This window comes from Carcharhinus amblyrhynchos, chromosome 13, assembly GCF_965287045.1.
Source record: "Carcharhinus amblyrhynchos chromosome 13, sCarAmb.v2.hapA, whole genome shotgun sequence".
NCBI classification, from domain to species: Eukaryota; Metazoa; Chordata; class Chondrichthyes; order Carcharhiniformes; family Carcharhinidae; genus Carcharhinus; species Carcharhinus amblyrhynchos.
The window spans coordinates 28322381-28394469 of NC_137336.1; the positions used below are offsets into that span (position 1 = coordinate 28322381).

Genomic DNA, 72089 nt, shown 5'->3' on the forward strand with positions numbered 1-72089 from the left:
TTTTATATTCAATCCCCCTCGCTATGAAGGCCAGCATCCCATTTGCCTTCCTGACCACCTGCTGCACCTGCAGGCTGGGTTTTTGCGACTCATGCACAAGGACCCCGAGGTCCCTCTGCACCGTCGCATGCTTCAGTTTTTCGCCATGTGAGTAATAGTCCTTCCTACCATTATTCCTACCAAAGTGGACATCTTCGCACTTGCCAACATTAAATTCCATTTGCCAGTTCCTGGCCCATTCGCCCAGCCTATCTAGATCCTTCTGCAGACTCTCCACACCCTCCGCACAATTTGCCGTTCCACCAATCTTGGTGTCATCAGCAAATTTCAACACCATACACTCGGTTCCCTCCTCCAGATCATCTATATAAATGGTAAAAAGCTGAGGCCCCAGCACCGACCCCTGAGGCACTCCACTAGTCACCAACCGCCAATCCGAATAGCACCCATTGACCCCCACTCTCTGCCTTCTATTTGACAGCCAATCCCCTATCCATGCTAACACCCTACGCCCAACTCCATGCCCCCTGACCTTCTATAATAACCTCTTGTGAGGCACCTTATCAAACGCCTTCTGAAAATCAAGAAACACCACATCCACCGGCTCTCCTCTATCCACCGCCCTAGACACATCCTCATAGAATTCCAATAAATTCGTCAGACACGACTTCCCCTTAACGAAACCGTGCTGCGTCTGCTCTACCTAACAATTCTCCTCAAGATGCCTCGCTATTTTCTCCTTGATCACGGATTCTAACATTTTACCTACAACAGACGTTAAACTAACCGGCCTATAATTCCCAGCCTTTTGCCCGCCTCTCTTCTTAAACAACGGCGTAACATTAGCCGTTTTCCAATCTTCCGGCACTTCCCCGGAATCCAGCGACGTTTGGAAAATAATCACCAAGGCATCCACTCCTTCTCATTTGTGGGTCATTTTTGACTCTTTTGTCTAAGCAGAGTTAAATGGTTATTTTTCATTTATATTTACGGCATCGGCTGTGGAAAAAGTAAACACAGAAATATGCAACTCTGAGTTATCCTAGGTGTGGTTTGCAAAGCCCTGTGACGATCAAGTTAAGAGTAATGGTGAACTCTATTGCCACTGGTAATGAATGTCAGATGGCTGACTGACTGTGCCAATTTTTGTGGGCCAGACCTGAGTCACAGCCTCCATGACAAGCCTGAGATTCCTCTTGACAATGTTCCTCATACCATGTGTAGCTGACTCATTGCCTAGGTTGTTCTCACTGTTTCAATTTCTCTACCTTGTTTAATTTATAATTGTCTCTTGACAAGTCAAAAAATCTGCCTTTTCTTGCATTTTTCAGTAACTTACATGGAGGTCTCTTTGGATATGCACAAACTTCAGTGTAGTGCCAGATGCACACTATCAGCCCATAATGCTAACTACTAGGGTGGCACAGTGGTTAGCACTGCTACCCCACAGCGCAGGGAACTGAGTTCGATTCCCGGCTTGGGTCACTGTCTGTGCGGAGTTTGCACGTTCTCCCCGTATCTGGGTGTTCTGATTTCCTCCCACAGTGCATTGACTCGAACAGGCACTGGAATGTGGTGACTAGGGGATTTTCACAGTAACTTCATTGCATTGTTAATGTAAGACTACTTGTGACTAATAAATAAACTTTACTTTAGAAGTACACCGCAATCATTAATTCTATTCAGAAAACATTGACCAACTTCAGACATTAGCTTACTCTAGAATAATATGATATCTGTTGTATGGATGATGCCAGAAATCTTTGCATTACCATCATCCACAAAACAGGTGGGAATGATGCAATTAGTCCCATGACACCATAAATTGCATTCTTTGCTCTTTATAGAGCTTCATAACACCCGTGAATAACAAACTAAATACTCCAAGGAATGTTCCATCATCATTAGACAATATATACAAGATTACCTCTTCTGTAGCTCATGAGCTGTTGTTGGACTTTCTGAGTGTTTGCCATGTTTTGAGAGTAGTTCCCAGCTGTGCTAATGCATCACCAAAATTTTGAAAATCAGGCACCAGTCCAGGAAAATAAAGAAACAGATTAGTCATAGGGCATTCGATAGTCCCCTGGCACGGAGATGCAAATAGGAGCGGAGGAGGACCTAATTGGTTTCTGAGGTTTTGCAATGATTTTATTGACCTCAGGAATATGTGGCTATGATGTGAAAATGGGAAATGCTTCTTGATGCAAGTGCTGGAATACACCTTGCCCGAGTCAACATCGCTGGCCCCCATGACCAATCATGGAATCATGCAGTCTTTGAATGGTTACACCCCTGAAGGTAGCCATTTAGCCTATTGTGAGCAGACACCTAATGCCATTAATGCCACTCCCCCACCTTATCCCCTGCAAATCTTTCCTTTCCAGCCGATGAACCAATCCGCTTTTGTATACCTCCATCACACTCTCAGGCAGTGCATTCCAGATCCTAACCCCTTGCTCCATAAGAAAAGGTTTTCCACATGTTGCCATTGCTTCTTTTGCTAATTATCTTAAATCTGTGTCCTCTGGATCCTGATCCACCCACCAGTGGGAACACTTTCTCCCTGTTTCCTCTCTTCAGGTTCTTCATAATTTTGAAAACCTCAATCAAATCTCTCAACCTCCTCTTGTCTGAGGAGAAGTGCCTCAGATTTTCCAATCTGTCCTTGTAACTGAAGTTTCCCATCCTTGGAACCATTCTTGCGAGTCTCTTCTACATTCTTTCTGATACCTTCACCTCCTGCCTAAAGTGCATGTCCAGAACTGGATGCAACATTCCAGTTGAGACTGATCCAATGTTTCATACAGGATTTTCATAAGAAATAGGAGCAGGAGTAGGCCATTTGGGTTGTTATGCCATTCAGTGAGATCATGGCTGATCTAATTGTGGCCTTAACTGCATGTTCTTGCTTGCTCTCCTACAGCCTTTAACTTCCCTGGTAGATCAAAAATCTGTCTAACTCAGCCTTGAGTATATTCAATGATTCAGCCTCCACTGGTCTTTGGGGGATAGAAGTCCAAAGACTCTCAAAAAGAAGAAATACCTTCTCATCTTCATCTTAAATAGGAGTCCCTTATTTTTAAATTGTGCCCACTAATCCCACAAGAGGAGGCAAATCCTCTCAGCATCTATCCTCTCAAGTCCTTTCAGAATTTTGTATGAATCAATAAGATCACTTCCATTTTTCTAAATTCCAATGACTATAGCCTCAAATTGCTCAACCTTTCCACATTAGACAACTCCATCATCCCAGGAATCAGCCAAGTTAATCTCTGAACTGCTTCCATTGCAAGTATATCCCTCCTTAAGTAAGGAGACCAAAACTGTACACACCACCCTAGGTGCAGTCTCACCAATGCCCTGTACAATTGCAGCAACGCTTCCCTAATTCTAAATTTTATCCCTCTTGCACTAAAAGTCATTTGCCTTTTTAATTATTTGCTCCACCTTCATGGTAACTTTTTGCAATTCATGTGCAGATCCCCTTCTACAACAAGGAATCTCATAACACCGGGTTAAAGTCCAACAGGTTTATTTGGAATCATGAGCTTTTGGAGCACTGCTCCTTCATCTGATGAATCACCTGATGAAGGAGTAGCACTCTGAAAGCTTGTGCTACCAAATAAATCTGTTGGACTTTAACCTGGTGTTGTGAGACTTCTTACAGTGCCCACCCCAATCCAATGCCAGCATCTCCATATCAGCCCTTCCTCAGCAGCATTTTGCAGTCCTTGACTGTATAAATAATATTGTTTTTCTATTCTGCTGCTGAAGTGGACAGTCTTACATTTTCCAACATTATACTACAACTGCCAGATTTTGCACTTAACCTAGCTATATCCCTTTGCAGATTCTTTGTATCCTCCTCACAACTTGCATTCCAACCTATCTTTGTATCATCAGCAAATTTGGACACAGTAGTTGGTCCTTTCATCTGACTCATTCATATAGTTCATAAATAGTTGAGTCCCCAGCACTGATCTGGTGACATTCTACTAGTTACTGTTTGCCAACCTGAAAACTATCCATTTATCCCAACTTTCTGTTTCCTGTTTTTTAGCCAATCCTCTAACCTTACTAATATATCTCTCCCAACTTCCTGAGCTCTTATGCAATAATCTTTTTCATGTTGTGGCACCTTATCAAATTCCTTTTAGAAATCCAAACATACTGCATCTGCAGTGGCCCTTTATATCCACCCTGATTGTTACTTTCTGGAAGAGCTCTAATACATTTGTCAGACACAACTTCCCTTTCGTAAAACCATGTTTATCATAACTTCCTTGATAAATCAGTGATAAATTGACCATCATCTTAAAGGAATGTCAATCTGTTCAGATCAGGATACCAAGATTTTTATCATAGAGGGTTGACTTTATTCAAATCTTCCATCGCTCGGCACATAACCTGAGAGCTAACTTGACTTTGCTTAACTCCTACAATCAGTACAGGCACATTTTGTCATTAGACAACCGATATGAGTGCATTTTAGCTACTTTAAGGTAGGCAGCAGGTACTGGTAATTCTTTTGGAGGGTCAGTGCAGACTCCATAAGACCATAAGATCATTAGATATAGGGGCAGAATTAGGAAGTCCAGCCCATCAAGTCTGTTCCACCATTTGATCATGGCTAATATGTTTCTCAAAGAACAAAGAAAATTACAGCACAGGAACAGGCCCTCCAGCCCTCCAAGCCCGCACTGACCATGCTGTCTGACTGAACTAAAACACCCTACCCTTCTGGGGACCATATCCCTCGTTTCCCATCCTATTCATGTATTTGTCAAGAAGCTCCTTAGTATCCGCTTCCACCACCTTCCCTGGCAACGAGTTCCAGGCACCCACTACTGGATAAAAAAATCTGCCTCATACATCTCCTTTAAACGTTGCCCCTTGCACTTTAAACATGTGACCTCCAGTAATTGACTCTTCCACCCTGAGAAAAAGCTTCTGACTATCTTGTAGATTTCTATCAGTTCACCCTTCAACTTCTGTCGTTCCAGTGAGAACAAACCAAGTTTTTCCAACCTCTCCTCATAGCTAATGCCCTCCATACCAGGCAACATCCTGGTAAATCTTTTCTGTACCCTCTCCAAAGCCTCCACATCCTTCTGGTAGTGTGGCAACCAGAATTGAACACTATATTCTAAGTGCGGCCTAACTAAGGTTCGATAAAGCTGCAACATGATTTGCCAATTTTTAAATTCAATGCCCCAGCTGGTGAAGGCAAGCATGCCATATGCCTTCTTGACTACCTTCTCCACCTGCATTGCCACTTTCAGTGACCTGTGTACCTGTACACCCTGATATATTTGCCTATCAATACTCTTAAGGGTTTTGCCATTTACTGTATATTTCCTATCTGTATTAGTCCTTCCAAAATGCATTACCTCACATTTGTCTGGATTAAACTCCATCTGCCATCTCTCCGGCCAAGTCTCCAACTGATCTATATCCTGCTGTATCCTCTGATGGTCCTCATCGCTATCCGCAAATCCATCAACCGTTGTGTTGTCGGCAAATTTACTAATCAAACCAGTTACATTTTCCTCCAAATCATTTATATACATTACAAACAGCAAAGGTCCCAGCACTGATTGCTGAGGAACGCCATTTATCACAGCTCCCCATTCAGAAATGCACCCTTCCACTACTACTATCTGTCTTCTTTGACTGAGCAGTTTTGTATCCACCTCAACCCCATTCCCCGTCTTTTCCCCATAACCTTTGATCTCCTTACCAATTAAAAACCAATCTATCTCTGAGTTAAATACAATCGATTATCTGGCCTTCTGTGGCAATGAATTCTACAGACTCACCATCCTCTGGCTGAGGGAAATCCTCCTCATCTCAGTTCCAAAGGGTTGTCCCTTTACTCTGAGGCTCTGTCCTCGGACCCTGGTCTCTACTACTAATGGAAACATCTTCTCTATGTCCACATTATCAGGTCTTTCAGTATTCTGTAAGTTTCAATGAAACTGAATGGACTGATTGGCCTCCTTCTGTGCTGTCAAGACTCTCTGGATTCTATAGATTCTAAATAGCATGGTGAGTGGCATAGATTACTGTTAAATATATGAGTATGTTTCTAATATCCTCCTGACTACAGCACGGCCACACATTACACCTCAAAGAATGGCGATTTTGCATGAAATGCATATATCAAATAACCAAAAAATCTAATCATAAGTGAATGCTTAGCATGAATCCATTCTCCTGTGAGTAACTCAGTTCCTGACTCCCCAAAGCCTGGCCACCATCTATAAGGCACAGGTTTGGAGTGTGATGAAGTACTCTCCACTTGCCTGGACAAGTGCAGCTCCAGCAATATTCAAGAAGCTTGACACGCCCAGAACAAAAGCTTGATTATAATAAAGCACCCCATCCACCACCTTGAGTATTAACTTGCTCTATCGCCGACACACAGCAGCAGCATGTACCATCTACAATATACACTGCAGCAAATGTCAAGCTTACTTTACAACACCTTCCAAACTCATGACTGTAAACAATAGAAGGACAAGGTGATATATAAGAACACCATCATCTGCAAGTTCCCTCAAAGCCACAGACCATCCTGCCTTGGAACTATATTGCCGTTCCTTCAGTGTCACTGGGTTAAAATTCTGGAACACACTAGCAGCACTGTGGGTGTACATACTTCACAGGAACTGAAGTGTTTCAAGAAGGTGGTTCACCACCACATTCTCAAGGGTAATTAGAGATGGGCAACAAAATGTTGGCCTTACAATGGCACCCACATCTTGTGAAAGAACTAAAAAGATCTAGACTTTGAAACAAAAAACAGAAAGTGCTGGAGAAGCTCAGCAGGTCTGACAGCATCTGGGGAGACAGAATAGAGCCAACATTTCGCAGCTGGCCTGACTCAAAATACAGGCTCTATTATCTCTCCATAGATGCTGTCAGACCTACTGAGTTTCTCTAACATTTTCTGTTTTCATTTCAGATTCCAGCATCCAACACTATTTTGCCCAGATCTAGACTTTGTCTTCCTCTGTATTCCAATGTAAGAAGTCTCACAACATCAGGTTGAAGTCCAATAGGTTTATTTGGTAGTGAAGGCACTAGCTTTTGGGGTTTGCCCCTTTGTCAGGTGAATGGGGAGTTCTGATCACAAACAGAGCGTATAAAGGCACACACAGTTTACAGAATACTGATTAGAATGCGAGTCTTTACACCTAATCAAGTCTTAAAGGTGCAGACAATGTGAGTGGAGATAGCATTAAGCATAGGTTAAAGAGATGTGTATTGTCTCCAGACAGGACAGTAAGTGAGATGTTGCAAGTACAGGTAAGTCATGGGGGTTACAAATAGTGTGACATGAACCCAAGATCCCGGTTGAGGCCATCCTCATGTGTGCGGAACTTGGCTATCAGTTTCTGCTCAGTGACTGTGCTGTCGTGTGTCGTGAAGGCTGCCTCAGAGAACGTTTACTCGAAGACCAGAGGCTGAATGCCCGTGACTGCTGAAGTGTTCGCCAACAGGAAGAGAACAGTCTTGCCTGGTGATTGTCGAGTGGTGTTCATTCGTTCATCCGTTGTTATAGTGTCTGCATAGTCTCCCCAGTGTACCATCAGAACTCCCACTCACCTGATGAAGGGGCAAACCTCGAAAGCTAGTGGCGTTCACTACCAAATAAACCTGTTGGACTTTAACTTGGTGTTGTGTGAGACTTCTTACTGTGTTTACCCCAGTCCAACGCCGGCATCTCCACATCATGTTTATTCCAATGACCAGAGCAAGAAGGTGCTGAAACTAAAGAATTTTCAATGAAGTATTATTTTAATTTAGCTGAAATGAATGTGACACAAATCTTTCTATCAGAAATGACAGACTTTATTATATCAAATCTTTTATGCTGGGCAATGCATTCTACACGCAGAGTTTCTGGCTTTCTGTGAATCTCCTGTGGCCTAAAAAATAAAATTAAAAATAATTATATTTAAAATTGCTCTCCCCTGTCTAAAAGTGTTTTATAAATCGCATTGCATTGTGAAAGCACAAAGAGCTAACAGAGCAAAAAGCAGCACCCAGGAAATGCCTTCCAATATGATTCAGCAACAAAGGAGCAAAACCTCCAGTTTGAACTCAGCTTTTAACATAATGAAACTGCAACTAGTGGCTAAATGCTGATCTTTGGATATTAGTGTTAGAAATACAGATTGCCTTTTTCACTTTGTTTCAGCAGCAGCATAGAACCATAAAATCTCTACAGTGCGGAAGGAGGCCATTTGTCCCATCAAATCTGCACTGCCTCTGTGACAGAGCATCTTACCCAGGCCCAACCCCCCAACCCTATCCCCATAACCCTACACATTTACCATGGCCAATCCCCCCAGCCTACACATATTTGGACACTGTGAAAGAATTTAGCACAGCCAATCCACTTAACCTGCACATCTTTTGGACTGTGGGAGGAAACCGGGGCACCCAGAAGAAACCCACTCAGACATGGGGAGAACACACAGTCACCACACAGACAGTCACCCGTGGCCAGAATCGAACCCAGGTCCTTGGCACTGTAAGGCAGCAGTGCTAACCACTGTGTGACACCATAGTGTTCAGTAGCAGTTAAAGGCCTACATTTTCACAGGTCAGCTCCTGCCAGGGGTTCCAGCTCAGTTTCAGCCAAGTGTCATACAGAGATCAACAGCAGGTGGAATGGAAGTAAGCAAAAACAGCGATAGGTGTCCAGCCTAATGGCATCTCCATCAAATCATCGTTACGATGTAAAAATATCCAGAAAGAATGATTCGAATTTGGTCGAGGCCTACCTTCAAACCCGCTGCAGATCATCCTGATTTGATGTGATGGTGGGAAAATAATTGATAGCGAATGGGAAGTTCATCAAGTGGGGTGTAAAATGGGCAACCCATTCACTATTGCATGTTTTAGATAAACACAGCTGGGACAGATGTGATGATGCACCTACATAGACTTCATTAGTGAACAAAAGAATGATTTATTTCGTGAACTTCAAGAACAGTAGCAAGTTTGCAGCCAGTTCCTCTGCCGAAGAGAACTCCTTCCTCTGTGGTGTTTCCCCACTCTGAATCCTGATTGGTCACCTTAGCCAGGTGGGCCTTACTCTGCTGTGTTGCCCTGAAGGGACAATCGTCATCGCAGAGGACTGGAGAATTGCAAATTTTACACCCTTCTTCAAAAAAGAGTGTAAAGATAAACCCAGCAACTACAGGACAGTCAGGGCAGCAGTAGGGAAACTTCAAGAGACAATAACTTGGGACAAAATTAATATTCACATGGACAAATTGAGTTAATTAAGGAAAGGACTTCTCAAGGGAAAATCAGGTTAAGCTAACTTGGGAGTTTTTTTGAAGAGGTAACAGAAAGGATCAACAATTGCACTGCTATTGATGTGGTGTACATGGCCTTCAAAAAGGGATTTGATTCAGTGCCAGTCAACAGACTTGAAAGCAACGATATAGCTCATGGAATAAAAAGGACAGTCGCAACATGGCTACAAAATAGGCTGAATGACAGAAGGTAGAGAGGAATTGTTGATTAATGGGTGCTTTTTCATGTTGGAGGAAGATTTGTAGTGGAGTTTCCAAGGGTCAATGTAGGGGCCCTTGCTTTCCCTGATATATATAAATGGTACAGACCCTTGTGTACATGGCTCAATTTCAAAGTCTGCAGATGATACAAAACTTGGAGGCATTGCAAACTATGAGGAGGACAAGTATAGAACTTGAAGTTGGTGAAGTGGGCACATCAGCAGCAAATGAAGCTCGTGGGTGGCACAGTGACACAGTGGTTAGCACTGCTGCCTCACAGTGCTAGGGACCCGGGTTCAGTTCCGGCCTCGGGTCACTGCTTGTGTGGAGTTTGCACATTCTCCCCGTATCTGTGTGCGTTTCCTCTGGGTGTTCCGGTTTCGTCCCACAGTCCCACAGATGTGCAGGTTAGGTGGATTGGCCATGCTAAATCGATCCTAGTGTTAGGGGATTAACAGGGTAAATATGTGGGGTTATGGGTAAAAGGCCTGGCTGGGATTATAGTCAGTCCAGACTTGATGGGCCGAATGGCCTCCTTCTGCATTGTTGGGATTTGATGACTCTATGATTCAATGCCAAGAAGTGTGAAGTGAGTAATTTTGGTAAGAAGAACATGGAGCAACAATACAAAACAAAGGGTACAATTCCAAAGGGAATGCAGGAGCTGAAGGATCTTGGTATATTTGTGTATAAATCATTAACAGGACAGGTTGAGAAAGCAGCTGGTAAAGTATATAGTATTCCGAGCATTGTTAATAGGGGAAAGAGCAAGGAGGCTATGTTGAATTTGTATAAGTCACAAGTTTGACTTCAGCTAAATTATTCCAGTTCTGGTCTTGCACTTTAGGAATGATGTGAAGACATGCTAAAGGGCGCAGAGAAGATTCATGAGAATGGTTCCAGGGATGAGGGACTTCAGTTATGAAGATAGATAGGAGAAATTAAGACCGTTTTCTTTCGAGAAAAGAAGGCTGAGAGGAGATTTGATGGAGGCATTCAAATCATGAGGAGTCTGGACAGAATAGATCAGGATAAACTGTTCCCACTCAGGAAATGATTGAGAACGAGAGGGCACAAATTCAAAGTAATTAGTAAAAAAAGCAAAAAGTGACACGAGAATAAACTTTTTACGCAACAGGTGGTTGGGGTTCGGAATGTACTGTCTGAGAGTGTGGTGGGAGCAGGTTCAATTGAAGCATTCAAAAGGGAATTCGATTGTTGCCTAAAAAGGAAGAATGGGCAAGCTTATGCGGAGAAGGTGAACAAATGGCACCGGATGAGCTGCTCATTCAGAGACCCAGTGCAGACAGGATGGGCCAAATGGCCTCCTTCTGCACTGTAACAGTTCTAAGATTCTGCAAAAAGCAACAAGTTCCAGTCATGACCAACTGGCGACACAGAGGTGCTTTGGTTGTAATTTCATAGCATTGCCCTTTATCTACGAGGCATTTGAAGAAAATATTCCTTGTGTAGCTGCCACAAACAGAGAATAAACATTGACCTTTCCCTTCAACTTAAACATTTCCAAGATCTGAGGAGGCCAGTTTGAACCTGACGTGGACTTGGCTGCCATCTGCTGGTCAATCTAGGATGCACCTCCAACTGTGATATGACAACCTTGTGATTTGATTGTTTTAAAGTAGTATTCTTTACTAGATCACTCTTCCGTTGTAAAAGTAAAATGAAATTTAACATGATAATATGAATATTCTCTAAAGCTTAACCAGTTTTTTCTGATGGTCAACTAGTCTAAGAAATTTTGTCTCCCCTGCCCGCCTTTCACCCCTTTGCTTGCTTGCAGTGATTTGGTGTAATTTGTACAATAGTTACTTTCGAGCACTGGGCGTGAGCTTTGATGGCAAGTGTCAATAAGTTATTCCAGGTAGCTTGACCCTGTCCTTGCCTGATGCACACATGCACAGTCCCAGCAGAGTGCACTGGGTAGTATTTAGGAGCAGAAATTTTAACCATTGCACTGGGGCCAAAAGTACCCTGAGTTGGTAAATTCAACAGAAATCAGGTATTTAATCTCTAGTTTATTTTACGTTGTGAATTTCTCTCATGAATGTCAATGACTCATGCTGAATGTGGCTTCCTTGCATGCATGTACACAGAAAGAGGAAGCAGCCTTGTGATCTAACCAACAAGCATCATCATGCCTTGAAAAAAATGCTGCCCCAGCAATGTTGTGTTACAGCCTTTGTTTAGAGCCATTTAAAAACAAAGCAATAAATATCGAAAAGGTTATGAATCAGTGTCAACGTTGCCTTTGGAATACTATTCCTGTCAAATCATAAAGAGTGGCGCAGTAGTTAGCATTGCTGCCTCACAATGCCAGGGACCCAGGCTCCATTCTGGCCTCAGGTCACTGTCTGTGTGGAACTTGCACATTCTCTGCATGGGTTTCCTCTGGGTGCTCCGGTTTCCTCCCACAGTCCAAAGATGTGCTGGTTAGGTTGATTGGCCATGGTAACCTGTCCTTTAGTGTCGGGGGGGACCAGCAGGGTAAACAGATGGGATTTTGAGGTAGGGCCTGGCTCGGATTGTTGTCAATGCAGACTCGATGGGCCGAGCAGCCTCCTTCTACACTGACTCTGCAATTCTAACCAGATGTGTGGGGCGGAGGTTTTTCAGCCACAGGATGGTGAGTCTGGAGTGAGGCAGTGGCCATGGAAACAATGGGGAACCGTATTGGGAAAGCTCCATACTTACATTCCCACCGCTGCTTCCCAGAGGTGAAACGGGGATGCAGATTGGCGGTTGCCGATTTAAATAATTCAACGCGGGTTGATGGGTTTTTGATAGGAGAGGGGATTAAGGGTTATGGGGAGAGGGCAGGAAAGTGGAACTGAGCAGCGACAGATCAGCCATGATCTTATTGAATGGCGGGGCAGGCTCGAAGGGCTGGATGGCCTACTCCTGCTCCTATTTCCTATTTCTTAAGCCCCAATTAGGTATGATTCAGTCCCCCTGAGTGGGACATCTGCTTTGGGCGCCCACCTGCGCGCTATCCTTAATGGGATGGTTAGCACAGAGATGTGAAATTAGAGGCTTTCTCCAGGAAAAGAGCCTTCCTGGCTGGACTGAAGCTTGGAAACCCTATTTGGACCTGAAATTGGGGCCCCAACGCCCATGGAAAAATCCTGCCTGTGGAGAGAAGAAAAGAAAGGAGGAGGAATTTATTGGAAACTTGGACTGAAAAATTGCAGAATAGATTTCTTGAGGTGACATTAAAAATTGATGCCACTAAGTTGCCCTGTCAGCATATGTGTCAACTGCTGATGATCACAATTCTTGGAACTGAAAAGCAACTCAACAGTGAGATTCTAAATGACTAAATGATCATTATTTCTTAATGATGATAGAGTTTCTATCTGATATAAAAATGAATTCAATAGAAATCCAAGTGGGTTTTGCAGCAGTCTTTCAGACATACTGAGAAATCTGTGGTACAAATGCCAAGAATATTAGAACATGAGATTTCTCCCTCCAGTTTGTTCCTCTAGGGCGGCACCGTGACAGAGTGGTTAGCACTGCTGCTCCACAGCGTCAGGGATCCAGGTTCAGTTCCAGCCTTGGGTGACCGTCTGTGTGAAGTTTGCACATTCTCCCCGTGTCTGTGTGGGTTTCCTTTGGATGCTCTGCTTTCCTCCCACACTCCAAAGATGTGCAGGTTAGGTCGGTTGGACATGCTAAATTGCCTCTTATGTGTAGGTTAGGGGATTAGTCATGGTAATTGCAGGGGGATATGGGGATAGGACAGGGGGTGGGGCTGTCAGAGAGTTGGTGTAGATTCCTGAGGAGGCGATGGCCTAGCGGTATTAAAGCCAGACTATTAATCCAGAAATTCAACTAACGTTCTGGGGACCTGGCTCGAATCCCACCACAGCAGATGGTGGAATTTGAATTCAATAAAAAAGAATCATATTCAGAATCTATTGATGGCCATGAAACTATTGTCGATTGTTGGTTCACTAATGTCCTTTCAGGAAGGAAATCTGCCATCCTTACCTGGTCTGGCCTACATGTGATTCCAGAACCTCAGCAACATGGTTGACTTTCAACTGACCTTGGTCAACTAGGGATGGGCTGGTCAGGCAGCGGTGCCCATGTCCCGTGAATGAATAAGAAAAATCAGTGGGCTGAATGGCCTCCTTCTGCACTGTAGGATTCTTTGATTCTTGTTCACAATGCGATCAACATTCACCACCCAGTAATTACGACGTGGCTACCCCCGAGACATAATACCAGATTCTCCATTCATTGAGTTTTGTGGAATGACTATTTGAGCAGGGTGACAATTCCAAAAACTCAAGAAGCTTTATACCATCCAGGGTAAAGCATCTGGGTTTAACTGGCACCCCACTGACTGCCTTAAACATTCATTCCTCCACCAATGAACAGTGGCAGCAGATGTACTATCTACAAGATGCACTGAGCAGCTCACCAAGACTCCTTTGACAGCAACTTCCAAACCCAGGACCTCTATCTCACCTAAAAGGTCAAGAACAACAGATACATGGGAACTCCACCAACTAAGTTCCCCTCTACACCATCCTGACTTGAAGCAGGGTGGGATTTGATAGATGCTAGCTACACTGAGAGATTTCGAGCCATGATAGCTATCAGATAATTTTCTAAAGCCTTAGTGAATAGGGTCATATAACTCCATGGCCATAGTGAAGGAGGGGATGAAAAAGGAAATTGACCCAGACCCCTCTCACAGACACTTCAGCTACCTGGCTTTAAGATGCTGAAATCATGGGCCATATTTTCAATGTGGGGTTGGGATCATGACAAATCAGAGTCAGGATCCTGATGAATCTTGGGTCCCGACTCTGCGCCTGAGTTTATTACGAGCCGATTTTTAAATGTATCTGGCTGAATTGACGAAGCTCAGTGTGAGTGCCTCCAGTAGGTGGAGCTGCCTGCCAGGCATCAAAGGCAAAGGCAGGCAGTGGCATGGCGAGGGCTCTCCTTGCCTTGCCACTCTGAGCAGGCACCTTCTTAGAAGTTTGCTTTTATTTATTCTATCATGAGACGTGGGCATCGCTGACTAGGCCAGCATTTATTGCCCCTCCATAATTGCCATTGAGATGATGACGGCCACCTTTCTGGGCCATTGTTTTCCCTGTGCCGTAGAGGTTATAAAGGAAGTTTGACCCAGTGACAATGAAGGGATGGCAATATAGTTCCAAGTCAGGATGGTGTGTGGCCTGGGGGGAGCCTGCAGGTGGAGGCATGGGGTTCCCATGCATCTTCTGCCCTTGTCCTTCTAGGTGGTAGGGGTCACCGGTTTGGAAGGTGTTGTCAAAGGAGTCTTGGTGAATTGAGGCAATGCATCTTGTAGCTGGTACATACCGCTGCCGCTGTGCATCGGTGGCAGAGGAAGTGAAAATTTAAGGTGGTGAATGGGACCCCAATCAAGCAGGCTTTGTCCTGGATGGTGTTGAGTTTCTTGAGGATTGTCAGAGTTGCAGTCATCCAGGCAAGTGGAGAGTATTCCATCACACCCCTGACTTGTGCCTGGTAGAGGGTGGATAGGCTTTGAGTCAAGAAATAGTTGCTTACCGCAGAATCTCCAGCCCCTGACCTACTTTTGAAGCTACAGTATTTATGTGGCCAGTCCAGTTCAGATTCTGGTCAGTGGTAACCCCCAGGAGGTTGATAGTGGAAGGAGGTGGACAGTCACTTTGCATCACTAGCTAGGATGAGGAGTTCATGCCAGTGCTGGTTTGCCCCACAGGTTTGTATAAAAGACTGCTGCACAGGAAAATATCCAAGCTCTGCGGCAAACTCAACAGTCCTGTATAGATGTGCACAAAGCTGGTTGGGCTTGCCTGAAAAAGATTTTAATTCTGCTCCACATTGGCCCCTCAACTAACTGGCGAACTAGCTTAAGGGGCCATTAATTGGAATTGAGCACTTGCCTCACTCTCTCCTTCTCACTTTGAAAATGGGTGACCCCCTTGAGGATGTCAGGATCCTGAGAAAACCTCTTGGACTGTGATTTTCATCTGCTACTGAAACTCCAGTCCCATATTTCCAGCCCTCTCTGCCAGGCCTAGTGCCCACTGAAAAGCAGAAGGCAGTCAGGGAATTTCAAATTTTTTGACAAATGTCAATTTTTTAAAGTTTGTAACATTATGAATGACCATGTTACCTGGTGGGAAGCACTTCTAGTTTGATCTTGCTCAGAAGTCACCAGTGAAGGGATTCTTAACTCTTTCTTCAGCATCTTGGATTTTCCTGGAATTATAACACCAGTTTGTAAATAGTAAATGTATTTGATCCATTCAAATGACCCGTGCATATTACATTGCGAACATTTATGCGTGTGATTACTGTTGAACCTGATGATAGGCTGATTTGCCTATCATTAAGATGCCCCCTGAGCCCAGCCACCTTTCTGCCCATGGAGTAATTACTATTGGTAAGATTTTACAGCCTTGCTCAGGCAAGACCGGAAACTCCCGCCTGAGGTCAACAAAGATTTCTGTTGTTGAACCCTGGCCTGCTCCGATTCCGAGCCGGGCCCATGTGTCTCATAACACATCAGTCACTTTTGCTGCTTTGTGAAGATATCAATAATCATTTCCAAAAAAAAAAGCACGCTCTCTTGGATAACACTGAATCTCCCAACTAACAAATTACAACATCTGTGCATGTTCTATTTGATTACAATAAAGTCCAAAGAGAACACAAGCCAGCATACTTTTTGTTAAGAGCAAACCATGGATTTCTTTTACCTAGTTACAATTGAGGGCCAGAGTCATAAAGATGGTTAATAGCTCGTGCTGTACCAGAAACCCATGGAATTCAAATAGCCTTCTTCTTGTGGTAATTTGAAAGATTTATTGCTGTTGAAATCTCTGGAGTTTGTTCTCAGGAAGCCTGCTGTGTTTCCTGTCATCCACTGATGTGGCGTACTGAGGTGGAGACCTGGCATGTACTATTAACCTGTGAGTGGCTATTGCCATCCCACTGGGCTCTGAATCCCCAGTGAGAAGAGGGGCAGTGATCCTGAAAACCATGAAAGACAATAGATCCATCACAGTCACTGGGTCCAAAAGGTGGAACGTGGTGCCTTTCATTCCTTTCCTATTCTCACTAGCACTGCGGCCAGTGCTCCTGTGGAGGTTACTTCATCAATGGGCATCGTAACTGTTTTTTACAACTTGCTTAAACATGTTGCTATTTGAATGCAACCATTCCAACCATTCCATTTCCCATCGGAGCTTCCAACTGTGAACAGTTTGTTTCATTGCAATATCATTCCTCCTTCCGTCAAAATGTTGCTCGCAAACATTCTGATGTCACAAGACTTTTCAAATTTGAACCTGAGCCTTTCACCTTTCAATCTGATCGGGTTTTTTTTGTTATCGTCTCTAATGTGTTTGTGTTATCAAGCTGTTGAATTCGTTTTCAAATTGCCTCAGGCAGTAAAGTAGTGTGACCTCATTGAATGAGAAATTTGATGATTTAAATGGCGTGAAATTGTTGAAGATTCAAAAAGCAGACTTGAAGATACATAGCATTCCTAAATTTCAGTTTTCTAGAATTTTATAAAGAAGAATGGATGCCTTGAAGGACTAGTTAAAAAAAATGAGAAACTGGGATAGAAGTATGAAATTATGGTGGCCAAAGAAGATTGTTTATGGCAACAGATCTTAAATAATCCATTGATGATCCATGAGTGTCCTGCAGTTGGCCTGTGGTGGCACAGTGTCACAGTGGTTAGCACTGCTGCCTCCAGCGCCAGGGACCCAGGTTCTATTCCCAGCTTGGGTCACTTTCTTTTTGGAGTTTGCACATTCTCCCCGTGTCTGCGTGGACTTCCTTTGGGTGCTCCGGTTTCTTCCCACAGTCCAAAGATGTACGGGTTAGGTGGATTGGCCATGCTAAATTTCCCTTTAGTGTTGGGGGACTAGCTAGGGTAAATGCATGGGGTTATGGGGATAGGGCCTGGGTGGTATTGTGGTCAGTGCAGACTCGATGGGCCAAATGGCCCTTCTGCACTGTAGGGATTCTATGTCTACGGTTGAAAAGGCAAGTCTCTGAAACTGGTATTTGCAAAAAAAAAGTTTGATGGATATTTGTCTTCTCGTACAGTCTGAGTACCCTGGATTCACCAATGCATCTCTGCTGCCACTCCCAATGATATACAACTGCAAGATCAGATTGTCAACACTTGAGGAGCCAGTAAACAAAGAAGGGAAACCCCAGCAGAGAGTGGAGCCTGGCATGAGACTGGAACTCTCAATCTTGGAGCTGGATATATAGAGATTTGCAGCACTGGAACAGGCCCTTCGGCACAACTCGTCCATGCCGGCCATGTTTCCTGAACAGAACTAGTCCCATCTGCCTGTCCATATCCCTCCAAACCTTTTCTATCCATGTACCTGTCCAAATGTCCTTTAAATGTTGTAATTACACCTGCTTCTACCATCTCCTCTGGCAGCTCATTCCAAATATGCACCATCTTGTGTATGAAAATGTTGCCCCTCAGGTCCTTTTTAAATCTTTCCTCTCTCACCTTAAACCTATGTCCTATCGTTTTAGACTCCCCTACCCTTGGGAAAAGACCTTGGCTATTCACCTTATCTATGCCCCTCATGATTTTATAAACATCTATAAGGTCACCCCTCATCCTCCTGTGCTCCAGGGAAAAAAATCCCTATTCATCCTGTCCTTATCATTCAAACCTTCCAGTCCTGGTAACATCTAAAATAAGTGGGAAAGGACCAATAGGTAACCTACAGAATCTTTTGTCCTCTCTGAGTGGTCTGTGGATGAAAATCTTTGCGATTTAGGTGGTTCAATCACAAAAAAGTGTCAGAAAGTCCCAATTGATGGTTACTAGTTGAAAACTAAAGCTAAATAATTTGCCAAATAATTCAATATGTAAAACTTTGAAATACCAAATTGAAGCCCTCCCCCCAAGAAAAATAAGAACTGCAGGGTCCCGACCTTCAATACCCCCTTGTACCCACCCTGCAGTCCTTGGGATGGGAGAGTTGGCACTCTGTGGTAGTGCCAGCTCCTTGCAGGTAGCGCATGTGAGGTTCATGGTTCTAAGACCTAATGTGTTTAATGTTTTGGAGACTCCTGTTGGTGACGTGCCTCTGGCAGATATTATGTGCCATTTTCTCCAGCAACATGATTTAATAATGAAGGGGAAAGTTATCAGTTGAGAAAAGTGGCAGTGGGAGAGGTGGAGTAAGTGCTAATCAGACTTTCAGCCTGTTGCAGTGGAGGATGGAGTTTCAGGACGGTGCATGCAGGTGATTTCTGTCAGCAGAAATGGGTTGTCATCGTGTAAGATTCAGTGTCAGTATCCTGCTTAACCTTAGGGCATCAGGGTTAATTGTAAGCTGTTATTCTTAAATGGTTAATAATGTGTTGAGGTGCCCAAGAATGAACATGATGAGTGACCATTTGGTTATCCTGCCCACCCTTGTGAAGACATTGATCTCCTTTTGACATTGATATGCAGTCCTGGTGATGAAAGAGTTGGCACTCAACTCTAGCGCCTCTTCCCTTCAGGTGGCACTAGTATCATATCTGGCAGGTTTGACGCTTTGCTGCTACTGATTTCAAACAATCTGTCTCCTGATCTCAATTTCCTTTGTAGGTCAGACACTGTGAAACTGTGGCATACTCTTTGCCATGCGCTGTTGTCCATGTTGACTGTGTGTACCAATTAATCCTATCGCAGGCATTATTGAAAAGTGGCACAAAAAATTCACAAGACATGGGGCCAGGTAAACAGCCAAGATAGTGAGCCAATTCTGGTTCTGACATCTTGCACCAGAAGTGGTTTTTTTAAAAGCTGTGGTCTAATTTGCAAGCCACCTAGAGGATGACATGCATTTCACATGGTATTAATGTCAATCACAGCTCCAATGAGTATACAGATGAGCTGACCCAGGAAACTCTCTTGTAAATAGGTCTTCAAACCAAGTTAGTGGGCACAAATCTTTACCACTGGCATCATATGAAAAGTCTCTCTCCATTTCTAACACAAAACAGCAGGCAGAGTCAGAGAAAAGCCCAAAGAGAGAGAGAGAGAAAGGCAAATAGTTTCTTCCTTCATTCTAGTTGATTTTTAATGAAATGACTGGGATTCTCCGATCTCGTTCAGCCCGGCACCGAAGCCAGCGAGAACGGGAAATTTGGCGCTCGGCCAAAACTCCATTCACTGCAGCAGGACTGGAGAATCCCAGCCGTAGCCGAGGTCGGAGAATTCCGGCCAGTATCTCGACATTAAACATAAGAAGATATTAAACTGATGGGCAGGAAAAGAGCAGCTGGTCTCATGATGACTGGAGACAGGAGAGTAAATAGTTTCTGTCCCTTCTACTGCCAAACCACAGCTAATGTCTTTTTGAGGGAAACATACCAGAAGCAAGTATGATTCTCTGACCTTTCATTACCCCTCTCTTGGGGGACTAAATGGTACTGATGAGGTGGATAGATTAAGCATGAATGTAAGGTTGCCAACTGCTGTTGGATGTAATCCATAGTTACAAAATCCATACGGTCGTTGACAGCTCAGGCATCATTATAAAGAACAATTGGATTGGTCCATACTCAATTCTTTCTATTTGGTAACTGCCAACAAGGGCATAGCGAGATGTATTTTATAATTGTCTGGAACAGCGAAAACCATGCCTTGCTCTGGCTTTGATATTCGGTGACATTTAATGAGAGTCCATTCCTGAGCTTACAGTCTCATGTCTATAAAAAGTGCAGAGTTCCACAATGCAAAGCTGCAAAGAAAAGGTCCCAACTTTAAAATAGCTGTTCCACAGCAACTGAACTTTGTTATATCTGAACACACGGAACCAGTCGACTAACGGGTTAATGATTATGTGAATGAGACCATGATGAAGGATGCCCATGCTATAGAGGGAGTGCAGTAAAGGTTTACCAGGCTGATTCCTGGGATGGCATTTCTACCATAAGAGGAGAGACTAAGTCAGTTTGGATTGTATTAATTGGGGTTTCGTAGGGTGAGAGGGGACCTCTTGGAAATTTATAAAACTCTAACAGGATTAGACAGGGTGGAATAAGAAAGAATGTTCCCAACAGTGGGGGAGTTCAGAACTAGGAGTCACAGTTTGAGGGTAAGGGGTAAACTTTTTAGGACAGGTATGAGGAGAAATTACTTTACCCAGAGAGTAGTGAATCTGTGGAATTTACTACCACAGAAAGCAATTGAGGCCAAAACATTGTGTGATTTCAAGAAGGAATTAGATATATCTCTTGGGGCTAAAGGGATCAAGGGGTTGGGGGGACGCCTGATTAGAATATTGATTTTGGTGATCAGCCATGATCAAAATGAAAGGTGGAGCTGGCTTGAAGGGCTGAATGGCCTACTGTTGCTTCAATTTTTAATTTAATCTATATAATTTATGATGCTAATGATATAAAGGTGACATCAGTAGTTAGATGACTGAGAGACTCCAAGAGAGCTGCGAGCAGTCAGTTTGTCTCCTGTGTGTTATCTCTGAGGTCTTTATAAATAGTTCTCAAAAAAATGTTTGAAGTTAAACCATCCTGAGCATCTCTAGTCTGTTCAAAGAGAGACAAACCTTTCATCGAGGTTTGGTAAACTGGAAAATCATGATGTTAGTAAAACCTCACTAAAGCTAGGCTACAGCATAAAAAAGCCCACAGATTCCTGTCTGTTAGAGGATGACACATGTACATTAGGACACGTAAGACCAACATTCAACATGAACTTCCATAAGAGAATGCAATTAAACCTTTGACTTGACTGGGCCAACAAGTACAACTAGCCAACGTAGCGGAATGATAAGAAAAATATCTTTTCTATGAGCTCTGCACTTACAGCCGTCTCCAACTTTATTTTAGTCTACATATTCATTTCAACTGACCATGTCCTGGACCAGTGTGAGCAGATTATCAAAATCTCCTGGAACATTCTCCAGAGTATTAATATTCAATCCCTGAACTCTAGGGCAATCCAGCAGAGATGGAAACAGAAAGGAGAGACAGCAACACTATGGCGCACACTCATTCTCTGATTTGCAGTGTATTAATGTTATACGTAACTGATCAGTAATATATTAAAATTCTGACATCAGTCTGCACTTTTTGTCAACTTTTTCCACAATAAATTCCCATGTCTACATTTATCTTGGAAACTGCCTATCCAAACCTGTCACACTGTACTTATATCATCCTACCAGCAGGGGGCACTTTAATAGTTCAGTTTTAAATCTTGGAGGACCTCAACCTTGTAGGCTGATTTATAAATGCTGAAAAAGATGCATTGTTTAAAAAAGAAGTTGTGGTGTAACCATGCATGCAACAAGCTGGAGGGGTTAAAAATGGGGTCTCGTGATTGGAGAGGACTTTGGACTGAAGAACTTACGAGTGTCACAGCTACGTGATGACAAGTTGAAATTTACAATGAAGTGGGTTGATCGCATCAATGTCGAGACAAAGGAAGGCAGAGTCAGTAGAATCTGGCCTGCAATTGACAATGAATTGACTGAAAGCCAGTCAGATGAAGTGAAGTTGGCTTCTGGCGGGATATGGTCAGAGCAGTCACATTGACATCACAGGAATTGAAATGCAGCCAAGAATTTTTAAAATACAACACAGGAGAAGATCAAGACTGCAGTCAGAAAGGAGTGACCTGGTCGGTCATTGGAAGACATGTGATGAGATGTCACCGGTGGATTGACCACCCGGGACGAGCTCCAGCACATTTCTACTAAGTAACTGGTAATAATTGTCTTCTGCAACTTGAAAAGAAGGCTTGGTAAAGGCACCACCATTGTAAGTGTGAAACAATACTCTCTGTGTCTGTTATTATTCTAAGAGTAAGAGTCTAAGCCAAAGTAATTGTTCTGCAAAGTACATTGCAATGAAATTCCTATGCTTCAACTAACTGTTTCTCTGACTTCCTAAAGGAAATATATTTTCATTTTTTTCTACAAGTGATAATAGAAAATCAGAGAAGATATTATAAAATCAAAGAAGGTTGCCATGGTAGCACGGTGTTTAGCATTGCTCCTTCACAACGCCAGGGACCTGTTTTCGATTCCTGGCTTGGGTCACTGTCTGTATTCTCCCCATGTCTGCATGGGTTTCCTCTGAGTGCTCCAGTTTCCTCCCACAGTCCAAAGATGTGCAAGTTAGGTGGATTGACCATGCTAAATTGCCCCTTCGTGTCAGGGGACTAGCTAGGGTAAATGCATGGGATTATGGGAAAGGGTCTGAGTGGGCTTGTGGTCGGTGTACACTCGATGGGGCAAATAATCTCCTTCTGTACTGTAGGACTCTATGACTCTATGAACTACATATAAAATAAGAATGCATGCCATTAAAATGATGAATAAATGCTTGCTCTGGTCCAATTATTTCCGATCACATAGCCCCACTTCACCTGAAGACTACATTTGGTCTTTACTCCAGCCAGCGATCCCATCCAGCCTGGCCCATGTGCAATTCCACAGGAGGTTGATTAATGGTATTCTCAGTTTTTAACAGTGAGGGTTAAGCTGCAGTACATTTCCTTTTTAAGCTGACTCAGCCTTGCTGAAATCTGTGCCTTGCACAGCATTATTACAAGGAGACATCATGTAATGTGCATTTAATATTGTAGACATGCACTTTGTAAATTCTAATAGTTGATATATTCTGCTGTTTTCATTAAAATGAGATAATAAGGCTGAGATTTAATGTGAAACATCAGTCGTTTCTCACTGATGCGCACACTGATCTCTCTGCACCATGATGAATTTAGTCTCTATTGTTCTGAGCTCCCAGGTGACATTTAATTTATCTGCAGCTTTAATCTCTTAACCAGGAAAAAAAGTTGTAAAAACTGTGTGGGTTGTGGTATTGAGTAATTGCAGCTTAGTTTTCAATTCTTGAGTTCAGTACATAATGAGTGTACTTTTCTTTCTATTCAAGATAATGATTTCCCACAGTCAAGAAATAGGCACATTTTTCACAAGTCAGAAATGCTGGTCTTGAGTTTAACTGCCCAAATTGGCAGATAAAGGTTGGGTAGGCACTGAAAAAAACAGAAGTTACTGACCCTCTTCAATCTCACTTTGTTCCCAGGACATTCCTGCTGGGAATGTGCTGGGACCTGCTGTCCTAACCTGGACTGGCCTACATGTGGCACCAGAGCCACAACAATGTGGTTGACTTTCAACTGCCCTCGGGCAACTAGGCATGGACAATAAATGCTGGCCAGCCAGTGACGCCCATGTCCCATGAATAAACAAAAAAACCTGTTCTTTCAAACAGGTAAGCATGTCACCTGCAGGAAGGATGCTTTAGATATACAGATTGGGTCAGGTTATGTCATCAAAACCCGACCTGTAATTTCGAGATGAGAGTTGAGAGGAGGTACAGTCATGGGGCAAACCGTATGAGGAGTTGAGCTTTATATGGGTGGCACAGTTGCACAGTACTTAGCACTGCTGCCTCGCAATGCCAGGGACCCAGGTTTGATTCCTGGCCTGGGTCACTGTCTGTGTGGAGTCTGCACGTTCTCCCCATGTCTGCATGGGTTTCCTCCGAGTGCTCTGATTTCCTCCCTCAATACGAAAGACGTCCTGGTTAGGTGCATTGTCCACGTTAAAATTCTCCCTCGGTGTACCCAAACAAGCGCCAGAGTGTTGCAACCAAGGGATTCTCACAGTAACTTCATTGCAGTGTTAATGGGAACCTACTTGAGACACTAATAAGTAAACTTTAAAAAAACTTTCTTCACCCAGAGGAGACCCAGAAGACAAGTGGAGGGGGCAGGAGTTCTCCTCTGGGCTTCAGGAGGAACTCTTTGGCTGTCTTGCACCAGCCTCAGCCCCTCCTACCAGTCATCTCAAGACATACCCAGCCCTGCCCCCGCTTGTGCCAAAGTCCCCAATAATTGTCATGGGATTATTCCTATGAGACCCCAATTCTGGACTCTTGCTGCTTGTGTGTGCTCCCACTTACTGGATGGACTGTCAACTTGACTAGCTTCCAGGTGGAATTTGGCAGCAAGTTATTCAAATGTGCCTCTGCTGTTAAGATTGACAGAACCTCCGTGTCCCCAGCCTGATCATGCTAACCTGCACTCTTTCTACTTCCCTATTGATGTGGGGTATCTGTTTCTGGACTCCTCCAGAGGCTTCCTCACCAACCTTGATGTTAAAGAGGATGGGTATTTGACATTTTAGTTTCAGCGATGTTGAACTGACTTTATTTTTCTAGGCATATCCCCACACTTCTGTCTAGGAATTGTTCGGGCCACTAGGGAATGCTGCCCACTAGCCAGTTAGAGAATGTGGGTTGGGAGGTTGCACCAGGCCAACACACAGGATCCTGTGCCCCCAGTATCTGAAATCACCACATTCTACAATTCCATCCAGTTAGTCTCTGAGAACCAAAACGTCACATGAACAAAAGGAGTTACACTGGGAATTTTACAGCCTGAAATCAATGGACTTTTGAATGGTTCGCCGCATTTTATGGCCCCGTTCCAGCCGTGATGGAGCTGTAAATTCCACCCGTAGATTTGACCTGTCTTAAGCTGCAGGCGCACCTAAATACTCATGCAGGGAAAAACTGAAGGATACTTTTTGCAATGTTGAATTTGGAAATATCTGGAAGATACAAGATGCATTTATTAAGAGGATCCCATTTTGGAAATTGTGATTTTGGACTCTGCATGGTACATTTTTCAATGTGCAGAATTGACTATGATTCTATCTTTGTGGCGATGGTTATTTCTGCTGACAAGTCAATACAGTTGCAGAAATGCTGACTATTTTTGTGAAGCTCTGATAGTTGGCATATATGTTTATTATTGAAAGCAAAAGCTGCTCTCAGGTGCCAAATTACAACTAACACAAAAATATCTAGTTAATTACAGACAGCTACTTTGCTAAAAGAATTATGCTACCGTTCTGGATCCGTACTCATGACATTTCACACTGTTTGCATTTACTGACAGACTGTGGTGTTGGTGCGGGTAAACATGGGAAATGCTTGTTCCCTTGTGGCCTGGGCATCTCGCACCATTCCTGCCCTCCTTCTCTATGACCTAGAATGTAACTCTATCTGCCAGAAACTTGGTAATTGATATCAAGTGCCTGGGTCAATTGATCCATTGTTGGGATTACCAGTTATATAAATATGTCCTCACATGCTCTTTGACATCTCACTAGAATGCGGCTTAAACTACAAGTTGCTAAACAGGTTTATCATAACTGGAATTGGTGTCATGAACAATAGGAAAGGCACACTGTCTCTATCTCTCCTGTGGAGCTATAAAACAGCATGTTTTAACATGCTGAATTGCAAAGTTTCTGAATATTAATATTTAATGAAATCTTGATGCTGACCATCAAGGGTCCCTCTGGCCTATATATAAATGCATTGAATCCCTACAGTGCAGAAAATGGCCATTTAGCTCATCAAGTGTGCACCGACCACATTCCTATCAAGGCCTTATTTCCATTAGCCCACTTATTTACCCTGCCAACCCCCTGACATTTGGCAATTTAGCATGTCCAATCAACCCAACCCGCACATCTTTGGACTGTGGGAGGAAACCAGAGCACCCGGAGGAAACCCATGCAGACACGGGGAGAACGTGCAAACTCCACATAGACAGTGTTCGGAGACTGGAATTGAACCTGGGTCCCCTGTACGACCATGCAGCCCCAAAACATAATTCCAGTGGTTTCAAAGCAACTATCAAATTTGAACAAGACAAATGTATGAGTTGCCATTGATTTCTGATGGTCTGTGATGAGACTTCTCCTTTGTGAACCGAATAGGATTACAAACTGTTCTTACTTCACCTATTGGCTGCCAGGTGCCTAAGAATTGGCAGGCACAGGATCTATCCGAATGTAAATGTAAGTTCCATTCATGTGTACAACATTTGAGGGAAACCCTCGAAGTTTAAATCCCATGCTGATGTTTATCAAACACTAACAAGGGGACAGCATGATGAGGAACCCAGCCCATCAGTGCAAAAGACAAAAGCAAATTAACAAACAAAACACTGCTTATGCTGGAAGCCTGATATGAAAACTGAAAGTGCTGGAGATACCTGCTGAGAATTTCCAACACTTTCTGCTTTAGTGCAAAAGGCAAGACTGAGTCATTTGCAACCAACCTCAGCCGAGTGCATGATGAATCTCGGCCTCTTCCTGAATTCCCCAACATCATTGATTCAGTCCTCAGCCACTTTTATTCACACTCCGTGATATCGAAATCATTTAGCTGAAGGCACTGGGTGCAGAAAAGGTCCTGGAGCCTGACAACATCCTGGCAGTGGTAGTGAAGACTTGTGCTCCTGAACCAGCCACGTGCACTCACCAAGCTGTTCCAGTCCAGCTAGCACATAGCATCTGCCCTCCAATGTGGAAACTTGCCCAGATTATGTCCTGTGTACAAAAAAAGCAGGCCAAATCCAATCTGGCCAATTATCGCCCCATCAATCGTCTTGAGGTCATTGACAGTGCTTTCAAATGGCACCTACATAGCAGTAACCTGCTCACTGATGTTCAGATTGGGTTCTGCCATTTGGCTGCAGACCTCAGTACAGCCTTTATGCAAATATGAACATGTTCAACAGGTGAGATGAGAGTGACTGTCCCTGTACAATTTGTTTGAGTGTGACATCAAGGACCCCTGGCAAAATTGAAGTCAGTGGGATTGGGGGGAGACTCCACTGTGTGGGGTCACACCAAGTACAAAGGGATATTATTGTGGTTGTTGAAGGCCAAACATCTCAGTCCCAAGAAATCGCTGCATGAGTTCCTTGGCCCAAACATCTTCAGTTGTTTCACCTTCCCTCCAACATAAGCATTCAGTACCATTCGTGACTCCTGATAACAAAGATGTCCATGTCCACATGCAGCAAGACCTGGACAACATTCAGGCTTGGGGTGATAAGTGACAAAGTAATATTAGCGTCATCAAATGATAAGCAATGACCATCTCTAACAGGAGAGAATCTCTACTTCCCTTTGACATTCAAGGGCATTATTATTGCTGAATCCCCAACCATCAATTTCCTGGGGAGTTACCATTGACTAGAACCCTAACTGGACCAAGCATATAAATACTATGACTACAAGAGCAAGCCAGAGGCTGGGAATTCTGCAGAAGCAGCTAGTTTTATCAGCACCCCATTCCACCATCTTTAAACATTCACTCCGTCCATCATCGGCACATAGTGCGCACCATCTACAAGATGTGCTACAGCAACTCGGAAAAGTTCCTTAGGCAACGCTTTCCAAACCCATCACATTTGCCACTTAGAAGGACAGCAGACGCATGGCAACATAACCATTAAGAAGAACCCCTGCAAGCCGGACACCATCTGGACTTGGAAATATATCGCTATTCCCTCACTGTCACTGAGTCAAATTCCTGGAACTCTCTTCCTAACAGAACTGTGGGTGTTCCTACATTACGTGGACTGCAATGGTTCACCACCAAGAACAAGGATGAATGGGCACCAAATACTGGCCTTCCCATTGACACTTGCATCCCATGAAAGGTTTAAAACTTTTTAAAAATAGAAATAGGAATGGCAATGTCAATGTGGAACACAGATAGTTTGCATGTATTTTATGAGTCAATTCAATTTACTGCATTTTCTCTACAATCAACACATAATTGAAATCAAATGAAAAATGCATATGAAATTGAGTGAAATTTGATTCCGATGTGCTGCTGGCGCAGGAAGAGGAAGAAGGTAGGAAGGGAAAAGCTGAGATCCCTTTGCCCTGAATGAGTTGCCCATGAGTAGAAATCAGACTCCAGTTCCCCTGAGCTGTCATCCTTACATGATTGCTTCACAGTTTCCCATCTTTCAGTCCACCTGCCAAGAATAGTATCCTCTTGGCCAAAGTCCTGAAACAAAAACTAACCAACAAAAAAACCCATTCTACAACAACTTCATTCAACAACATTGAGTAATACAAAGAAAAGTGAACCATTCACCCTAGTGCATTTGCTTAATGTCTTTCTTATGGGTGTCTTTACCTGTTCCAAATCTCTTAAACAGTTCCATCCAGGGCTGCAACATGGCTGGTGGAAGACATGGAATTTGATCATGGGGATAATTCAGGTGGTCTTGCAGGAGATTCTTGAGCATTCTGGCCTTCAAGAACCCACTTCAGACAGAAACACCTCAACATAGGGTGCGGTCATCAGGGCTGGCTGGCTAAGCGGCAACAACAAGGGTGCTGGGAGAGTCATGATGTGAAGATGTCAGCATTTTACTGGGGTAAACACAGTAAGAAGTAAGAAGGAACAGCGTTTCCGAAAGCTTGTGGGTTTACTATCAAATAAACTGGTGTTTATTTGATAGTAACCTGGTGTTGTGAGACTTCTTGCTGAGAGAGTGGCAGGGATGGGAGTAATAAAAGTGTGCTTCTGAGAGAGCACAGTGAGTTTGTGCACCCCAAAACCACTGCCATTCTCCGGAGTGTTGCCTCAGCAATCCCCGTAATCTGCTGGAGGATTGATTGTTAGACTGTGGTGTGGACCTACAGGACCACTTGAGGCATAGTTTAAATCCATGCTGCATCATGGGCTAGGTTCACAGTGTTATCACGGAGGTGGCCTCCACTTCCTTGCTGGAAAGGAAGGCTTCAAGGTCTGTGTCAAGTCGGAGCTGGACTCCTTCATGCTCTTTGACAATAGCAAGAGACTTTGTGGCAGACCTATCAATGAACCAAACATAAGTGTGTGTTTTCCCATCAGTGTCCTTCTTTACACTACCTAGTCAACATTTTCATCTGAGTCCATCTGTAGCAGAAACCATCTGTGACCTCACCCTGTGATGAGCTGGCATATGAACTATTCTTACCTCTCACCTGGCTTATGCCTGGTGACTCACCATGTGCTGATCCCAACTCTACCTTACCCTCTGAAATTCGCATAGTGTTAGTATCTGAACTGATGGCTGTGATTGTCATGGTGAAGCCACATTGCCAGGTGGAGTGGTTCTTGGGTATCCGAAAGCAAAATTTCAGATGACTATGTGAAGTGGGCATGGAATGGAAAGCAAGATGTCCGTGGTCACGTCATCTTCAACCTGCACTTTATACAAAGTAGCAGGATGAGGGTGAAGTGGAATTTAGGAAGTTGCAGAAAGCAGGTTCATACCATCATCCCGAATGTTCTTGGTCACAGTGGGCATAGCAACCCCAGTCACAGCCAGCCCCACGATAAGGAGCACTGTCTCTTTCCAAGGATTCAGTCGATACAGGTGTAGCAGTCTTCTGCCTGTTCCCTGTGGTTTTTGGCCACCTTGTCCTGTAAAAAGAATGTATGCCACTGAGTGTGTTGCAGTGTTTTTAGATGAGGTTCCTTCCATCATGCAATGTGCTTCTTTAACCACCTTATCAACTTGTCATGTCACCTTTACGGATTTGTGCATATGGACATCGAGGTCTTTCTGCTCGTCCATCCGTTTCAAAATCTTCTCAGTTGTAGTAAACAGTCTTTCTACATTCACCCTGAATGCTTCACATTTCTCCACATTGAACTTGATCTGCCTTGCTTCTGCTTATTTTGGAATGGGTGCTCACCATCCACTTCATTCTGAGACACTGATCATGATCTACTTTTTTGCCAAGCTCTATATCATCTACAAACTAATGTTGTCCTCTACACCAGAATCCTTGTCATTTATAAAAAGTAAAAAAGGCTCGATCCAGAATTGACCTTTGGGATCATTATACTTTTTACCTGGAGGCTATCATCTTCCCTTTGATCTTACTGCTTCTGCACAGGTGATAAAGGTGCCTTTTGGCCTTCTAATGTAGAGATTGAGATATGGGCACTAGGCCTGCAGTAATTATAACTTGGTTCTGGTTGGGGTAGCCGCACCAGCTTTCCCACCACTTGAGGACATTGGAAAGAGGATATACTTCAGAAAAGCCTACTTATGGGCATTTTGACTCTGCTGAAAAGAGAGAGATGTTGGCAAAGGTTTTCATCTTGCTCTCACCATGACAAATACAAACATGCCAAATTTCAAATTATCACATCAACTCATATTATCGGAGAAAAGAGTGTTGATTGATGGGCAAGTTGACTCTGATTGGCTGAGGTGTTGTCATGGGGAAAGCAACGTCAGAGTGATTCAAGGAAGACACAAGGCTTGAACATATTCCTTTTGTTTGCAGAGATTAGGTCTCTGCGAGTGAATGTGTGTCCCTCCTGGCAGGTGTAAACGAGCCACGTTACGAGTTTGATTGAGTATCTAAATATCTAAGTGGCATGCCTTATGAGGATAGGTTGAGGGAGCTCGGTCTTTTCTCCTTAGAGAGACGAAAGATGAGAGGTGACCTGATAGAGGTGTATAAGATATTGAGAGGTATAGATCGGGTGGATTCTCAGAGGCTTTTTCCAAGGGCTGGAATGGTTGCTACGAGAGGACACAGGTTTAAGGTCCTGGTGAGTAGGTACAGAAGAGATATCAGGGGTATGTTTTTCACTCAGAGGGTGGTGGGTGAGTGGAATCGGTTGCCGTCGGTGGTGGTGGAGGCAAATTCGATAGGGTCTTTCAAGAGTCTTCTGGATGAGTACATGGAACTTAATAGGATTGAGGGTTATAGGTAAGCCTAGTAGGTAATGATATCAACAGTGCAACTTGTGGGCCGAAGGACCTGTTTGTGCTGTAGTTTTTCTATGTTCTATGTTCTTTCTATCTAAAATTGGTTGTTAGGGTAGCCATTAATGCATTCAGAATTGTTCAGCAAATGCTGCCCAATCACAGAATCCAATTTAGCAGCTGACATTTCATTTCAGATTTGCAAGCGTGGGCCGTTTGTATTTCCAAAGCCAAGGCCAAATCCTCCAGAGTTGCAACAACGTACTTTAGAGCTTAGGTTTCACCAGATTGTGTCCCTGAACATTCCCACGTCATAGTCCCATGTAAAATGAATTTCAGTACTTGGTCCAACTAAACCACAGCTCCTCTTTCAGAAGAAAAATCTGACTTTAAGTAGCATGGGTTAACCCAAACTCAGGCTAGCTGCTCATGATTTTGTACCCCTTACTGAGGCAACCAGCCTATTCACATTTAGAAATATAGAAACATAAGAAGTAGGAACAAAAGTAGGCCATTCACTTGTACCTGCTGCCTCCTGCCATCCTCCCAGACATGTACAACTTTCAGTCCTGTCACCTCACGTGATTTGACCACCTAATTCGGAGATCAAGTAGTTATATTTTATTACAGAGAGGAATCTTTCTGTACCTTCGAGCCCCTTCACGTCCTGTTGATGGCCGGCTGATGTGAGCTCTGGAAAATGGAGATCCCCCTTTCCTGTCTTAATCATCTTTAGTTTCTTTTTGCTTCCGTTCGCTTCTTGCTCTACCTGCACAGATTGCTCACCAAGACCAACGTCCTCACTTTGAGCCTGAAACAAAGAATAAACAAATCTGCATCGCTAGTGGTGAGGTCTGCCTTGAATTTCAAATTCCAAAACAATCCAGCTTAGTTCATTATGATTTGATAATATATCTAGTTGCAAACAGATATGCCAGACTTTTCAACTCTATTCAAATCCAAAGTTAGTTTTAAAACCATCAAAATTGTCTCCTGAAGGTAATCATCCCACAATTTCATTTATTTTTCTGGTGCTTTTTCCAATTAAATCTTCTAATTCCATGTTACATTATGGACAGAATGTTGGCAACCTGCTCCCAGACCTTTACTAATGCCGCTCAGAATACGTTCTCTGTGGGAAGATGATAGGTTTCGGCTTAGATCATTCATGTAATGATATGGTTGAGCATGGGAGTTCACCAATATTGGGGATTATAGGCCTGCATTTCTATCCCAATACTCTGTCACATTCTGGCACCACAATGTTCTTTATTTTGATAACAAGATTCTGTATTGCTCAGTTAGTGGGATCACAGGAGTAAAAAGAAAAGTTGAATTCCACCAACGTATTAGTGGGTAAATACAACATGTGATATGACACTAATCCCTAATCTTTACTGAGTCAGCTGATTGCTGCAACAAGATCGCAACCATTGACCTCAAAACACTGGGGTAGATAAGAAACACATACATGGTTCCCTCTCCTATTAGCTGTCCAATGACTCATACAGGAATGCATAAGTTGTCATCAGACAAGGACAGGGTGATCTCAGAGTTGGATAGCATGCAAGAATTTCCATCGTCCTCACAAATGAAGAAGAACATGATATCAGGGGTGGCTGACTTTTATGGAATTGCCAACAGTGCAAGTAATTACCATTAGAAGAAAAGAATGAAATATGAATAAAAAAGTTAAAAAGTGAATAACTGGAAGAAAAAAGCATAATTTATTTGAGGTTGCTGTCATCAGGTAACTGATATTTATTTAATCTACTTCAGATTCTAGGTAATATCTGGACCAACTCCCACGGTGGCAAAATAAACATTCCACAAATCTCTTTGTGTGAGGCGGTCTGCAGAAATCTGACACATTGCGCTGCGAAAAACATGTGCTATTTCAATTCTGTGTCCAGTAACCAGTCTATTCCTGGAAAAGGATTCATGTGTAATATTATTATGCAATAGGATAGTACAATAAGATAGCTACAAACTAATTCTAGTCTAGGAATCAAAGAATGGCTGAAGGACATCCAATAAAGAAAGCTGATTTTGAATTTTTGAATAAAGTCTACTTGTGACACTAACAAATAAACTTTAAAACTTTAATGCTGCCCTGTCTGTGTAGCTGGCTTTTGTTTACATTTTTAAAATTATTGAATGTTCTAATATCCTTGGCCTAAAATTAGTCCATCAAACATTATGACCACTTCTAAAATGCAACTTGTCAGGGAACATTCTTTTTCTCTATGCAACATCCTTGATTATTCCGGAATTTCTGAAGTACAGTTTTTGTTGTAATTTTACTCCAGGCAGGACAAGGAGACAGGCCCTAAGCCTACCTCAGTTGGATCAAGGATCAAACCCTGTGCTGTTGGCATTGTTCTACCCATTGAAGTAACCTGCCTTCCACGGATAATTAATGTGGATTATATGTTAGTTTGAGAAGTTGAAGTTTTCCTTGTTGTAGGTTCAGGAAATAATTCAGAACAGGTGGTTCTTCACCTTGCTTTGATGCAAAAATAAATTGTGAAATTACTGGATATTGTACGTGACCTCAATATTTCCTTAGATTCTTGAAACAATAGTTGCATCAGACCAAAATAAATGCGTCAGCAGCTAAGTAATAATTATATTCAAATTTCATTCCAATATCTCATGATTAAAGTACTGATTTTATTTAAGCAATAAGAATTATTCATGTTCATATAGCATCCAGTTTAAAACACATCTATCCCTGCTAAATACAATGAAGAATGTGCATATGGACTCAAATATATCAGAAGGAGAGGTGAAAATCGATGTCTTTGACTGCATGAGGAGCCAAGAGCCCCAGGCAAAAACAGAAACCAATGGGGATCAAAGGGACTTGGAAGTCCTCTAGTGGTTGGAGCCATACCTCACACTAATGAAGATGGTTGCAGATGGTGGAGGCTAATCATCGCAGTCCTAGGAAATTACTGGAGGAGTTCTTTGGGAAAGCATCCTTGGCTCAACTATCTTCAGCTGTTTGATCAATGACCTTCCCTCCATCATAAAATCAGGATTAGAGTGTATTGCTGACTTCAGAGTGTTCAGCTACATCCACAACTTATTCAATGACAAACTGGATCAATATAATGGAATTCCGTGCCTAATACAATTGGTGATAACACCACCAAGAAAAGAATTTCAGCAGTTTAAGGAGGAGGTTGACCACCACATTTGTAGGGAAATTTTAGATGGATAGTAAATGCAACATTACTTCTTACTTCTTACTAGTAAATGCAACATTGCTAGCACTGCCTAAATACGAAGTTATTTTTTAAATATAAAGAACTGTCTGCAAATGTCCAACCAGCCTAATTTGGTATATCACCAGTTATTGCACTATTTAAAGCCAGCCTGCATCTTATAAAGGGGTTTCAAAATTTCCAATGTTGTACTAGAGGTCATGGTCAAAGAAGTTCAGAGAAGAATGTGCTCTATCTAAAGGGGAAAAGACAAGTTCTGTGAAAGTGATGGGAGCCGATAATCTGAATGGTCAATGCCAGGAGCCAAACTTGATAACTTGGAGGCAGTGACACAAAAAGTTTGATAAAGGCCATCTTCAGATGCCTTATCCCACTAACTTTAGACTAAGTGAAGACACTCCCATCACTCAACTACCTACTAACAACATCTATCAATCAGAACTGATACCTAATATTCATAGCATCACCTCACCCGTGCACACTTCACACCACTGCAAGCTTCACACCCACATTTCACAGACTGCCAGCTTGTCAACCATAACATCCAAACAGATTGCATGTCAATCACTGAAACGCTTCCTTTTCTTGCAGCCAAGGTGATACACAACCAGAGACAGCAGGTGCTGACAGGCAGGAGACTGGAACGACTGCCTGTACTTACTTCCATGGAGGAGACAATGTGACATCACTGGAGTAGCAATTTCTAAAGCTGAAGCAGTAGTGGAGATGAAACTATAGAAGATTCTGATATCCTCTTAAAAAATCTTTCTGCTCACACCCAATGCCTTAATTTCATCATTGTACATTCCTGACAAAGTGCTTTGAGGTATCTGGTGCCTTCCCAAAACAGTCTTCTCCATTTTATTTGGTCACAAGCCAAGGCTCCCCATGGTTCAGTGGCTATGCTTCATCTCTTCAGAGATGTTTTGAGTACATCCCTAAAATGTTTCTGGTGTCCTCCTGGGATTCTCCTGCCACAACCCAGTTCAGAGTAGAGCAATTGCTTCAGGAGCCTGGTACTGGGAGTAAGAATGATAGGTCCTACCAAGTGTATGGCTGGAGAGAGGATTACCTTTCTTGCCACCAGGTTTGAAGGACCTTGTGATGTACCATAAGTGTTTTTTTATCCAGTGCTTTGAGATGCCTGATGTAGACTGTCCAAATTTTAGAATCATATTGGAGACTAGTCTGAAAGTAGTTGATGTGATGTGGGCAGCGTCTTCCCTCTGCTAACTACATGCTTAACCATGCATGATTTAGGGACAGTATTGCTGGAGCACTGAGTTTGAAAATGGCAGTGCTGGCATCAGGTGATTGACATCATACACTGAGCACTCTGCGCACATTTGGTAAATGAATACGATGTGTCAACACACTCACCAGCATAATGCCTGGGAAGACCTGCACCAGAATTGCACACGTGTGCCATATACGCAAGTTTGGATTCCCTGCGATCACCCACAGCACCCAAAATAAAACCAATCTGTCTTTCACACCTTACTGATCGAGACTCTAACTAAGTAATTGATTGGGAGAGAAAAAAAGCCATCATTAACGTGTTCTGTCCCTAATGTTGTACAGAGTACAGTTTGGAATCAGATTTCTAAACTGTTAGATTATCTTTGTGTATTTAGGCTTGATGGGCTGTACTCTATTTTAAAAAATAATTAAAAATAACTGCCACTGGCAAATTGTTAACGCTCAATAATATATTAAAATAAATCTTACTTACACCTAAAACAAAATAATTAGGAAAGCCAAACTTAAATGAATTACAGTTGTAGCCTTCTGTCTCTCTCTTTCTATGTGGATGTTTAGAGACTTCTGTTTGTATCACATAAACTTCCAGTTATAAAGTTCAGTGGCCATGAGACCTGGTTGTTAATGGTAATTTTAAACTGTGTTTCAAACCATAAAATCATGCTTATCATTATAATTACCGTTGTCCCATGGTCTTTTACCCACTAACTATTGCTACACATGATGGCCCAGCCCAAGTGGATAAAAAGGAAAAAGTTCAGGCAGAATCTGTAGAAAAGCTGAGAGCAACAGATGACAAAAAGAGAGTCCAGCACAAGACATGACAACTCAAGGAAGTACAACAGAAGCATAAGACAAGAGAGACGATGAATGGAAGATGTAGACAAATACACACCGGAAGATGAAACAGAGTAGCAGAAGAGCACATTCTGAGATGGCTATAGATATAGAGAAACAAAGGAGGTGTTAAAGGAACAGAAGCAACTCCATGAAGATGACAGAGATAAGAATTGGAAAAACTTTTCAATGATTTATCCTTTTTACACATTTTAACAGACTTGAACATGGTACGCATGCCTTTAGGTGTCATGCCTATTCCCTGTGACATTTCCATCATGCTTAATCTGTCAGAATTTATCAAACTGCTCAAAGTAAAACAGCAATGAGAATTGTGGCTCAAGAAGCAAATGGTTCTGACAGGATAATATGCATTACGTGACATAACATCCCTATTATTATAAAACTAGTATCTTCTAACTCACCATCAGCAAAGGGACAGGTAGTACATAAGATAAAACATCACAATGGGACCGAACATTCTTGACACTTATGATAGGATTGCTCCTCCCGATATAGTGTAATGCTGAATTCACTGGAATTTCCAAAGTGAGAGCTGGAGAGCATCTCGTTTCCTTTGGACTGGCACTTATACTTTGCCACATCTTCAGAATCTGGTTAGGGTGGGCTTCTTTAAGCCTCAGCTATTTTCCTCTTGGCTCTGTTTAAAGGGGTCAATCTGGGAATTTAATATTAAAAATCCTTTACAGTTCCTTTAAGAGTTAAGCTAATTCCTTGACCTGGATCCCACCAGCTGGGTTCAAAGCCATTCATGTTATAAGTAAGCCTGGGCAGTAGATTTTAATTTACTTTGACAATTTTGAGGGATTTTTAGCATTATATTCACTGTAAGGTGATGATACTGACATTGGACTGAGGTAGGCACAGCAAGAAGTCTTACAACACCAGGTGAAAATCCAACAAGTTTATTTGGAATCACAAGCTTTCGGAGTGCTGCTCCTTCATCAGGTCCTAACTCCGAAAGCCCGTGATTCCAAATAAACCTGCTGGACTTTAACCCGGTGTTGTGAGACTTCTTGCTATATTCACTACCCTGTGCTAACAAAATCTAGTTACCATTTTGTACTAACACTGGGCTAAATAAACCACTTTGCATTCTGTTTTATAAACATTGAAATGGATTAATCATGAATTTCTACATAATTAGTAGCTAGCTGCAAACAGATGATTCAGTAAATATTGACCCTCAACGTATAATTGAAGGATAAGTAATTATTGAAATAGTTATTAAGACTGGATAATATTCTTATGTTTGAAGTTTAAAATATCAGTCTGCTGCTGTAACCATTGTCCATGGGAACAGCGAGCATTCAAATACCAAGAGAACATGGGACTCGTTTATCCTTGTCTGTCGTGGGAAGGTATCCGGAGAATTAATGACTACTTGTACAAAATAAAGATTATGAATCATCTCATTGCTCCATTTCACGGACGTGCAATGTATGTAAGTGGCCAAATCAAGTCATCTTAAATTACATATTATGACAGACTTGATTTGAGATGTGATAGTGCTAATTCAAGGGTTAAAAGTAGGTTTGGGGGGCGGGGGGCGCCTCTTGTTGCTTGAAAGTTCAACTGTAGTCATGAAGGTACTGAACGCTCCTTGGAGCAGGATAACGGGAAATCACAGTTGGTTTGGGAACCTGAGGAAAATTCATAGTTCTACCTGGTTTGATCACCCACTTGAAGTTGTGAAAGTCGGCTGTGTATATGACAATTAAGTCTTTTCCTTTTTAAAAGTAAACGTCTTTTAACATTCACTATCCAGAGACTTGGTTTTACTGTAGTTGGTTAAAGCCTCACCAGAAGCAAAGTGTTACAGAGGGAAAGGTCAGACAATGTAAATTTCTGTAAAGAATGAAAGTGTGAAGGCCATTATGTTACAACTCAGTTGGCATTTTTTTGTTATTCATTTGTGGAACATAGGTGTTGCTGGCTGGCCAGCATTTATTGTCCATCCCTAGTTGCCCTTGAGATGCGTCTTCATGTTTAAACTGGGCCCCACAAGTGAATCAGAGGAGAGTAACTCCATTATAGAATGTCCCAATTCTTGGCTGCACCATTTGACATATAAGGCAGACAAATGTTCCACATGTGTTACAAGGCATTTGGCAAACTCTCAGAAATAATAGAGTCACCATTACTAATTCTGTAGCATTTTCTATCAGTTGTGCTGGCTTCCCCCTGGAAGTATGGTAAGAAACACATTGATCTCCCAAGGAATTTCAGTCCCAAAGTCTTTACATTATGTAGGACTGTGTACACCTACTATGGCACTGCCACATCCGTGTTCACTCATGTATTACAGAAGTAATGGCAATTTGCGCATTTTTCCAGCTATCGCCACCTTGTGTATCCATGAAAAAGTTTTATACATTCTTAATTATTATAGTCAATAGGTACTCCATATCATGAGATAAATTGAGAAGTAGGAGTGGCATTGCTGAAAACGCATTGTGAGAAATCATTAAAAAAACCCACTGCACATCACTATTTTCTTTTTACATTCCACTTGTTCAATTGCGCTGCAGTGCAGTGGCAACAGTCCATGTTACAGTTTATACAGCAAACTACAGTAACAGTGAGCCGTCCAAAAGTATGTTGATAATTTTGGAGACTGAATTTAGGGAATGGCAATAGTACAAGAGCCTGCTCATTGAATCAGTATTTGTTGTGCATTGTGTATCCATCATATTGTATTGGTAGTGCAACCTTCAAAATCACTTCTCTCAAAAGGACAGGAGGCTCAGAAGGTGAGGAAAGGAAAATTGGTATCACATAAGACCAGTCATAACCTCATCTTTACTTTTGAAATGGCATCACTGTTGTTTTGAAGGCACATGTAAAAGGTCATTGGCAAATCCTAAAAACAGTTATGTAGTAAATGACCAGTTATTCTAGCATGGTGGTGCTGGTTAAGGGATGGATTTTGAGCAGAGCACTGGGAAAACTCTATTATTCTTTAATTGGTGCCATGAAAGTTTCTGAACAGGCAGACAGAACTTCACTTTAACATCACAAGTAAAAGATGGCAACTCCAATAACATGGATCTTACTCAGTGGGGCACGGATGTGCCTGTTGAAGTGGTGCCTCCGCCCGTTGAAGTGGTGGAGGCTACCTCGTTAAATATATTTAAGTCACGGGTAGATAGGTTTCTGATAGACAAGGGAATTAAGGGTTATGGGGAGAAAGCGGGAAAGTGGAACTGATCCACTTCAGATCAGCCGTGATCTTATTGAGTGGTGGGGCAGGCTCAAAGAGCCAGATGGCCTACTCCTATTTCTTATGTCCTTACAGATGTGCCAGCCTATGTGCTCCAGTCATTGACTGGACCTTCTGACTCAAAGACAAGTTTACATGAATGTGGTTGGATGAGTTTATTTTTGAGTTGTTCCAATATATGAAACAATCCTGATGGTCCTTCCCACAATTTGCTTAACTTTCAACAAATTCATGTTGCAGGAAAACTAAACAATGACACAAAGAGCCCAAATTCCTCCCCTTAGTGTATAGAAATGGTTATTTCCGGATACTACAAAGCTCTCTGCCAGTAGTTGCAGGCTTCCCCAGAGAGATAGATCTGGCCTATACCAACGTTTTCAACATGTGATAATGCTGAGAGGTGGGGGCCTTGCTGCTTTCTTCTCAGCTGGCTCATTGTGGGATAGATTGACTTTGTAGGTCAAAAAAAGTTAGTAATAACTTTACATCTGGAGCCTCCTCATAATGATGCATTTGAGGGTGGCCAGGCAGCAAGGCAAAGGTGGCTTGAGACTATATCCAATATTCTCTTGTAGCCTCCCACAGATTTTCAGGCTTGGAGACCTCTGGCTGCTTTTCTTCAACAGCAGCAGAAGGCCCAGTGACTATGCCTGATCCCACCTTTGTTTCTCACCAGAGAGAGGACTCTATCAGGGGACAGGCCTTCATTCACATTGGCCCCAAGACCTACAAATGACCAGGCTCAATACAAACAGATATTGTTAGATTACACCACTCTGTATCTGTCCTGTATAAGAAGGGGAGAAGAATTGGAGCTAAAATCCTTCTCTGGTAGCCTAGTCAGTTAGTGTGGTGGTTCCATGTATTGTGAACTTCTTTCTCTCAGTAGAATATACCTATGATCATGTTATGTGAATACAATCCAAACTTCTTTTTGAAACATTAGATGGAACCAACAATATGGCCCATTATATTTAGTCATTTCAATTTATATCATTGAACCTTCCCAAGATAAGTTCCTAATTTGTGCTGCCATAGATTGCCACGAAAAATCAATGCAAGTAACCTCAGGTCACACTTGTCATCTCTTGGCAGCTACCTTCAAAGCAACATTGGTGGAAGCCTGGGAGCAGGCCATCTGCACATGGAACTTAAGAAAGTTGAAGGGCAGAATAGACCTCTAAAAATAGATTTAAACCAGACCTAAGTATTGGATTGATATACTGGAATTATTTTTTGGTCAAGACAATCAACTTGGTGCATAGAGGATTGCAAACTTAAAGCCACTTCATACCATCCTGGTGCTGTGGTAACATTCTAACATGTTAGGCTGGATTTTCATCCTTGAGGAAGGTCGTTGGGAAAATTCCTGGCTTAGCCCATCCCTCTCAGCAGAAAGTCCCAGGAACGTTGAGGTAGGAGGTGTGTTGGTGCTGGTGGTTTAGGCTGTATTCAAGCTAGCCAAACTGGGAAGGCAGCCACAGAGGTTGCTGGGTGCCGAAGTGGGCTGCTTAAAAAGCCTGCCTTCATTCTCTGTGGGATTTATGTTATAATGGCGGCACCCCTCCAGCCCTCATTCCTCATTCCCCCTCAACCATCACTGTCTCCCCATGGCCATACATTCCCCCCCCAATTCATTTTCCCATGGCCCCTCATGCCCCAATGACAAGGTGTGCCACCCTCACCCCAGCCCGTCATGCCATCCCCCCAACCCCCACCACCTGATCAAGCTATTGTGACCCTTCCATGCCAATTCACCCACACTATATAAAGCCAATAATCCAATAGTGACAATAGGATGTGTAAAAGATTTAAAAAAAGGCATTCATTTGTAACTTCCCAGTTTCTTAAAAAAACTGTCATTTTTACTACAGGCCAACAAAAGTATCATTCATGGAGTTGAGGGGGGCGGACGGAATGAACCAGTCCACACCCTTAAAAAGTACTAGTGAAAATCAAAAACCCTTGAAATTCTGGAATCTGGGTCCTAGCCACCATTTTCACCCCTTCAAGTAGTCTCTCTGACTCCATGAAAATCCAAGCCATTAAATCAGTACAATGCCAGGTAAGTTTATTTCATTCCTTTTGTGGTTCCCTTCATGTTTTTCCAAAATTAGTGATTTTTGTGGTTTCCATTAAAGGAAAGGAATCAGCCAGGTGTCATTACTAGTAAGTTGCTTTATTAACATAGAATTATATACAAACTGAACAGAACAGTGCATGGCTTTGGTATTTTACATTGGACAAATATAACATAGAAAAATCTCTCCATTTTCACAGGCCTCCTGGATAGAGTTTGAGAATATGGAGAAAATATCTTTCATCCACCCTACTCAACCAGCTCCTGCAGTGCATTATGTCAGGTAGAATACTTCTTGCAATTGTGACGTATCCAGGCAAATTCAGAGTACAACGTCAGATGGCATGGGTCTTATTTTTGAGATGGTATTTACGGTGGGAAACATAAATGTCACAGTGATGGAACAAGAGGTAATTCCACACAGTGGCAGGAATTTCTGTCTTATGCAACAAAGTAAAATGGCTTAAGCACATTACAAAACAACCTTCATCTATCTGGTTACAGGTCTGGGTGGAACTACTTTGAAAGTTGTAGGCTAATATGTGGCAAAATTGAAGATAGAAAAGTCATTGAACCTCTGTGGACCATCTATAATCAAGAATCTTCTTTACTAAGTAGAAAGGCATGCATAAAACTGAAGCTAATGTATAAAGGTAATGAATTTCTTTTTCTTAATTCGTGGGGCATGGGCGTCACTGGCTGGCCAGCATTTATTGCCCATTCCTAATTGCCCTTGAGAAGGTGGGGGTGAGCCGCCCTCTTGAATCGCTGCAGTCCACATGCTGTGGGTTGACCTACAATGCTGTTAGGGAAGGAATTCTAGGATTTTGACCCAGCAACTGTGAAGGAATGGTGATATATTTCCAAGTGGAGGGGAACTTCCAGGTGATGGTGTCCCCATGTGTCTGCTGCCCTCGTCCTTCTAGATGGAAGTGGTCATAGGGTTGGAAGTTGCTGTCTAAGGATCTCTCTTGAATTGCTGCAGTGCATTTTGTAGATAGTACACACTGCTGCTACTGAGCGTTGGAAGTGGTGGTAGTGGATGGAGTGCCAATCAAGCGGGCTGCTTTGTCCTGGACAGTGTCAAGTCTCTTGAATGTTGTTGAAACTGTACCTATCCAGGCCAGTGGGGAATCAGTAACTCCTGACTTGTGTCTTATAGATGGTGGATAGGCTTTGGAGAGTCAGGAAGCGGATTACTACTGGAGGATACCTAGCCTCTGACCTGCTCTTGTAGCCGCTGTGTTTATGTGACGAGTCCAGTTGAGTTTCTGGTCAATGGTAATCCCAAGGATGTCAACAGTCATTGATGAACATTGCAGCAATACATTAAAGAATGAATTTCAAGGATTATTAGTAGACTTGTGAAGACTGAATATCATATTACTCTAAGAGCTGGTGTTAAACTTGGGAAAATCCCTGACCCACTCTTGGACAAAGTCAAAGGTGAAATTGAGAACATGCTACAGCAGGAGGTTATATTACCAATAATCGTGTGAACAAAATGGCGCTCAGGAATGGTCATGGTCGCTAGGCCAAAAAGCGTAACTAGAATCTGCATGGATTCAAGTCAAGTAAACAAATCAGTGGAACATGAGAGTCACCCTCAAGTGTACTCTCTTTCCAAAATTGGATGGAAACCATGGATTTTGGCAGTTGCTTCTGGACAAAGAATTAAGATTCCTGACCACTTTTATAGCACCATTCAGTCATTATTGTATTAATAAATTACCATTTGGAATTGTGTCCACTCCTGACTTTTCAAGAGAAAATGTTTCAAAACTTAGAGGAAACAGAAGGCATAATATGCCACCTGGCTCCATACACGTACATGTCTCCATGAGAGAAAAGCATGATCACTGGATAGACTGAAGCAGAGCACCTAGCTAACTGAGAGGAAGTGCCTAAGATATTTTAAGAGTCTGGATTTTACCTCAAGAAGGAGAAATGTACTTTTCAAGCCACTAAAGTAACCTACCCAGGATATCATGTAGATGCACAAGGATTACAGCCCATGGAAGACGAGATCAGAGCCATAGTGGAGGCACCAGCCCCTAAAAACAAACCTGAGCTCATTATTTTTAGGAATGGTGAATTACTATGGGTGTTTTTCACCAAATTTGTCGACGTTATTGGCTGTTAAAGAAACACCAGTGGTGATTTTGGAAAACACCCCAGAGAGAAGCTTTTAATAAAGTAAAGCAATTGCGGCATTCTTCAAACTTGCTAATACATTTCGACTCATCTAAGAAATTGGTGCAAATCTGTGGTACCTCTCCATATGGCATTGGTGCGATCTTGTTCCATGAGATGAACAAAGGATCTGAAAGGCCAGTATATGGCAAATATAGGGTATACCTTGAGAATCCTCTCAGAAGCTGAAAAAGGAGAAAGGATTATCAGTGGTTTTTGATGTCAAGAAATTCCAGCAGTATTTGTATGGTAGACATTTTACCATTGTTTCTAATCACAAACTGCTTTTGGGTCTTGTTTTGGGAGAAGGCTATTATGCCAATTGCAGAGGCAAGAATTCAGCATTGGGTATTAATTCTGTCCTCCTATAAATATACCTTCAAGCACTGGCCAGGAACACACATAGTGAATGCCTACCTTTGCAAGAAACTGTGGCACTGCACCCACCCACCACCACCTCCCCACCCACCCCCACGACACAGATCAATTACAAGACCAGTTGGGATCTACTCCTGTCCAAAGTGAGGCACAGGATACTAATGAGTTGGGCTAATGGGCAGATTTCTGAAGAGCTTAAACCTTGTCTTACATGAAAATATGAATTGAATTGCCAAGACGGCATCATACCTTTGGGGAGCAAGAGTAGTTGTCCCTGTACCAGGAACAGAATTGCTCCTATCTGAATTACACAGTGCCTATCAGGGTATATCTAAGATGAAAATAATAAGCAAGGGTTATGTCTGATGGCCTTGCATTGATGCCAACATTGAGAATGTGGTCAAGCATTGTAAACAGTGTCATTTGCAAGAAAGATTGCCTGCTGCTGTCCCACTGCATCTTGGAAGTGGCTTGGCCAGCCATGTGGACGACCTATATTGATTATGTTGGTCCATTCACGGGCACAATGCTTTTGCTCCTTGTTGATGTACATTCAAAGTGGATCGAAGTGTTTGAGGTGAAGCATCCAACATGGGCATACTACAGTTTAGAAATTATGCCAATGTTTTCCCATCCATGGAACATTTAAAGTCATAAGGCAGAATTTTCTCATCCTGTCCGCCACGGGACTCATAGCAGGTGGGATACGGACCATACAAATGCCTATTGACCTTGGGTTGGATTTTCCAGTCTTGGAGCGAGCATGGCCCATAGCTGGAATTTTACCGCCCTGCCTGCTATGGGAAATGGAGCGGGCAAGGGGTGGACAATGGAAAGGTCCATGGAGCTCAGGCAGCATTTTATGGTTTTGGGATGAGCAAGGCCACAAAATCCTGCCCATAGTGTCTGTTAATGGAACAGCTTTCATGAATGCTGAGTTTCAGAGCTTCACTGCCCTCAACGGTATCAAGCACATTGGGACTGTGCCTTACCAACCAGCATCCAATGGACAAGCTGAGCTAGCTTGTAAGTCTGGCCTAAAGAAACAATTAGGAGGACCCTGGACACCAGAATGTCACGCTTCCTTTTGGGCTATTGGACCACTCCACATGCACTCTGCCAGCAGTGTTGTTAATGAATGGTCATCTCAGAATGAGAGTGAGCCTCATGTTACCAAATTTGCCAGGGAGAATAGAGATTAGCTAAAGCACTCAGAAGACAAATCATGATTCATGCAAATGTTCATTTTCAGTGGATGAAGCCTTGTGTGTGAGTAATTCTGGAAGCGGGTTACGTTGGGTCTCTGGAGTCATTGTATCCAAATTGGACCCCTATGTTATCAATTGGACATTGAAGGAATGATCATCCAGAAACACGTAAGTCATTTGAGAGAGCAAGAGTTGCCCCAGCAGCCAATACTATCAGCAGCATCTGGGAATGTTGTCATCTGTCCAAGCACTGAAGTACCTGATCATCCTGTGGCAGGCATGACCAATGTCTCCATGGAAACAAATAGCACTGAACTTCCTGTGCTTGAACTTCCTGTCCTTGAGATTCCGGCTGACAGCAATCTTGTGGAAAAGTGTCAGACAGAGGAGTTATGCAGCTCCTCAAGGATTTGGCAACTCACTGAAAGACTTCATTTACAATTGACTAAATTCATGGCGCTAAACGTTTAATTATCTGGGACTGTGTAAATTGAGTACTGACATCTGTATAAAAGTATTTAGAGGGGAAGGGATGTGGTGATTGTCCCTTTAAGGATCAGTCTGCAGAGTAATAATGAGGAACCAATCTGGGATGAGGGTGGTGGAACGCCCTGGTGAGCTCGGGTTTCTGTTCTAGAACCTTCTGGGGAGCTGGCTGTAGCCGCGAGGCTGCTAGCCTCAGTACAGCCTTTACCAGTAAATAAACATGTGGCTGTTTTTCCCTTAACTGGTGAACAAGAATCATTACAACCATTCATTCGAAAGGGAAAGAAATGATTATTTTGTAGCCAAGTTGCTGCACCTTTCAGATATTCCTTTCATTTTGCTTTCTAGCGTACCTGATTTTGCATCACCCCATTCAATTGACATTTATGTTTTGATGGGATTCTTCAATACTTCAACTGATGATAGCACCATGGGCATACCTACATCATGTGGACTGCAGCAGTTCACCCCCGTCTTTACAAGGACAGTTAGAGATGGGCAATGCTCACATCCCATGAAAGGATAAGGAAATATATAAACCTTTACAAAATCAATTCCCACGGAGGACACCATTGAACTCCTTACTCTCCTTACAGCCCATTAATCCTGGTTGAATATATCAACACGGCATGTTGACATGATTCTGAAGGCATTTCTATGGGAGGGAGGAGCTCAGCTTACCTGAAAAACTAGACAGACATTTTTCCTGAGTTGCTTGATGAGTGGATATAGACTCAGTTGGGCGGAGATGCCTCTGAGCAGATTATCTCCCATTTGGTTCTCCTATTCCACCACAAGTGGTTTCTGGAAGGTAGTCTCCTTGCTATCAAACTCAGATGGGGTATCATGGTGAACACTCTTCTAGCCCCTTTCCGCAGATTTGCATAATTCTGTGGGTCAACAAGGAGGTTATTCTGATGTGTCAGAACACCTGGTGAAGCAAATCGAATGGAATACATGGACTACACAGGTATTTTAGCCACTTACCTTCAGGTGAATATTCTCCAGCTGGGATTTTCCCATGCCTCCTACATCTTGGGCTCCACCCAATGGGTAGACATTGAGAATCTGGTGTGGCCAGCCAACATTCTGTCAGCACTCTTAAGAAGGAAAAAGTGGTCTGGCTGCTTCCCTTGCCTCCCTCAGATTTACTTGTTCCACACAGGTATACTCTTGCTCCAACCCCAACCTTCCCGATTTGTGACAACCACAAACCGATTCTCTTGGTTGCCAGCACTACTACCTCAATAAAGATCTCTTCTAGCACTTCTTCTCCACGTATCAAATGCTACCATTCTATTAATGTCCTCCACATAAGGAAGGAGATCCTTATTAGCCAAGACGAAATTCAAGTATTTTTGTCTGGTTTTGAATCTGTGAAATTCCCTTCAAGTGCATAATGCACATGGTTTTCAACAACCAGATAAAACCAGAATGTTTTGGCAGGCGTATCACTACAACATCATGCAAGGTTAATTCGTTACAAGCTTGAGAGCGCGTGAGAGATTATCTGAACTTAAATGTGCCACTGATTCACTTTATATGTTCTTTTTTATCTGAGAGATCAGACAGTCAGCATTCGCAAAATTCCAATAATTATTCTTTAGGTAATGATAGGACTTCTGCTTAAGTTAGAAAATCCTACAGGAACCGACATTTTGAAATAACAAGAAAGAGGCCAGTCAAGACTAGCCAATTCAATAATATTGAATAAAATAAAACCTTTAAAGTGTTAGCTTAGTTGCACAATATTTTTATTGTTTCCCCGCTGGAAGATTTACTATAACAAATTTTATGTGGCTGTTCATCTTGTAAGAAATAAATGAGCTTGATATTGTAAATTTAAATTAAATGTGGAATCTAATGAAAACTAAAGACAATTATCAAACAGGGCTTATTGGTCTGTGCATAGTATACTGACACGTTTCCCTAGTTTAAATTAAGGATAGACATTTTGAAAAGTATAAGGAGTTGCGACTTACCATGACAATGATAGAAGTCTGAAATTTTGTGTGTTAAGATTAGAAAATACCCTGAAATATACAAACCTTCTATTTCCTATGAACAGTGCATTTATTCCTCAATGAGTTTCCCAGTTAGAATGGGTGGTATGGTGGCACAGTGATTAGCACTGCTGCCTCACAGCGCCAAGGACCCGGGTTTGATTCCCAGCTTGGCTTGCTGTCTGTGTCGAGTCTGCACATTCTCCCCGTGTCTACGTGGGTTTCCTTCAGGTGCTCCAGTTTCCTTCCAAAGTCCGAAAGACGTGCTGGTTTGGTGTATTTGCCATGTGAAATTCTCCCTCAATGTACCTGGAATGTGGCGACTAGGGGATTTTCACAGTAACTTCATTGCAGTGTTAATGTAAGCCTACTTGTGATGCCAATAAATAAACTTAAACTTAAAAAAAACTTGTGACTTGTTTTAACATCACCATCTCTTATTTAGTCAACTAGTTTCTTTCATGACGTTGTTTAGTTTTCTTCTGCTATTTTTTCTTTCTCTTTCCATCACTTCTTGCATTTAGTTTACAGTAATATAGGCAAAGCCAACTTAAACAGATCAAACAATTAGTTCAGAATAAAATAAATCTGGGGATAAGGTTATACAAACGGGTCAGCATTTTATACTTTTGAGACTTATTTATCAGCCTCACCCAGAGAGGCTATAAGAATAACTAGTGAGTACGTGGCAACATCAATAATGATATTCTCCCATTTATTGTCAAGGTTCTCCTAAATTATGAAGAAAGCATGATACTTGGAACAGTGTTTAATAATCAGGCTGACAGTGCAGCATCAAACTTGGGAATTCCTGGTACAAAAGCTGTGTGCAAAAATCCAGTCCTTACACTTACAGCTATCACCTTGATAATTATAAAATTCATTCAAAAATTGGTTTAAACACAAATTTGATAACAGCAAAATACGTTTTGCCAAGTATAGTGCCCATAAGGCTGCAAACAATAGACTCAATTAAGTACCTTTGGGCAGTTGGAACAACAAATAATGTTATAACCTGTGCCAGGAGCTAAAGGATGATATAAATGGGATAAATTCCACTGTCTACAAAGCACAAGCCAGGAGTGCGATGGAATGTTCTCCACTTATCAGGATGAGAGCAGCTCCAACAACGCTTAAGAAACTCAATACCATCCAGAACAAATCAGCCTCCTTCATCAGCGCTCCATCCATCACTTTTTACACATCCATTCTGTCCTCCATTTGCACACAATAAGTCATAGCCAGTACAGAGACGTTATGTTATGAACTTTTAGTCAATAAATTTAGTAAAACTGGACACAAGCAAATTATTAAAATGGCTGCTGCAATCATGTGACCATTGATATTTGCACTACCAACAGTACCAAGTCACAAGTGAATACCTAATTAAATATGAACGAGGACTTCACTAATCTATTTGTTTAAGGATGGGCCAACACAAATGAGTATGGGCAGCATTTTACTGGCAAGTTCTGAGTCGGGAGAGGGAAGGTAAAATTGAAAGGATGGCATTCCGCTGGCCCCCACCTGGTCACAATTTTATGCCAGATTGGGCAGGGCATCAGCCTGCCCTTGCCCCAGTGAAACCAATTACCTGGCCACTTAATGCCCACTTTCATGGCCACTCATGGACCATTTCCACCCCCCCATCTCCCCACAAAGTTTCAACTTCTAAGTGGGTAGGCAGGTGATAAATCAACATGTGCAAACTTGAAATTAAACAATGTTTGATCTCGGGTAGCAAAGTGGCAGGTGGGGGGTGCCTCCATCAGAAGCCCCCTGGAGACGCCCTCCCCTTAGGGCCCAGTGACCTCTGGATCTCTGTGCTCACCTTACCTATTCCCCAAGACCCCAATTTCCCCCATCATGACTGCACCCCACCAGTCTTTCCTCAACTCCCCCCCCTCCAACTGTTGTTCCTGGAATGACTGGAGAACTGCTGGGCCATGATATGGTGATGTCAGTTTGGACTGGGGTGGACAAGATGAGAGGCTTTATCTGAACAAAGGAGCAGCACTCCAAAAGCTTGTGATTGCAAATAAATCTATTGGACTATAACCTAGTGTTGTGTGACCTCTCAACTTTGGATGACTGGGGGCTTACCCTGAAAATTCTGGCTGATGGAGTTTTACAGGCTGCCTTTCTCCAATTTTTCATATGGAACAAGATGGTAAAAGATATGGATAATATAGACATGGAGCAGATGCTTCCTTTTGTGGGGCATTCTAGGATGAGAGGTCATAGACTTAGGATAACGGGTAGCAAATTTAAAACAGAACATAAGAACATAAGAAATAGGAGCAGGAGTAGGCCATCCAGCCCTTCGAGCCTGCCCCACCATTCAATAAGATCATGGCTGATCTGTCGCTGCTCAGTTCCACTTTCCCGCCCTCTCCCCATAACCCTTAATCCCCTCTCCTATCAAAAACCCATCAACCCACGTCTTAAAAATATTTAGCGAGGCAGCCTCCACCACTTCAACGGGCAGAGAATTCCAGAGATTCACCACCCTTTGAGTGAAGAAGTTCCTCCTCAACTCCGTTCTAAACCGCCCCCCTTTTATCTTGAGGCTGTGCCCCCTAGTCCTATTGTAGAGTTGAGGAGAGACTACTTCTCCCAAAACGTTGAGTCTGTGGAATTCACTATCTCAAAGTGAGGTGGGTGCTGGGACAGTCAGTAAATTTAAGGAGGAGTTGGACAGATTTCTAATTGGTTATGGGTTGAAAGGTTATGGGGAGAAGGCAGGAAAATGGGGATGAGGAACATATCAGCCATGATTGAATGGCAGAGCGGACATGATGGGCTGAATGGCCTAATTCTGCTCTTATATCTTATGAACTTGTGACCAAAAGGGAAGAGCAAAAGCCAATCAGAAACATATAACTGGAACAGGAGTAGGCCATTCATCTCTTTGAGCCTGCTCCAAGCATTCATTATGATCATGAATGATCATCCAACTCAATAGCCTGATACCGCCTTCTCCCCACATCCTTTGATCCTCTTTGCCAAAGAGCTTTATTTAACTCCTTTTTGAAAACATACTACATTTTGGCCTTGACTGCTTTCTATGGTAGCGAATCCTACAGGCTCACCACTCTCAGCAAAGTGACTGAGCAAAGTGGTTTGTCTCGCCAATGTAGAGGAGGCCACACTGGGAGCAATGAATATAGTAGATCAAAGTGAAGGCACTGCAAGTGAAATGCTGCTTCACCTGAAAGAAGTGTTTGAAGCTTGGACAGAGAGGAGCAAGAAGGTAAAGGGACAAGTGTTTCACCTTCTGCGATTGCATGGGAAGGTGCTGTGGGTAGAGGATGAGGAGTTTGGGGTTATGGAGGAATGGACCAGGGTGTCTTGGAGGGAGTGGTCCCTGCAGAATACTGATGGAGGCCACGAGGGGAAGATATGTTTGGTAGTGGCATCATGCTGGAATTGGCGGAAATAGTGGAGGATGACTCTTTGAGTGTGGAGGCTGGTGGGCTGAAACGTATGGACAATGGTGACCCTGTCATGGTTCTGGGTTGAAGGGAGGTGTGAGAGGGGAGGTGCAGGAGATGGGTCAGGCATTATTGAGAAACTTGTCAACTACAGTGGTGGGAACCCTCGGTTCAGGAAAAATGAAGCGCCATTTTGAATGAAAAAGAAGGAACATCAGAAGGCATGTGGGTTCACACCTAGACTCAGATGTGACTTAACATGAATGTTGATGACTTACATAGCTTTCCTCAACAAGGTTGCCAACTCATTTTTGCCAAAAGAATCGAGTGTAAGGTTAAAGTGCATGAAATGCACGTCAATGTAAAACCTTGCCACCAATGCAGAAATATTGTTGTAAATGGTATTTTTTGCAGGCACCTGGAAATACATTAAAGATGGAAGACGAGCAAGATAAAGATCCTTTTGGCACTTGATATCTTGAATTCGCCCAAAAAATATGTGGAGGATGTACTTCTGTCTTCTAAGGTTTAAGGTGATGAATGGTAACTGCTTTGAGGTGAAAGATGGGAGCTCTATTTAGAGGAAGAAGAAAGTTACAATTTAGTGCCTTCCTTTGGAGGGCATGCTAAACGGTTAAATATGTTTTGCCATTGTTTACAAAATGCCACATCTGTCTTTTATAGGCAATTGACAGCAATATAGACTACTTACCTTTGATGGATGTACAATGCTGCTGTGATGTGCCAGCTTATTGGTTCTTCTCTCCCACTCTGCACTTCATTTTCCCTCCTTGTGTCAGTCACTGTGTTTTATCCTGCACTTACTTCAATAAGACAGCATCCATTTCATCCAGGTCTGTGAGATTCATTTATCCCTTCCCACTGAGCAGAGAAGTAGAATAAGGTATCTGCCTCTCCACTGCCCACATAGAATTTCTGCCCATAGTTTCCACAAGCGCTTGCCTTTAAAATTATATTCTGACCCTTGTCTCTCTCTCTCTCTGTCCCATTCTTGTAGACTCAGATGCCAGACAGATGGACACGGGAACACTGATGAAAAACTCTTGCCCTGTCTAGCATCAGCACAGAAATTAGTACCCACTAAACATGGCCAGTCAGCCTAAGATGACTGCATTGGGGGATTCATTGAACACAAGTGAGCAGGAAGAACAGAAGGTTACAAGGAAAGCCCACTAATTAACTGGAGGCCCATTTGCATCACAATTCAGTTGAACAGGGCAGAGACATGGCTCACCATTTAAAAATCAATGATATCTATGCACCAACGATTGTTCAAGGCATTGGACTTCCTACCATGCATCTTCCAAATCACGTCAGTTGATGTGGAAGAGTTGACTGCCCATTTGTTAGGGTTTTCACACATGGCATCAACACTTCGCAGCAAACCCTGGATGGATCACTGGTCACCTCCACAGAAGCTGCAGCTCATCCACCAGTAACATCAGTTATAACAATATCTCTCAGGTATGCTCATTCTGACACCCAACTAGGTTCTAATCTAAAACACTTCCTTCACCTCAGACAGGCAAGGAGATAAAATATACAGATACTGGACTGAGGTCACTGGGCTCTGGCGTCTGAGTTGTAGTTTAGTAGCAGGGCCAATCACGAAATGGAAACAGAAAATGACCCCACTTCTCCAGGTTACTTCATTCTGTAATTATGTCTCTCTACTTATTGATCTCCTTGGTACCAGAGAGAAATTTGGTCCAGACTATCCAGTACACATCAAAATGTGGTGGTCTGTGAGGAAGGAAGTCTCAGGTCTGATTTTTACTGACTGTAAGCATGTCATATATTTTTAAACGAGCCAAAGCTGTCTGTCCTTTCCCATCTACCTCTCTTCATTCTGCAGCCTCATGGATGCAACCTGATAGAAACACTGGGATAGGAAGGTATAGAGCATATCAGATAAATACTAGCCACTCAGGAATATCAGTTAGGATGTAAACTTTTCTCTTAAGTTATTAGAGCCACAATGATACATGCAATTTCGTGCAGTGTTCCTGCACTAACCGATGATCTTGCAATGTTATGCAACATGAATCCAATTAAATATTTGGAAGGTTGAAATGATTGTTTTTAGTCCTCACTCCAAACTCTATTCCCTAGCTACTGACATCATCCTTCTCCTTTACAACAATCTGTGATTAAGCCAGTCCATTCACAACTTTAATGTCACATTTGATCCTACAATTAACTTCTGGCTTCAAATTCGTGCCATCACTAAAACCTCATACTTTCTCTTCCATAACATCACCAGACTTCACCTCTGCCTCAGCCTATCTGCTGCTGAAACCCTCATTCATGCTTTGGTTACCTCTGCACTTGATTATTCTAATGCACTCCTGGCTGGTCTCCTGCTTTTTGTTCTCCATAAACTTGAGGTTATCCAAAGCTCTGCTCCCCATGCCATGACTCCCAGCAGTATCCCTGGAGCATTGGTCACCTCCACAGAAGCTACAGCTCATCCACCTGTAACATTAGTAATAACAATATCCCTCGGGTGTTGCCCCATCACCCTGTGCTCATTGACCTATATTGGCTCCCAGTCCTTGTTTTTAAATCTCTCCATGGCCTTGCCCTTCCCTATCTCTGTCACCTCCTCCAACCCCACACAATCCACTGACATACCTGCACTCCCAAGAATCCTATCCCCATATGCATTCTCAATTATGATTGCTCCACCACTGGTGTCCCGGCCTTCAGATCTGTAGGCCCCAAGCTCTGGAAATCCCTCACTGCATCTCTCTGCCTCGCTATCTCACTTTCAACCTTTAAAACACTTCTTAAAACCTACCTCTTTGAACAAGCTTTTGATTTTCCGACCTTAAATCTACTGATATGGCCCTTTGTCATACCGTGTTTTATCAGGCTCCAGTGAGGTGCCTGAGGATATTTGATTATGTTAAAGATGCTACATAATTTGTTGTTGTTGTTTGTCATTGGTGGAAGGACGGGGTCAGAAGTCAGATATGATTGTTAATTCAGGGGAGCATGGAATGTTCAGTCAAAATTCTCTTCAAGATTCTGCCAAAGAGCTTTGACTCTTTGGCAGCATGGGCTCGTTGGGCCGAAGGGCCTGTTTCCCGTGCTGTGTTGTTCTTTGTTCTTTGTTGACTCTAGGCAACTGTTTGATGTCCCCCCCCCACCACCTCTCTGACTTTGTCATTTTCCATGACATCAGTGTCCCCTCTCTCAAATCAAAGAAAGTTCTTCCCAATGGTGGTTTTATTTATTGATTTCATTGGAGTGCGTTCAGCACACCACAATCGGGTTTTAATTAGTTAATTCATTCATGAGTATTATTTAGTGCAAGTACACTTCCTGGGCTATGTTGCAAGAATCTACCTGGTCCATCCTGGTATCTGAATCATTGATTGAGGACTGAATACTCAATGCAGGTTTCTAAGAGTTATCATGAGGCTGATGTTCAAAGGATAACCCTTGTCCCCAAGAAACCGGTGGTTAATTTACTGTACAGGGAAAAACATTATGAAATATACGTCTGAGGTAAAAGAATCAAGGAAAATTAATATAGACGTGCCCAACCTGTTGCTGCCTATCACATGAGTTGCACACTATTAAAATGAGCCTTTTGTGATTAGTAAAAGTGCCTGTGTTGTGTGAAGGAGCCTGCAGGATGATGTGGATGCTGTAAACTTTGCCCTGAACTTTCAGGTGTCCTACAAAACCCCAAAGCTTTGCCCCAGCCATTTCTGGAATCAATGGGGAAAGTGATATATATATTTGCGACAAGGCACCGGTCGCCTGTTTAATATGAGCACGGATTGCAGACTAATTGATGTGGCTCATTTATATGTCCCTTATCAAAAAAGGGGCTGCGGTCAAAGAAGTTCAGGTCAGCTGTGATCTTGACACCAACTCACAGTGCTGTTATGCTCGCTGTAGCAGTTTGTGGCACACCTTGGTAGCATGTGACGTGATGCAATCACTGATTATTTGGAAAATCAAAGCTTGCTTTCTCTGTGAATTGCAGTTTTGTTATTCAGGGCCAATGAACTCTATTGGAAGGATTAAGAATTCCTCTGACTATGCCTTCTTTTTCTCTCTCTCTCTCTTGAACTGTAGCTCAGTTTACATCTTCCTCCCGCTTCTCCTACGCAGAGGGGGATTCTATCAAAAAAACAGCTGAAATACTAAAAGTCCCGTTACAGTTCAGAGCCTACAACAACGACTGGAAGAAGATTTAAAACCGTTAAGGTGAAAAAACTCCTCAGACTATTGCAAGAAAAATGTCCCTGTTACAACTTGTTCTGACGACAGTTGCAAGATCCTCTTAAGTAGCATTTAAATTGTCTGGCTCAGGACTTGTACGGCTCATGGTTCATGAACAGAAGCAAAAAGTGGCGTTCACCAGGTAGTAAGGGGAAGGTTCCCGACAAAGCGCAGTCTGAAATTCTCAATATCAGAGTCAAGACCGACCCTGGCATTAAAGAACCCATAACAACAAAGGAAGACTTTGCATCTCAACAACTGTGAAGACAGAAGAAAGCTGCGGCATCAAGGGGATTCCAGTCATTATGGCTCAACACATCCTTCAAATCTGACTACTGACCCATCAAGATAGTGTGACAATCACGGTGCCCCTAGGTCCCCACATTAGATAAAGTCATGCACAGGTTTCCACTGGGGCCCATCTGTCAAATCCTGCATTAATGGAGAATCGGTGATGGAGACAGGACTGGTGGGAGTTCCTATAAGAGTCTGCATTCAGGTACTATATGCATGAAGGTTGCTGGAAACCCTCTTTCAGACAGACGTATCCTCAAGAAGCAGCATCTGAGAGTGTTCCTCTTCATGATATCCTCTGCTCATCCCAAATAAGGAAGGGCTATAGAGTAGAAAAAGAATAGAAACGATCCCCAAATTTAGGCTGTCGTACTTTCACGTGGCTGGAAACCACACCTTGCGGAATCACCATCTTTGTAGTCAAAGAGAGAAAACTCTCAGTTTTATTACTTGGAATGTCAGAACACTCTTTTGGATAATTCCAGGTGACCATTTGGAAAGTAGATCGGCCGTCTTATCATGTGAGCTATTAAATTGATATTGCTGCCCTCAGCGATACCTGCCTTCCTGCAGCTGAAAGAATAATCAGAATATTTTCTACTGGAAAGGAAAAGCTGACAGTGACATTTGTGTCCATGGAGTTGGTTTTGCCATCTGGAATGGGACCTTGGATGCACTGCCACTGTTCGCCAATTGTACAAATGAAAGACTCATCTCACTTTATCTACAGCTCAGCTATAACCAAGATGCTATCATCATCAGGGCTTATTTCACAACTCTTGACTCCAATGAAGATATTGAGGAAAAGTTCCATTCTGACCTTAATGAAGTCCTCACCGCCATTGCAAAGTATTATCCTTCTAGGGATCTTTAGTCTCGGGGTTAATTATAACTCTGATGCCTGGAGTGGAACCATTGGAAAAAACTGCTTGGAAAAAGCCAATGCAAATGGTGCCCTCCTGCTGGTAAAGTGTGCTGAGCATGGTCTCAATACAACCAAAACCTTCTTTGGCCAGAAAGACAAATACAAAACCACATGGAAACATCCCAGATGAAAACACCTTACCTCCTGGATTAAGTCATTTTTCAAGTCAAAGATCTAAATGATATCTGTGTCACTTACCCGTGAGGGGAACTGATGTCTGCTGGACAACTTACGTTGACCTAGAAACAAGATGTCACAAGCCCAAAAAGCCAAGTGGAAAAGGCTGAATGTCTCAGCTCTGACTCAGCCTGGCCAAAGAGCGGAATTCCAAGTCAAATTCATGGAAAATCTTTGCACATCCAAATCAACCCAAGAACAGTGAGATTAAATAATCAGCTGTCCTGAACTCCAGTGCCCAAATAATTTGATTCATCACCATTGTCGTCAGAATTCAGTCAACAAAAACAATGCTCAAAGAGGTGACCTCGGAGAACAAAAACAAACAGCCATCTTTGCGTGGCAGGACACCAGGTCACAGCTCAAGGTGACAGCATCCCAACAGCTCCTGGATGACACCCAAAGCCAAATCCAGAAGTTAAGGGACGAGTGGCTGGAAGAGAAAACCTGAGAGATCTAACAGCTTGCTGATCAGCATGATAAGCAAAACCTTTTTGGGGGGAAACCATCAGAGGTATCTCTAAATGGCAAATGCACCAAATCCCCTGTGTTTAAAAGAATGTGTTTCTCTTTTTCAGGATGACGAAGCCATGCTTCAATGCTGGACAGAACATTATTAACAATGCATCAAACATGAACCCAGAGATTCAGTGCTGTCCCAGCTATTCCCCAGTGCTGCAGCAAGCAATCAAACAGATGAAAAACAGCAAAACCTGCGGCCCTGATGATACACCAGTTGTGCTCATCAAATCTGATGGATTTAAAATGGGGCGGCACAGTGGTAAACACAGTAGTAGCACAGTGGTAAGCACTGCTACCCCACAGCTCCAGGGACATGGTTCGATTTCTGGCTTCGGCCACTGTCTGTGCAGAGTTTGCACATTCCCCATGTGTCTGCCTGAGTTTCCTTTGAGTGCTCTGGTTTCCTCCCACACTCCAAAGATGTGCAGGTTAGGTCGATTGGCCATGCTAAATTGCCCCTTAGTGTTCCAAGATGCGTAGGTTAGAAGATTAGTGGGGTAAATATGTGGAGTAATGGGATAAGGCCTGAGTGGGATTGTCAGTGCAGACTCGATGGGCTGAATGACCACCTTCTGCACTGTAGGGTTTCTATTAAAAAAGACTCCATGCACTCACACTCAGGATTTGGCAGAGAAAAGAACTCCTCCTCCTGCCCTCCCCCCTACCGCCCAACCCAAATGCAACAATTTTGTTCTTCAAGAAGGGATGTAATCATACAGTGGAAGCTATCGAGGTATTTTCCTCTTGTTTAAAGCAGGTAAACTCCTAACACACATTCTTCTGAACCAACTCCTTATTGTGGCTGAACAAACCACCCAGAGACAGTATAGCTTTAGACCTCCCAGGGGAAATCCAGGAAAAATATTGAGAACAATACCAGAAACTCTTCATTGCGTTCATCAACTGACCAAAGCATTTGACTCAGTAAATCATGAGACTATGTGGATTGTGCTCCAAGGTTTTGGATGTCAAAGAAGCTTCATCACAATCTGGCAATTGCTTCATGAATGATATGACTGTGATTGTTTTGTGTGGGAGATCTGAAACATGTGCCTTCAAAATCTAGCCTGGGGTCAAGCAAGGCTGTGTGATCGCCCCCATATGATTTACCATCCACACAACTGTGCCTATTCACCTCAAAGATCAATTGCCCCCTAGTGTCAATATTAAATATTATCTAGATGGGAAGCTCTTTAATATTGGTTCCTTTCATGCCAAAACTAAACTAACCTCCATAGATGTCTCCAGTTTGAGGATGACTGCAGTGTTTTAGCCCACTCTCAATTTCTTCAATTCCGCAAACAAAAACCTTGGCCTGTTCCTTGAATGTTGCCAAATTAAAACTCATATTAATCTATACCAGCTCAGCCAAATATTCCACTTCTTATATATAAAGAGTCTGGAATATGGTGACTACTTCCGATACTTTGACAGCCAATGGGATATCAAAATTTGGTCAGCTTTGCCAATTCAGTCTTCTACAAATTACAACAGTGAATATTTGACAGCAAAGCTGTCTATAAGTCAACAAAAGTTGTGCGCAGAGCAATTGTCATCACCAAACTCCTATGCTACAATGAGACCTGGACTGTGTATCACCATTACATAAGAGTGCTAGAAATATTCCATCAACAATGCCTCATACTGTCTCCTCCTGATTCAATGGGAGAACCTTTGAATAAACTCTTGTTCTTTTTGAATCAGGTCTATTAGTATTCAGGCAAAACTCCTGCAAAACCAACTTCTTGAACTGGACATTGCATCTGGATGGCTGAAAATCATCTCCCCACCAGGTTCTGTCTCCTTAGTGCCCAGAGGAGGACAAAGAAAATGCATCAAAGGCATTCTGAAACTCTTCTTGAAGGGGATGGCGTTGACTTCAAGGACCAAGAGGAGCTTGTTACCAATTGCTCAGGATGGCAACAACTTGACCATGAAGCTGCATCTCGCTTTGAGTTCAACACCCTAAATGGTGAGGTAGAGTGGTGGCAGAGGTGGAAAGAAAAGGAAGCAAATCCTGCACTCTGGATCCCACTATCTCTTATCCTGTCCTATGCTCCCAAAAATCTATGGGTCAAATATCGGCCTGTGCAATCATGTGAAGACCCATGGCAGAGTAGGCAGCATCCCCGTACCAATGGACGGCCGACAACAATGATCAGTGCACTCTGAGTCAATGATGGTGGTTGCTATGAAAATGGATTTAGACCCACATAATGTGCTCCTGTTTGTCAGACAGAAGCTGCAAGCCATTAAAAGAGGGACTGTTCCTCATTCATGAAAGCAAGTGTATTGCAAAAGAAAAATGCAAAGTAATATGGACACAGTAGAAATTAGCATAAGGGAATCCTGCAATCTGTGCAAATAACCCTATTCTGCTATGTCTGGATATCCATGAACTGGTGTTCTCTAACTATTTGGCTTTCTATTCTCAGAGAAACCTTGGTGTGATAATCTCAGATTCCAACTGTCATCCAGTCAAAGAGAGAATGCATAACTGTGCTGGCTGTTTGGGGCTAATTGTTCCCTTGTCTTAAATAAAAGGTGATTTTTACTCTCAACGCAAATTAATTTTTACTGGTAAATGTAATAGTTACTACTCTGGAAATTAGAAATTTCATTTTTAAAACAATAGACTGTCAGAATTATCTAACATATACAAATAAAAAAACTAATTTGAGTGATATTGCCAAACAATGGTAGAGACCCGGAACTCTGGTCTCAGGTGACTGTCTTGAGTTTACACATTCTTCCCATATCTGCGTGCATTTCCTCCCACAGTCCAAAGATGTGCAAGTTAGGTTGATTGGCCATGCTAAACTGCCCTTTATTGTCCCAAGATGTGTCGGTTAGGAGGATTAGCAGGATAAATACATGGGGTTCCAGGGAAAGGGGCTGGGTGGAATTGTTACTGGTGCAGTCTTGATGGGCTGAATGGCCTCCTTCTGCACTGTAAGGAATCTATGAATTTGGTGACAATACATTGCAGTGAAGGGGAAGAAGCTAAGGTGAGCAAAAAGAAAAACCATTTTAAATTGAGGAAAAACACAAAGACCCTAAGGTGTTGCAATAGATATGGCAGGCACTATGTTGACATCCTTACTGGAGTAATATAAGACACGCAAAAATTATATTCTGTTAGTTCCTGATCTTGACTTGTAATAAAGTTGAAACGTTGAGCAGATGAGAATTCTCATTATGTGGGAAAATTGACACTGCGTGGTCAACCCTATTTGCTATTGATGCCTTAAGTGGACAAAGGGTAGCATCAGCAAAGGTTGGAGACAGGTTGCCTGTCCAGAGACTCACTGGAGAATGATTCAAAGATTGGCAAAGTATTAACTCTTCAGCAATTTTTAAAAATCTACAAACACAGTATGCTGTTATTAATCATATGCAATAATGGGGAAAAGATTCAGTAGTTTATTTGATTCCACGTGCTGTACTTCATTTAGAGTCATTGTCACATGTGAACCAAGAATCCTTTTTTTGCTTATTTAACAAAATATGAGTTTAAAGTGGGATACTGCTCTATTTTTAAAAAGTACCTAATTCACAAATTGAGGAAATATATTTTATCATTTAAATACATGTTCTTTATAAGTTAACAAGTAAACTACATCTACTTCCTGCATATATGCCTTATCTAGTCACTTACTGGAGCCAGAAGTGTTTCTGCTGCCTGGCTGCTACAAGGGCTTGCTTTAATCTTCATCTTTTCTTGTGCCCTATAAAAAATTGTAAGTTTATGTTTCCAACGAAAAAAGCAGCATGTCTTTGATCTGGTATCCCCAAAAAGGAAAAGGGGACGGGGCAATGGCGATCTTATACTGCACATGAGGAAACCAAGTGGCACAGTGAGTTAATGTTGTCCAAACACCTTTGACACTTAAGTTTGAAGCCAGCCCCAATTTATGAGGCGAAAGTCTATTTTTTCTGAGTGATGTGAATGAGTTCCTCTTTGAAAATAATTTGGATAGCATCAATTCAGTTGGGTTATTGTGTTAACACAAAATTGTTTGTCTTTTGGCACAAGCTTTTTTTTTGGGTTTGCATCATTGCACAGTGGCTAGCACTGCTGCTTCACAGTGCCAGGGACCAGTGTTCAATTCCCTGCTTGACTCACTGTCTGTGTAGAGTCTGGACATTCACCCATGTCTGCATGGGTTTCCTCCGGCTGATCCAGTTTCTTCCCACAGCCTGAAAGATGTGTTGGTTAAGGTGCATCAGTCATGCTCAACTCACCCTCAGAGTACCTGTACAGACGCCAGAGTTTAATGACTTGGGGATTTTCAAAATAACTTCATTGCAGTGTTAATGTAAGCCTACTTGTGACAATAAGTAAACTTATAAAGAAGCTAGATTTAAACTTAGAAACTCAGTCAAAGGGATAGTAACAATAGCAAATGTGAGAAATGGATAAGTAACATTGATATAGTCAGCTTTTCTTCAGTGGATGAAGTTAAAAACCCACTTGGAACCCAGTAGGCAGAACTTTACTCTACACCTAATTAATTTTGTACCTATCAAAGTGGAAAAGTCTTCCATTTTTCAACATTCCTCACCAACAAATATAAACTAAAAAGTCTCACAGCACCAGGTTAAAGTCCAACAGATTTATTTGGTATCGCGAGCTTTCAGAGCGCTGCTCCTTCATCAGGTGAGTGGAGAGTTGGGTTCACAAACCGGGCATATATAGACACAGATTCAATTGCAAGACAATGATAGTAAATTCTACTAATTGTCTTGACTTGAGACAATTCACACCTCTTTAACCTGTCATTATCCCTCTCTCCATTCACATTGTCTGTACCTGTAAAGACTTGCATTCCAACCATGATCTTGCAATTGAGTCTGTGGCTATATATGCCCTGTTTGTGAACCAACTCTCCCACACATCCGATGAAGCAGCAGCACTCCATAAGCTCATGCTACCAAATAAACCTTTTGGACTTTAAGCTGGTGTTGTGGGACTTCTTACTGTGCTCACCCCAGTCCAACACCAGCATTGCCACGTCACAACAAATACAAAATCACTCTTGTTTCTTTTCAAAAATTCTATGTTAAAGCCGTTACAGTAAGCTGATAGAACTTACACAAAGAATGAGCCTGATATATTTCAATTGCACAGCAAACTGTAAACAATAGATGGGTTATATTAAAATGTTGTTGAGATTGGTACTTAGCAGTATTATAATGAACAGAAGTGTGTGACATAACAATAATTGGTACTTTAATAGATTAAACAAATTAATTGAGATTTAGAAATCAGAGTTCAATTTCCATTTAGGTGTCAGTGGAATGGAAACTAAGCCAGCAAATAAGACCCTGTTCCAGGTAATCCTAGCAAGAAATCTCACAACGCCAGTTTAAAGTCCAACAGGTTTATTTGGAATCATGAACTTTCAGGGCACTGCTTCTGCATCAGGTGTATGATGAAGGAGCTACGCTTCAAAAACTCATGATTCCAAATAAACCTGTTGGACTTTAACCTGGTGTTGTGAGACTTCTTACTGTGCCCACCCCAGTCTAATGCTGCCATCTCCACCTCCAGGTAATCCTGTGTAGGAACAATATACGGTTGTGCAACATAGGCCTTCAAATGAAAGACACAAAAGTATATGTTTCTTTTTGCAGGTACCATAATGAGGCATTAGGCAACAAATTGCTGCTCTGAGGATTGTGTTTTCTTTATTCATTCATAGGGCGTGGTTGTTGCTGGCTGAATCAACATATATCCCTAATTGCCCTTGAACTAAATGGCTTCCTCGGCCATTTCAAGGCATTTACGATTGCTGTGGATCTGGAGTTACATGGAGACCAGACCAGGCAAGGATGGCATACTTCCTTTCCTAAGGAAGTATGTTAGTGAATCAGATGGGATTTTGGGACAATGGTCATCATTAGACTTTTAATTCCAGAGATCAGGGTGGAAGTGTGACTTCTTCCATTTGGTATTGTCTCAGGTGTGCTGCTCCAATACTTCCTCACTTGCCTAGGGTTGCCCTGCAAGGCCATTGTCAAAGAATGACTCTGTTACAGAGGATAGAGTCAATTTTGTTCCAACTCATTCCTTGCCAATAATGATCAAAATATTAACCAAATGAAAGTCACTAGTGAAGCTTGTCAAATAAAAAAACCATGTGTGATTTCAACTAAGCATCATGTGAAGAATCATTTATACAGTCACAAGGAATAATCTATCAACTGGTGTATTACTAATAGTCTTTAAAAACTGAGCAGTTACCTTGAGTTTGACACTAACTTGTGTCAGAATTTAGATTTTTACTGGAAAGCACTGAAGTAGTCTTTCCAGATTGCATGCCAATTGGAGGGTTGCTGGGACCTGGTATGGCTTTTGGAGCTTCCCCACTATTCAAATAGTTCAAAGAATTAACAGCTGGATTTGTACCTCTCTTCAGTTCCTGTCTGCTTCTCTTCAGTTCCTGTTTGTTTCCTTTCAGTTTCTGTTTGTTTCCTTTCAGTTTCTGTATGTTTCTTTTCAGTTCCTGTTTGTTTCCTTTCAGTTTCTGTATGTTTCTTTTCAGTTTCTGTTTGTTTCCTTTCAGTTTCGGTTTGTTTCCTTTCAGTTTCGGGTTGTTTCCTTTCAGTTTCGGTTTGTTTCCTTTCAGTTTCGGTTTGTTTTCTATCAGCCCCTGTACGTTTCCTTCCCGTTCCTGTACGCTTCCTTTCAGTTTCTGTACGTTTCCTTTCAGTCCCTGTATGTTTCCTTTCAGTTTCTGTATGTTTCCTTTCGGCCCCTGTATGTTTCCTTTCAGTTTCTGTGTGTCTTCTTTCAGTTTCTGTACGTTTCCTTTCAGCCTCTGTTTGTTTCTTTTCAGTTTCTGATAGTTTCCTTTCTGTTCCTTCAGAAGAATTTCCATGCATGGCTTCCTGAGGCCTTGGAGAAGATTTCCATGCAGTTGGATGATAGACTTGTTCTGCCTTTATTGTTTCTGTTCTCGTGCTGGTACGTTTGAATTTCCTGCTTTTAGATTCCCTGTCCTTTGTAGCATCCTATATAAAAAGAAAATTGCAGCCTGTATGATTAAGAACTGTAAAAAAAAAGTTTGACACTACCTGTCCTTTTGGAGCTTATTGATCTCAAACATCATCTGAAAGCATAAGACTGTAAAATATAGAGCAAAATTAGGCCGTTCGGCCAATCAAGTCTGCTCCACCACTCAGTCATGGCTGATAAGTTTCTCAATCCCATTCTCCTGCCTTTTCCCCATCATCATTGATCCCCTTACCAATCAAGAACCTACCTATCGCTGTCTTAAATACACCCAGTGACCTGGAGTCCACAGCCATCTGTGGCACTGAATTCCATAGATTCACCACCCTTTGGCTGAAGACATTCCTTCTCATCTCAGTTCTAAACTCTGAGGCTGTGCCCTTGGATCCTAGTCATTCCTGCTAATGGAAACATCTTTCCCACGCCCACTCTGTCCAGGCCTTTCAGTATTCTGTAAGTTTCAATACGATCCTTCTAAACTCCATCAAGTACAGACCCAGGTCCTCAAGTGCTCCTCATGCATCAAGTGCAACCAATGAGAACAAATCAGGTTTGTCCAAATGTTGACCAGTATTCAGAGATTTTTTAAAAATACATGTTGCTGAGGTCACTCTGGAGTAAGAAAAGAGAGATGCTTTAAAAGGCAAAATCGCTTAACAGCAAATTATGATTACTGATTTAAAACTCTCTTTTAACCTGGAATATGTCACTTTTAACCTGGAATGCAATGCTACTGTGACTATTATTCCCAAGTAGAACTTTAATATTAACATAAGTAGTTTACTCTGTCTTATTACACAGTACTAGATCTAAGTTAGTTTTAACCCTAGTCAGTTCCACAACATATTGCTCCAAGATACTCTCATAAAAACATTCTACAGACTCATCCTGTAGACTATTCTCGCCAATTTGATTGTCCCAGCATATATGAAATTAACGTCCTCCATAATTATTACATTTCCTTCGTGGGAAGCTCCAATGATTTCTTGCTTAATGCTCTGTCCAAGGATCTTACTACAAGGGACAAGTGTCAAGATTCTTGTGCATCACAATGAATCAGTTACGCCTGGTGCCATTGCACTACTCTACTTTTCCCATTCATCATGGTTCCTGATCTGCTACTGGGAGCAGGCGCTGAACAGGGGTCACACTTGATGACTTTCTTTACTTGAAAGCTAAATTCCACAATTATTCTTAATTTTTGATTTGAGAAATACTTAAATAAAATATCAAGCCTTCTATTTTAACTTGGATTTGAAATTATGAACATTGTTCATGGTGTGATCCCTGTTCTGGTCATGGCAAAGATTATAAGAATATGAGTAGGCCATTCGGCCCCTCAAGGTGGCTCCAAGTTCAAGCCACTCAGAGGAATCATTGCCGATCTATGTCCCAGCTCCACCTTGTTTCCACATCCCTTAATAACCTTGGCTAGAGAACATCTATCAATCTTAATAGTAAAATTATTACTTAAACTAAAATCTACTGCTTTATGTGGGAGACAGTTCAATTTACTTAACAATGGCCCAAAGCTTCAGGCCCCTGGATTATTGGAGATCATACACATGACTGGAGATGGGCATCAGGATCCTGCGGAACACTTGATGTGCTGACTTGCATGAGTATTGCCCAGGGAAGGAGTGGGGTCAATCTCCAATGGGCAATTTCCTGGCTTCTTGGGGTACTCCAATTTTTTTTTCAGATTTATTCAAGGGATGTTGGCTTCACTACCCTACCCACCTGTCGCTTTACCTATCTAACCCCATCTTAACCACTTGCCACTTCACCCACTTGCCACAATACCCACCTGCCACCTCCCAGAAAGTTGAACAAAAATCTGAATGCACAAAACATCTGCAATAAGCTGGGTGAACCAGGGGCACAGACGGAGATAAATGGTTTTGGTCTAATCGCCATTATAGAGGCATGGCTACAAGGTGATCAAGGTTGGGAAACAGATATTCCAGGTTACACAATATTTCAGAAAGATAAACAGAATGGCAGAGGAGGAGGAGTAGCCTTGATAGTAAAGGATAGCATAAGGACATTAGTGAGAAAGGATCTGGCCCAAAAAATCACGAAGTGGAATCAGTATGGATGGAAACTCGGAATAGCAAAGGTCAGAATACACTGGTTGGAATGTTTATATCCCCCCACATAGTAGTAAGATCCTTGGACAGAGCATTAAGCAAGAAATTATTGGAGCTTCTAACGAAGGAAATGTGATAATTGTGGAGGACTTTAATTTCATGTATGCTGGGACAATCAAATTGGTGAGAATAGTCCACAAGATGAGTCTGTAGAATGTTTTTACGATAGTATCTTGGAGCAATATGTTGTGGAACTGACTAAGGTTAAAACTATCTTAGATCTAGTACTGTGTAATGAAGCTGAGTAAGCTACTTATGTCAATATTAAAGTTCTACTTGGGAATAATAGTCACAGTAGCATTGTATTCCAGGTTAAAAGTGATATATTCCAATCATAAACAAGAATCTTAAACTTAAAAAAGCCAATGACATAGATGAGGGGAGAACTGACTACGGTTAATTGGGTAAATAGACCAAAACGTATGGAGTTAAATGAACAGGAGGAAACATTGAAAGAAGCAATTCAAAATCTTTAACAAAATTACATCAGGAAAATGTCGGGAAAAAGATACAAAAGTCTGAGGTCATTCACCAATCGACTCAAGAATAGCTTCTTCCCTGCTGCCAAAAGACTTTTGAATGGACCTACCTTGCATTAAGGTGATCATCCCCTACACCCTAGCTATGACTGTAACACTACTTTCTGCACTCTCCCATTTCCTTCTCTGTGAATGGTATGCTCTGCCTGTATAGCGCGCAAGAAACAATACTTTTCACTGTATGCTGAGACATGTGACAATAATAAATCAAATCAAACATCCCATTGAAAAACAAAAACTCAGGAAGAAACAGCCAACTGTTGCAAAAAAAAATGCTCGGCTTGGAGTACTGGGCATGAAATCTAGATGTGGATGTGCCGGCGTTGGACTGGGGTAAACACAGTAAAAAGTCTGACAACACCAGGTTTTAGTCCAACCGATTTATTTGATAGTAAACTCACAAGCTTTTGAGGGGACTCCCTCTTCGTCAGGTGAATGGAGAGTTCTGGCCTCGGACAGAGCATATAAAGCACAGACAGTTTAGAGATTACTGATTAGAATGCGAATCTTTATACCTAACCTGCTGTTCAAGTCCTAAAGTGGCTGACAATGTGAGTGGAAGGAGCACTGATCACAGGTTACAGAGATGTGTATTGTCTCCAGACAGCACAGTGAGTGAGGTTTTGCAAACCCAGGCAAGTCACGGGGATTACAGATAGTGTGACATGAACCCAAGATCCCTGTTGAGACCGTCCTCATGTGTGTGGAACTTGGCTATCAGTCTCTGTTCAGCGACTCTGCGCTGACGTGTGTCGTGAAGGCTGCCTTGGAGAACTGCCTTGGAGTACGCCAACGGATGAATGAACATCGCTCGACAATCACCAGGCAAGACTGTTCCCTTCCTGTTGGCGAACACTTCAGTGGTCACGGGCATTCAGCCTCTGACCTTCGGGTAAGCGTTCTCCAAGGCGGCCTTCACGACACACGACAGCGCAGAGTCGCTGAACAGAGACTGATAGCCAAGTTCCACACACATGAGGACGGTCTCAACAGGGATCTTGGGTTCATGTCACACTATCTGTAACCCCCGTGACTTGCCTGGGTTTGCAAAACTTCACTCACTGTACTGTCTGGAGACAATACACATCTCTTTAATCTGTGATCAGTGCTCCTCCCACTCACATTGTCAGCCACTTTAAGACTTGAACAGCAGGTTAGGTGTAAAGATTCGCATTCTAATCAGTAATCTCTAAACTGTCTGTGCTTTATATGCTCTGTCCAAGGCCAGAACTCTCCATTCACCTGACGAAGAGGGAGTCCCCTCGAAAGCTTGTGAGTTTACTATCAAATAAGAACATAAGAACATAAGAAATAGGAGCAGGAGTAGGCCATCTAGCCCTTCGAGCCTGCCCCGCCATTCAATAAGATCATGGCTGATCTGTCGTGGCTCAGTTCCACTTTCCCGCCCTCTCCCCATAATCCTTAATCCCCTCTCTTATCAAAAACCCATCAACCCGCGTCTTAAAAATATTTAGCGAGACAGCCTCCACCACTTCAACGGGCAGAGAATTCCAGAGATTCACCACCCTTTGAGTGAAGAAGTTCCTCCTCAACTCCGTTCTAAACCGCCCCCCCTTTATCTTAAGGCTGTGCCCCCTAGTCCTACTGTCTTTTTTGAGCGGGAAGAGTCTCTCCACCTCTATCCTGTCCATCCCATTCATCATCTTATACGTCTCAATGAGATCTCCCCTCATTCTTCTAAACTCTAACGAGTACAAGCCTAGTTTATTCAGCCTCTCCTCATAGCTCAAGCCCCTCAACTCCGGTATCAGCCTAGTAAACCTCCTCTGCACTCCCTCCAAGGCCAAAATATCTTTGCGCAGGTGCGGCGCCCAAAACTGCACACAGTACTCCAGCTGCGGCCTCACCAATGCCCTATACAGCTGCAGCAAGACCTCCCTACTTTTATATTCAATCCCCCTCGCTATGAAGGCCAGCATCCCATTCGCCTTCCTGACCACATGCTGCACCTGCAAGCTGGGTTTTTGCGACTCATGCACAAGGACCCCGAGGTCCCTCTGCACCGTTGCCTTCTGCAGTTTTTCGCCACGTAAGTAATAATCCTTCCTACCATTCTTCCTACCAAAGTGGACCACCTCACACTTGCCAACATTAAATTCCATTTGCCATTTCCTGGCCCATTCGCCCAGCCTATCTAGATCCTTCTGCAGACTCTCCACACCCTCCGCACAATTTGCCGTTCCCCCAATCTTGATGTCATCAGCAAATTTCGACACCCTACACTCGGTTCCCTCCCCCAGATCATCTATGTAAATGGTAAAAAGCTGAGGCCCCAGCACCGACCCCTGGGGCACTCCACTAGTCACCATCCGCCAATCCGAATAGCACCCGTTGACCCCCACTCTCTGCCTCCTATTTGACAACCAATCCTCTATCCACGCTAACACCCTACCCCCAACTCCATGTCCCTCGACCTTCTGCAATAACCTCTTGTGAGGTACTTTGTCAAACGCCTTCTGAAAATCCAGAAAGACCACATCCACCGGCTCTCCTCTATCCACCGCCCTAGACACATAAATCAGTTGGACTAAAATCTGGTGTTGTCAGACTTTTTACAGGAAATCTAGAGCAGTGTTGGGTGGGTTGAAGTTTCTACTGAACAACAGTGATTGCTACTTGGAAGATTTGAGCTATTGTGTGTGTTTTTGAACACCTCTCCCAAATGGCCTTGCTCTGATTTTAAAATGTCTCCTTATCTAACTTTATTCGTGGTAAGTGGACAAGGAAACTAATTGAATAGATGGGCTACATTGTTGTCCTGTGTGGGGTAAAGTTATGCATAATTATCTCTGAATTTTGTAGCTTAGAGCTGCAGTGAAATATCACATTAAATAATTATCACAGTTCATCATCCAAGTTAAGCTTTAAACTACTATTCAACCCTCAGATAAATGCAAAATACTGCGGATGCTGGAATCTGAAACAAAAACAGAAAATGTTGGAAAATCTCAGCAGGTCTGACAGCATCTGTGGAGAGAGAACAGAGCCAACGTTTCGAGTCTAGATGACCCTTTGTCAGAGAATTGAAACTGATTCACTCCTCCCGCCAGAAGAAACAAACAGATTCATGAACCAGGCAGGTCTGCATTACTCTACTGGGCTCATTAAGTGGATAGGGGCTGTAGATCAGTCACTGAGGACATTGATTCTTCCCACTTTGCTGTTAGTAACCATGCAATAAGAAGTCTCACAACACCAGGTTAAAGTCCAACAGGTTTATTTGATAGTAAACCCACAAGCTTTCGGGGTTTGCCCCTCCGTCAGGTGAGTGGAGAGGTCAGTAAGCATGCAAGTCAGTGCCCTAAAAGGTAGGGTAGCCTGAGCTAAATAAGTTAACCAGCATTAAGCTTTGTGGATCTAGCTGGACTTCTTTCTGTGGTACTCCCATCTGCTCATAAATAATTAGAAACATACATAGAAAATAGAAGCAGAAGTAGGCCCTTTGAGCCTGCTCTGCCATTCATTATGATCATGGTTGATCATTAAGTTCAATGCCCTGATTCTGCATTCCCCCGCAGTTCCCTGGATCCCTCTAGCCTCAACCACTATATCAAATTTCTGGTGAAATCAGGTAGTGTTTTGGCTTCAACTACTTTCTGTGGTACTGAATTCCACACATTCACCACTCTTTGGGTGGAGAAATTTCATCCCATCTCAGTTCTAAAGGTTTACACCTTATCCTGGTTCCTAGATCTGGACTCCCCCCACCATCAGGAATATCCTTTCGGAATCCACCCTGCCCATCCTGTTACAACTTAATAAGTTTCTATGAGATTCCCTCTCACTCTTTTAAATTCACACATGGGAATTCCTAAACTTGTGCTGAATTAAAACTAAGGTATTTTGGACATAGTTAAATGAAATACAATCCAAAGGGAAGAGTATGATGCTTATCAGGCAAAACTGAAATTTGATTTGAGATGCCAAGATGGCTTGGTTTGGACATACTTAAGCACGTCAATGTATTTTTTAATGGGTGGAAGATTTCAAGATAGTTAAAAAAAATCACCCACAGAAAAATGTTTCCATACTATCTCCTCCCACTTTCCTATCTTATTACTACTCAGTTTGTTATTTATTGCAGAATTGGTTAATGCACTATTGTTATCTATTAATTTACAAGATTCCCTCTGGAAAGCGTGAAATTTACGTTTGCCAAATTAGCCATCCATGTGCATGTACTGTGATTAATGGCTTAATCCCGTTCACACGAGCAGGGTCCTTACAGACAATATAGGATTTTCCTATCAGTTGATCTTGATTTTAACCGCATCCCAGCAATGAAATTTAAAATACTATTCTCAATAAATATCTGACCACTCAAGTATATTGATATTATAATCTCATAAAGGGACACAAAAATTCTCACCTTTCCATGCTTTTTAGCACTTTGTTTGACATTTACCACGGTCTTTTCATATTCTGTGATTTCTTTACTTATGTTTTTACGTTTTCTTGTCAAGAGTGGATTATCTTTCATATCCTTTAGAACTTGAGCCTGAATCTCAGGGATAAATCTGTAAGTGCAAGCAAGATATTTCACGGGATCCTGCCATCAGGACTAATCACTACTATTCAATCACTGTTAACTTCCACAGAGAACACATTGATTTTTTTGGTGATTTAGTTTTTTTAATGCATGTTTGTTGAAGACCTCAATCCAGCGCAA

General features: G+C 42.5%; 1 protein-coding gene and 1 long non-coding RNA gene across 2 annotated transcripts in view; both read right to left on the minus strand.

Annotated features, from left to right (window-relative positions):
- Nucleotides 1-7881: 7881 nt before the first annotated feature.
- On the minus strand, nucleotides 7882-26856 carry LOC145351793 (uncharacterized). The gene is made up of 3 exons (XR_013888454.1): nucleotides 26701-26856; nucleotides 15703-15788; nucleotides 7882-7937 (listed from the first exon to the last, which is right to left on the minus strand). It is a non-coding gene; the product is annotated as an uncharacterized LOC145351793 (long non-coding RNA).
- A 43367-nt stretch (nucleotides 26857-70223) lies between these two features.
- LOC145351654 (cyclin-dependent kinase-like 3) overlaps nucleotides 70224-72089 on the minus strand; it is a 20537-nt gene continuing 18671 nt past the window's right edge. The window contains exons 7-8 of the mRNA XM_080201213.1: nucleotides 71790-71937; nucleotides 70224-70229 (exon numbers count right to left, since the gene is read on the minus strand). Of these exons, the coding sequence (XP_080057339.1) occupies nucleotides 70224-70229; nucleotides 71790-71937 (154 nt within the window). The remainder of the gene's footprint in view (nucleotides 70230-71789; nucleotides 71938-72089) is intronic.